The following is a 71,246-nucleotide window of genomic DNA, read 5'->3' as shown; positions in this document are numbered from 1 at the left end:
GGACAATGCATTGAAGGGGGTGATTCATCCAACTCAGAATCAATGATATCCACTGTTGCACCAGGGGATTTGGTCTTCATGAAAGTAGCAGAACGAGTGACTGGCCTATGCCAGTTTGCTGTAGGTTTAGGTTTTGAAGTTGGCTTTTTGGTCCACTTACGATGATACTTTTTTCCTGTCACTGGGACAGAGGTAGAAGTATTGTATGAATACAAAACAAAGAAGAAATAAAAGAAATGCAACAATATGAAACATGGATACCTGGATTTTGTATTACTCGGGATTTTGGGCCTTCCATTTATGGCTTCAAAAGGATCAATAATTTGCTTGCACTTGACCACAACCCAAGGATAAAAAACTAGTTTGTGCAACTAATTGCTGTTTTGTTTCTTTCCGATCAAAACTACCCAGTCCCCCTGTGACTAACTATTTCAAGATATACTTGAATACTGTTGCAAAAGTATTACAATAGTTAGATCATGATTACAAAATTAAAACAATTGAATATAAAAGGTAAATTAATAGCATATATAGGAAAATGAGAATGACTTTAGGATATGCAAACGAGTAACTGAACACTATATAAAGATTACATAGTAGAAGACATCACAGAACAACAATAGGAATAAATTAACAGCTCCTAATACGAATAACAAGGAAAATTTTAAATACCATTCTGGCTTCTCCACAAAAAAAAAAAAATCAAAATCCATCAATCTGCTCAGATAATAGGGTAGGCCCCATACACAATCCACACTATTAACTCCCCCCTACGCCAACAAGTCAGCATGAGAATGGATTGACTAACCCACCTGAACAAGGAAGTCATATTTGAAGCTAGAGATCATGTTTCCCTAATCACGTATCACAGAGCCCAGGGATAACCTTCTTCATTCATCACCCAACCTAAATAACAGCTTGAGAATCCCACTTCCACAGTTCCACCTATAAGGCTGCTATAACAACAAACCCAGACCAATTCAAAACTGACTTAGACTCAGGAAAAGAGATGAAGTGATTTATTTGATCCTCCTTCCAACTTGGAGGTGCAATCTTGTTGTTCAAAACAAACTATCATCTTATTGGGCAGGAATTTGCTGTCCCAATGTGCAGAGTAAAACATGCAAATATTGAATATACTTGTTAGGAGATGGAGAAATTTGGGCATGCAGAAAGTAAAAACAGATGAATATGAAAAAGAAATGTCCCTGATACTGGTAGCAAACTGTTTTGTGTAAAACACAGATAACTTAAAGAACCTCCACTCATGTTAAGTTCTTCTCAAGAATGGATTCAAAACTGTTTTGATGGGAAAGCAAGGTGACTGGTTGATCGGTTAGTGAGTGCGCAAAGCTAGGTGTCAAGTCAAGTTTATGTATGAAAACCCAGACTATCATCAACTAATTCTATTTGCGTTTCCCAAGCCAAGGTCTGCCGATTCACAAAAACAACTAACAAACTACATAGAATACGTTTTAGGAAAAATTATGAGTTGGGTTTCCCAAACTCATAGTTTCGCACACAACAGTAAACGATTCAAATAGAAATTGCATGAATGCCACAGTATACAGTAGATAATCTATAAAGCAAAGATAGAAATGCCATTGGCAGGTAATAACAATTGAAAATGTCGATGTCCACCCCTAAAGGGCAAGCATCATGGCATGGAATGACTGGAAAATAATAAATACAAAATGGAGATAAAACTGCAAGAGAGAGAGAGAAAATAAGATATAAATATCTTTAAAAAGAATCCCATCCCAGTCCAAATGAGTAACCTCACGAAAATGCTCAGTCTCACTAGCGGTTGCCATCAAAGAGATCGCAAACCAAAAAATGAACCCACGAACGTCTAAAAATCCAAACCCTGACCTTCATTGTGGGAATAAAAATGAAACCCTAAACCCACCAACTACAATACGGTCTTGTAACAGATGTCCAGAGGGTGTGGAGTGTGCAGAGGATTTTCATACCGTTGAATATATACCTATAATATAATATTATTATTTTTCCTTTACCCGCCAAAGAAGCGGGATGGTGGGCTGTCCGACTTCAACGATTCAACGATAAGACGGCACATCAAAGACTCCCGTCTCTGGTTCTGGGTCAGTGAGTTCTTCACCTGACACAAATATTTACCGTATCCGTATCCGTCGGGTGCTTGTACTGGCACTCTGGCAGTTTCTCATTTCATGAATATTCTTTTTTTATCTTTTCGTAAATCATTTCATTAATATTCACTCAGCTTTTATGGTAAGAAGTTAGAACACCTCCATTCATATAATTGAAATTTGAAACAACCACGGGTCAACTCTGCCGGTATCATAGTCGGACCTGGAGCTGTCAATGGGTCGGATATATCTGATAGAACTGAACCCATTATGTAATTAATAATATATAATTTATAAACTTATAAACGTCTTCTAGTTTTTCTATTGTTTTTTGTAATTTTTGTTATGCTTTATGTTTGAAAGTATTAATGTTAAGGCCAATGCATAAGAAACTTTATCAACATATAAAACGTTTACTATTTACTGCCATTTTTGTTAAAGATATATTATTCATGGAAAATTGGCAATTATAGATGTCAAATCTAATCGGGTCATATCCAATTATCCCAATTAATTAATAATTGATTTGGTTTTGGGTTTATTATTATTATTATTATTATTATTATTATTATTATTATTATTATTATTATTATTATTATTATTATTATAGAGAGAGAAATGACTTGAAATCATTTGTAAACAGATCTATAAGCATCAAAAGATAGAATATTATACCCCCTATATCAAATGTATCGTATATATACTTTGAAGCTTCCGCTAAGGCAGTGGCAACTCTCAAATGCAAGTTATGGAAGGTTAACAAAGATGGCCCATTATTTTATCATCATCATGACATCATCCAAGCCTTATCCCAACTATCAAAAACCTTTTAATATGGTGTTTTATATGATGAATCCTGTTTCATCGCTCCGTTCTGTTTAATGAATATGGCGCTTTATACCAAACCCCCAAAAATACTGAACCTGAAGGTTCATATGAAACCAGAGATAATGCTCAACTCGAACATCATGGCTCTGGGGGGCTCCTCCTGAGAATGAAATGAAAGAAGACGAGTAAGCACTTACCAAAACTCAAAAGGCCTGAAGCCTTGAACAACGGCAAAACAGAAAACTCTGGCTCAAGTTTAACTGATTACAATACAAACCCTGCTGCAAGTCTCTGAGCTTGTTTATTAGCTCAGGCTTCATGCATGACTAAAAATCTAAAACGATCATATTATATCAGTAATTAAATGCACCACAGTCCAAAAGGGATTTTAGATGGAACATTACAAAATTTGCATCAGGATATTTGATTTCATTTCCATTGGCTTTAATCATGGAGCCCACCATTAAGCAGATACCTATTCTTACATGATGATGGATGGCTATATCTTAATCAGTACTTTACTTACCCAATTTTACATTGCAAAACCACTTATCAATCTGTGCAATGACATGATTAGGCAAAGTCTGAGCTAATTCCTTTCTCAACCTCATTATGCTTAAACTGTAAACAGTTTCTCCAACTACGTAAGTGTGTGCAGCCTTCCCCCAGTTCAACATATATCCTACCCATGCACCAACTGTTCAATTGGCCTCCATCTTAAAAATACAACCGAGACATATAGGCTGCACGGACATATCATGGCTGCAGGCCTGCTTAGAATGAATTAAGATCCATAAGAAACATATCTATTCAAATAAGCTTAACCAAAATTAATAAACTGATTGAGAAAATTAAATTTCTTTTGCCATTTTTATTTTATTAAAGAACTTGTATTGGGTAAGTAGAACACCAGCTATGTCATCTTATAATAATCATTCTTTTTTCATTAATGAAGTTGTTTAGTTAATATGAACAATGTCTTTCTGCATTCATTTATGCAGAATAGAAACAACCAGTAATTTGTTTACATGTTTAAGATATAGATAAACAAGTTTGTCCTCATAGATTCTTGTTTTCCCCTTTAAAAACAAATAAACAAATTTCAAAATGAATTACAGTGCCTGGTATAATGTCCCAAAACAGTGCCTGGTATTCCATTTAAAAGGTCTTGTTCTCTTTAGAAGCTTCTGTTTGGTAGCAAAGTTTTAAATGTCAGTTCAGTAGAAATGTCAGACCATTCATATATATATATATATATATATATATATATTATAACATAATAAATATTAATTTACCTAATATCTGTTAATACTTTTTTAAATTATAAAAGGACATTCTTTTAAATAATAACATCACTGTAGAATGATAAAATGATGCTTTCAAAATGATCATATGTAACTATGCTTCCCATGCTATTATATCGTTTATATTTGATAATAGTTTAGAAGAATGCATCATTTATATATTACTAAAGTTGATTCTGTCTTGGAGCTGTTGCAGACATTAAATAATATCCATCTGAACAGAAACCAGGAAGATAAAAGGATTTGAGCGTGGGATCACAAAAGAAGTTCTCTGTTAAGTCACTCTGTAAGGAAAAGTACCAAGGAATGATAGCAGGTTCCCAAGCTCTGCAGTGTGGTGTACTGTGGCTCCATCAAAAATCTCCTTTTCACTGTGGGTTGCAACAAAGAGGAGATGCCTTACAACAGACGATTTCATGAAATGTAATTTTTGGGATATATTCTGGGACCTTAGATTTGTAATGTAATATTCCTCTGTATGTTTTTATTGCACAGACAGCTCAAGGCGCCGGTTGTGTATTGTCCCTACTGTTTAGATGTACAGCCAGGGCCTTTTTCATGGTAGTCAATGCAATATATATATTGATTAATTATCAAAAAAATATTGATCAAATGTGGGATGGCAGTGGATAATTTGAATTGTATCTTCTGGGGCAGTTGTATGGAATTGGAAGATCATCTCTAGCAGTTTTGCCTCTAAAATATGGACAAGGATGTAATGTTTGTTTGGGGCATAAGGATGCCTTCCAGAAACAATTAAAGAATTTTTGGAGGCATGGCAGATTGGGGGACGGAGTAGAGTGGTAAACTAGCATGGAAGATGGTATCTGCAGCTGTCTTTTGGGCTATTTGCAAATTCCCAGCATTCAGCCCTTGTTGTACATGGGCTTCTTCAATTCTTTCAATTGAACCACTTCTCAAAAAAATATTAAATGTATAACTAGAAATATTTTGTAAAGGAAAATAAGAAAGAATAATCTATAATGATAATCTTGAAAGCAGAATAAGTTTACAAAGAAAAGGATAAAACTAAAGCAAATTATTCGGATAATGTCTATCTACATGTAAATTGAAAGCCTTATATTGTTATAATTAACCAAGTAAAATCTGTTGAAAACAATATAAAAGAAATTGTTTTATATTGACAAAGAAAGAAGTTTATCTACTTAAAACTTAGGAAGTTCTTAGCTGTAATTATTATCTCAATAATACAAGAATATTGGAAAGAGATTAAATGGATAAATAAATAGCAAAACCCTAGAAGGTCTATGGAGTACTATTAGGCCAATCACATAGGCACCGAGTTAGGGGTCTTGAGGAATATTTAAGGTCAAGGGGTAAGGCTACAAAGGACCTCTACCATTTGCATAAAGAAAAGTGACAAAAATTAAAATATGTATACAGGTATATATTATCTTGACTAAACATATTCTAGAAGAGGTTCCGTGGTGTTTGATGTTTGCTGATGACATAGTACTACTTGATAAAATTAACAAAGAAGTAAATGCAAAATTAGGTTTATGGACAAGTGCATTAGAAACAAGAGGTTCTAAAATAAGTACGACTAAAATAGAATATATGCAATGTAAATTTAAATAGGAGGGAAAATGAGGAAACACTTGGTATTGGAAACCAAGAGATAACTCAATGTAACCTCTTTCCATTACCTTGGTTCAACAATTCATAACAAAGAGGAGATTGAGAAGGATGTCGCTCATAGAATTAGAATAGGATGGGCAAAATGGAGTACATCTGGAGCCTTATGTGATAGGTGAATACCACTTCAGCTAAAAGAAAATTTCAATAAAACAATTGTAAGGCCAGCTATATTTTATGGAGCAGAGTGTTGAGCAATTAAGAAGCATGTCCAAAAAATGACTGTGGCAGTTGTATATGCTTAGATGGACGAGTGGTTAGAAAAGATAGGGTCAGAAATGAAGTCATACAAAGGATCCTGGAGTAGCTCCAATAGGTAATAAAATGAGAGAAAGTAGACTGAGGTGGTTTGATCATGTGCATAGAACACCATTGACAGCATCCATTAGAATTGATCTGTTACAAGTAGGAGGGGCTAGAAGAGCGGGGCAGACTGAAAAGGACCGAGTGGGAGTACTATGAAATGATTTAATCACCCATAATTTGATGGTGGATATGGCACCAAACAGAACAGAATGAAGAAACAGGACTCACATAGCCAACCCCATATAGTTGAGACAAGGTTTAGACGATGATGATGATAATGATGTACATATTATCTCCTTAGAGTTGCAGGGATTGATTTCCTTTCATAGATGTAATATGGCACAAGCCCACCCATTGGTCATGTAAAAGTGATCATTGATCTATTATTTCATCACTGATCATCATTACTATTATTGGTATTCTTCCTTCTGTTTTCTTTCTAATTTTCCTTTTTATTTGCATTAACTTATTCTAGATAATATAGGGTAGGTTTCAATTCCTCCTACATAATTTAATCAACTTGATAGATGGTCTTCACATGGACAATAAATCTTGTCTAAGTTTGAAATCTCTATTGCAGAATTGCAACCTATTTTTCTTCTGATAAGCATAGATATCTGAATTGTAAATTTACTCTATCAAGGACTGGGCAGAATTTAATACTGACACACTATAATGACACCAAGAGAGAAACAAATTACTAGGGGCAAAATAATACAAGACAACCACTACATGACACTCGAATGATCTTTAAGTGCACGATAGAACAATGCAAAATGTTAGTGTATCATACCTCAGTCTGGCAAAGCAGTTCCTCTCTCAAGATTGTTCTTAATCTCCAATGTATACTTTCCAAAGGCTCTTTCAATCTTCTTGTTGAAATGCTCATTACGGTCATTGATAGAGTCAATATCCTTCTCTTCATGGAACCTACGCCTTCTACTAAATGCTTTCCGCTTCTCCTCCCTGTCCTGGAGCTCCTTCACCATCTTGTCAATCTTTTCCTCAGAAATCTTTGGTGTCTGCAGCAGATAAAAATATAAGAATGGAAGACCAGTAATTGTAGTCCAAGTTAAGCATCATCAGGAACAATAAGAGTTTCTTCAACCACATACTTTTCCATATTGGAGGCTGGAAGCATCACGGTAGAACTCTGGATCAGCTTCTTTCATTTTATTATATTCTTCAATATCACACTCTATATTCTTTGTCCGCTTTTTGTAGGCATTGTACAGTGTTTTTTGATTAAAAACTGTTCATAGAAGATAATATCAGTCACCTTCAATGTCACACTCCTTGTTTGGACAGGTATAAATGTAGCAAATAATTAAATAAAAAAGAAATAAAACCAAATCATCATAAATAAATCAGTTCCTGTGTTAGTTACAGGTGTCTAATTCATGCATAAAGTATCAATTGAAAATACAGACATGACGAATATTTTCTTTTCTTTTCTTTTCTTTTTTATAGCAAGGAAATTTTATTAACACAAAAAATGAGCTTACAACAAATAAGCCCAAACGAACTGTTCCCTGGAAACCCCTTGTTTGTTTGACTAGAGAGTTATGCAATGCATTTGCAAATCTATTAATCCATTTGAAGATAGCCTCTATTTCTCTTGCTATCCTCCAGGTTTCCTACATGGCCTGTCTATGCACCCAAGGACCCAAACAATTATTCATTGTCCATCCCACAACCAACATTGAGTCCCCTTCAACCTCATTTTTCTTAGATTGAGCTGCTTAGCTAGTTGTAAGCCTTGAAGGGAGCCACTATAGTGCCCATCCCATCCTTGAAAGCTCCCCCTACTGCACTTCCATACCTTTTGTTTTATTTCTCTACAGCCCTTTCTATTTTCTTGCTAATTACTGCTTCTTTGTAAAAGTAATAAATCGAATGCAAAATCCAAATTATGCACAGAAAGATAGGGAACTCTTGTGAAGAAAAAAACAGTGTTGCAAGTAATTAGGAAATAAAGTGACTTGAGAAATAAGCATACCATCCCAACCAAATGGAGCAGGATCCTTTTCCCATTTCTTATATTTTGCCTCTGCCGTCTCTTCTGTATCAAACATATATGCCTTTGACATATCCAAACCATTTGCATCAAGTAGTTTTCCAATTTTCTTCTTCCTTTCTTCAAGCCATTTTTGTTTAGAAATGCCCCTTGACTCCTGTGGAGCTTCCATTCTTTTCTTTTCCGCAACCATGGCAGTTTGGTTAGCTTTCCTGGCTTCATTCTGCAAAATAGGTGCCAAAATGGAAATCAGAACAAAATGAAAATCATGGAATTTCCTTCGAAATTTCCTATTAAAAATAGCTGGGATGATGATACTATTTCAAACATGGAAGAAGGCTTACCATCTTGAGCCTTAAATCAAACAACTTTTTCTGCCTCCCTGTGAGTTTTGTAAAGTCTGGTTCCACATTCTCCTCTACAGGATGATCATCATCCCCATCACCCTGTTTTTCAAGATCAGATCTGTCACCATAAGGATCCTCATCCTGATCAGGGGAATCTGAATGTGATGGGCCACTAGCATCCACACCACCACTAGTTTCTTTAACTTCTGAAATATTAGGGTGCACCAATGAAGTATATATGAATATGTGACCACATCACCGCACAGATTGTAGTATGAGAATATGAAATTTTTAAATAAGGTAGACCTGCTTATCTTGACACACAATGCAGGTTATATCAATTGACATAAATAAAAACAAAGTTTGCAAGCATATTCTACTTATGAAAGCTGAAATCTACCTGGTCAATGTTAAGATAAAAGCCAAATAGACTCATAACAAGATCTTTCAGAAATATCTCTGATTTCTTGGATACCTTGCATCATTCCATGACTACCAGACTATGACAATATCTCAATTTATCGACAGTACTGTTTCCTTTCTTCTTTTCCTACTTTTGGCAATGGCTTGCAATAGTGCTTAAGGTTGAATAGATGAATTTATTAATAGAATCACTTTTTCTTATAGATCAGAAGGAAAAAACAAAGATAGTACTTCCAACTTTCCTGAGACTTTCCCCCAGAAAAAAAAAACAAGAAAAGAAATGTGAAATCCCAAAGAATTTCTCTTGGCAAAAAATTCATACAAGGATGAGATCTATCACGATCTAAAAGGATCAGATCATGGTTCATCATTCTCAACATACTTTTCTTTTACAAATAACCAATATTTCTTTTTTGATCGATAATAAGTTAATAACCAATATTTTATAGAAGATACAAAGATCAACAAAGATGACATCCTTACTATCCATCAAAAAGAAAAGAAGGCACTCTTACTAAAACTATAGCAATTAGCAGAATTTATTGTTCTATGTAAAAAAGTCATACTTCATACAACCTCCATATCTAAAGAAAATTCTTGACATCAAATTTCACAATTCGGAAGCCTATGTCTATAAAACCTGTAAAATAGAATACAATAATTTTGAGATAGCTTCCTAAATAGAGTGGCTTAATGATTTCCAAACCAAAAACAACCAAGTCTCTAACCCAACAAGGTTCATCTTGAGTGTAAGATAAAGAGATTATCTATAGAGAAACAAGAAGCAATTCAACTTTAATCAAATCTAGAACAATGTTATTAGCAACTTAAAAAATCACGAAGTAACAAGAAGTAAAAGAAATAACCTGATCCTTCTTGCTTGCTCCGTTCCTTGGCTTCAGCTATTCTTCTGAAGCAATACTCGACGCATTCATGATATGGGTTGGAAGCATTTATGCAATCGGGGTGCACTCTCCTTTCCTCAAACATTCCTACTTATTTCAATTCCACCAATTACAGCACCCAAATTTTCTTTACTCTTTACTATAGACGAAAAAATCAATTTTAAGAGTTATTATCTGACACAAAAAGTTCCACATTAACCTATAACATAAAACAATAACGGGGAAAATTTTGTTCCCCTTTCTATCCATGCATTCAGTGTCTATCCTCAATAAAAAAAAGCATAAGTATCGATGTCGATGAGCAGACCACCGATCAATAAAGAACGAAGAGTATAATATAAATAACAGGAAACTATAAATCAATAAAGATGGAAGAAATATAAGATTAAAGAAAAAAACAGCATCTACTATTACAGAAAACTAGGAAGTGATGACAGAACTGAACCCAAATCTTAGAACATTCAGCAAGTATCATAGAAATTAGGGTATTCAATTGTTTTCTGTAAAAGAAAGCAAGAGGCTGTAAGGGAAAGTGGACGAACCTGCAGGCCCTGATGCTGATGCTGATAAACAGAGGAAAGAAGGGAACCGAGAAGGAGATGATGGTGCTTTTGTTGCGAAATGCTGCGTTCACAGCGGCTGTGCAACTTCAAATTATACTACAAAATAATAATCTTACACGTGGGCTCCACTTCGGCTAGCAGATTAGGCAGGAGGCTAGCGATACAATAGGGGTGAGAAAAAAACCGAAAAATCGAATCAGACCGAAAAAATTGACCGAAATCGAATTAAAAAATTGGTTAATCAATTGGTCGGTTAAGAGTTTTTAAAAAACTGAAGGTATCAGTTCGGTTTTGGTTAATCAATGTAGAAAACCAGCAATTAATTAAATCGACCGGTATAATTATACATATATTTTTATATATTTTATATATATTTATGTATATTATATGTATTTTATATTTTTTTATACATTATAAATTAATAAATATGCATTATATATATATTTATAATTTTTTATTATATATATTCTTATAATATATATTAAAAATTAAAAAACCAAAAAACCGATTAACCGAACTGAAGGTTAACTGAACCGATCAACCGATTAATCGACTAGTTTCGGTTTGGTTCCGGTTATCGGTTTTCCAAAAATCGGTAATACCGGTTTGGTTCTAAAAAATACCCCACGATTTGGTTAACCGAACCGTGAGCACCCCTAGAGACGGTTGTGTCGCGTCTTGGAAACAAGTAGTTTAATGTATAAAAATAAAAGGGAAAATTTCCTGAACAGTAACTAAACTTTGGGAGTTGTGTCAAGTCAGTCCCCAATCTTTTAAACGTGTCTCTATTATCCTGAATCCTGAACTTTCAATTTGTGTCTAACAAGTTTTTATCGTAAGTTTATCGTTAACGACCAAGTGAAATGATTGAATTACCCTTCATATTCTGAGTAAGAGAGATTTTTAGAAAAAGACAGAACTACCCTCATAAAAAAGGGTTTATGCATCAAAGAGGTGCAATATAGGGATGCAAATGGATCGAATCGGATTTGAATCAGGTATATCTGAATCTAATTCGACATTGTTCATGTCAGATCTGATCTAATCGAATTCGATATGCCCTGATTTGAATTCGAATCCTATCAGTAAGTCCAATCTTCGAATCTAATCCAATCCAACTTGTTTTCTTTAAAAATTAATAAATTATTAAAATAAAAATAAAATATATTAATTTAAATAATGAAAAGACAAAAATACAAGTATTTTTTTAATTATTTACATCATACATATACATGTTTTTATAAAAAAATAATATAACAAATTGATAAAAATATAGTACAAATAATATATTTATAAATAAATAAATAAATAACACACACATATATATTTGTATTATATATTTATATTTATAAATATATAACATATATCGGATTGGATGGGGGTGATCCGAATCCAGTCCAATTTCTGATCGAATCCTATTATTTGATCTAATCGAATCCAAAGATCCAAAAAGGGTGATCCGAATTTGGCCAAATAGAAATGCTTGGATACGCTATGCAACTAATCTATTCTAATTATTATATCATTTTTCTATTTTAATATTTATAAATTTTAACATTAACAAAAATGTCAACTAAAAAATTAATTCTCAAATGTTTAGTAAACAATATTTTCATTTTTGTAAACAATAAATATGTTATTACAAAATATAAATTAAAATGTTAATTAATAATTTATAAAAATATATAACCTTAACTTAAAATTTATCAAATCTATTATAATTTCGAAGATAGATATCATATGAAAAGTCATAAATTTTAATAACTAAAATAATTATTCCATTAATAATATTTTATTTTTTTAATTTTAAAATAAAAAATATATTTTTTTATATAAACATAGATTAGTGGATTTGATATATTCAATTTATGTTATATTTTCAAATATTTTGTAAATAATAATTTTACTTTTGTAAATAAGAAATAAATTGTTATTTAATGCAAATTAAAATATTAATTAATAATTTATAAAAAAATTAAGATACATATCATGTGCAAATTTATAAATTTTAAGTATTAAAATAATTATTTTATTATTAATATTTTTAATTTTCTTGAAATTAAAAATCATTTTTTGATATAAATATATATTTGATAAATTATTCATTTCATTAATTTATAAAATACTAATTTTAAATATTATTCTTTTTAATTTGTAATTGGAGTTGTTGAAAATGAGTGTATGTTGCTTGGTTGGATTTCATGTAGATATTAAAATTAATAAAAGTAAATTTATTTCATTTATCATTGTCAAATAAAACTTGGCTCAATGGTTAAAAGTTCATATGCGGTCTAGCGCTAGGCGACCTGTGTACCTAGGTTTGAATCATGTTGGAAGCTCCTTTATAGTGAATAGCATTGTCAATAATGTCTCAGATACCATGCAATACTCACTGATACAATAATGTCTCGGATCGATACGTACGACTAGTAGGATACACCCCCAATCGTGACATATCCCATGCTAGTGTGGTCCGATACCAATACGATTTGCCTTGTATTGGGTATATCGTATTGATATTTTAATCCTTGGTTCACTCAAAATGCTAGCTTTATTCCAATGTTGCAGTGGGCGTTGCCGGTATGATTGTTCAAGTAAATGCCATCAGAGACCACTTATCGATAGTTTGAAATCATCACCGATGATTACCAGAGAAGACAATGATCCCTTGCCATCATCGGAGAAGAGGGTAAAAAAGCTTTCTTTTTTAACCATAAATTTTTGCCCCATTGACTTGTTATATGATTATGATTTCTTTGTTGGATTTTTTGTTTATAAATTGTATTTTTCAGACCAAACTCTTTTTTTGTCCATTTGTAAGACATACAAATATCTCATCATTTTTTAGTCTTCTTCAATCTTGTTAAATGGATAGATGTAGGTTACTTTGATTTTCATAGTTTTTTTTTGTCACCTCCTTAGACCTTGATGGTGTACGATCTAGAAGTTCCCTGTTGGTTGATGATTCAGATGCCGAGCTGGAGGATTTCCATTGATGGTGTGCAATTTGGAAGCTCCCTGCTGGCTGATGACTCAGATGCTGAGTTGGAGGATTTCCTGCTGGAAGGTGACTCAGAGGCCAAGTTGATTGGGTCGAGCTAGGAGGTTGTTCGGGTGTCGAACTAAGTAGATCAGCGAGCTGTGTAGTTCTCTAGAGAGACCTGTAGGGAAACAATATTAGAGTGCCCGAGGTGGGCACTCCAATGTCTAAGTCAGCAAATTGAAGATACACACACGGAGGTCGGCGAGCACATCTCGCAGGTCGCCATGTGGACCTCAGTCAAGTCGACAAGTCCTCAAGGGAGATCGCTCCTCGTGCCGAGGTCACTTCGACTGGTACTGACAAAGTACCACAGGTCGGCAAGTCCTCAAGGGAGGTCACTCCTCGTGCCGAGGTCACTTGGATCGGTAATGATGAGGTACCACAGGTCGGCCCTGGACAAGGTGTTCCTAGTAGCCTTACCAAGGTGCCCGAGTTGTAAATGAGGTCGCCAACTAAGACTCCAATAGGTCGGTGGAGGTAGGTCGCTAGCTACGATTCCATCATTTCAGCTAAGTCATGTCGTCGCCTAAGTTGATAGATGTAGGTTACTTTGATTTTCATAGTTTTTTTTTTTGTCACCTCCTTACACCTTGATGGTGCACGATCTAGAAGTTCCCTGTTGGCTGATGATTCAGATGTCGAGCTAGAGGATTTCCATTGATGGTGTGCAATTCAGAAGCTCCCTACAGACTGATGACTCAAATGTTGAGTTGGAGGATTTCCTGCTGGAAGGTGACTCAGAGGCCAAGTTGATTGGGTCGAGCTAGGAGGTTGTTCGGGTGTCGAGGTAAGTAGATCAGCGAGCTGTGTAGTTCTCTAGAGAGACCTGTAGGGAAACAATATTAGAGTGCCCAAGGTGGGCACTCCAATGTCTAAGTCAGCAAATTGGAGATACACACGGAGGTCGGCGAGCACATCTCGCAGGTCGCCACGTGGACCTCAGTCAAGTCGACAAGTCCTCAAGGAAGATCACTCCTCGTGCCAAGGTCACTTCGACTGGTACTGACAAAGTACCACAAGTCGGCAAGTCCTCAAGGGAGGTCACTCCTCGTGCCGAGGTCACTTGGATCGGTAATGATGAGGTACCATAGGTCGGCCTTGGACAAGGTGTTCCTAGTAGCCTTACCAAGGTGCTCGAGTTGTAAATGAGGTCGCCAACTAGAACTCCAATAGGTCGGTGGAGGTAGGTCACTAGCTACGATTCCATCATTTCAGCTAAGACAAGTCGTCGCCTATGTGGTGTCGGAGTGCCATCCATCTGTTCTAAGATGCCACATGTCACGGTGTCAATGGAGGACGAAATCTGCCCTCATCAATTTCCCCCGCTCCCAAGCTGAGGTCAATTCGGCGAAGGGAGTAGCTCGTTGTGGTTTTTGGTCCAGAATGACTGGTTCGATGAGCTCGTAGGCATCGATCCAGTTCGCTCCCCAAGTTGAAAGTCTTAAGGAGTAAATGCAACCTTACACAGGACTTCGTAGTCTTGATTATCTGGGCACAAGAGCAAACTCATTTACTCGATGAGAGGTAGAGCAGGCACCCCAAGGACATCTACCTTACTTGGGATGCAACCTTAAGGCGTTTTGCAATTCGGCTAAATACCTCAAAAGCGAAGTTTGTCATGCCATCCTCAAGAGGGGCTTCCAACTGTGTGACTGCCTTGTTAGGTCACTCCACTTACATAGACTACAAGGCAATGTCCCTTACGCCGGTCCTCGAAGGAGCATTTAACAAGGTCAATGTGGAGCCTGAAACCGAGGTGGAGGACGACTATGAAGAGATCAGCCAAGTTTGCATGTCTGCCACGGTGCTGAAAGCGAACTAGTCTTCCTTTACTCCGCTTCTCTTTTTTCTCTTCTTTATCTTTTCCAAGGTCGGCAATTAGATGCCGACGTCCTTTGAGACCGATTTAAGCATAGTGGTGGTAGTGCTACCGAGCTAGATAAATGGGAGAATGACTTGCTTAGATCAGTCTACCTGTTGTCGTCATGTTTCGAGGTCGGCTTAAGGGGCCTTAGCTAAAAAGCGGTATGGCTTTCCCTTAGAAGTCAATTTGACCAAGTCACCAAAGCGGATGGTCATTCTGTAGTAGCTTTAAATGTGGCTACATGTAAGCCATCATGTGGGATTAGCTTCCCCGGATAGGCGCTTGCGAGTCCATGCCATACATGTACTGCACCTGCTCTTGGAACTGCTGGCCGCCCACTCCTAGTGGAGCCATGAGGGGCTCGCCTTGAGGGGGTGGCTCTACTATCTATGGGTTGCATACTCTCACGGGAACCATGAAAGGTTCGACTTGTGAGGCCGATTCCACATTCAGTTTGCTTCCAACTCTCATGGGAGCCATGAAGGGCTCAATTAGTAGTGAGGCTTCATAGTTCGGGTTGGTCATTCATATTTTGACCCCCTTATGATAGCTATGTTGATACATATGTTGCTGTCGGCGTTGGATGGTAGGTTGATGCTATGGCTACACTGCATCAGCCCTCAAAGACACTGGTCATCTACTCCTACGATAAGCCATAGGGAGCTCGACCTATAGGGGCAGATCTACTAATTGTATGTCACCAACTCGCCCGGGAGCCTTGGAAGGCTCGACCTGCAAGGGCGATCGCACAATCCGTTGGCCGCCAACTCCTGTAGGAGCCACGAAGGGCAATCAGTGATTACTGACTTTTAAAAATCACTCATTTTTGTTATTTGATATCATTTCCTCCATGCTAGTTGATTTTCTAGAAATCACTTCTAAGATTGTTTGGTGTTGATTTTCAAGAGTGATTATTTTTCATTGAAACACTGGAGCACCTTCTCACCCCTGCCACATAGGATGCCACCTCACCCAACAAAAATCGGAATTTCCTTAAATCGGGGAATCACCGAATGTGGTGATCCCTTGCCCAGGCTGACGTTAGGGATTGATTTTTTGCTAAGTTCATAAAATCAGCAAAATCAACCAACCAAAAAGAAAAGAAAATCATTGATTCTTCAAATTCTGACGTAGATCCGACATGGCACCGATTTTTGGAAAATCAACATCTATGCCAAACATCACCTTAAACATACCCTGAGTTTTCATTAATTGACTTAAATGTACCCTGGGTTTTTTTCAAAAAAGGACTTGTATCGTTATCTTATACTATTTGAATGAAAAGATAATTTTGTCCTTCATTAACAAGTGAAGTAGGGTAATCTTCTACCTTGAGACACCACCTTTACCAGAATCAAACTCTACTGCCCTCTACATAAAAGGTTTCAACCTATTTCTTTGATGGTTCAGGGTTTCAACCTATTAGTGTTAGTGTAAAAGGGGAGAAATTTGGTAGGAAAAAATGCACAATCATAACAATTTGATGGATGGATGTTCGTCATTTGGGATGGAGCCGATTGAAAGTTTGAAGAACATGCGACTAAATAAGCTTGCGGACTTCGCTTTGATTGATCTAAAAAAGAGTTAAAAAGTCCTTTTTTCATTAAATATATTGATCTTACTTTACTTTAAGCGATCTTATTTAATCCAAGAGAATCATTTATTTGGGTTTGGGTTGTAGGGGAGTTCTATTAAACTTCTGCATTTGGGTTTCATTTATTTCATTGAATTTTATTTGACTTCTTCAATCTATGATTTCAAATTCACTGTAATCGGTTTGTTGAATATTTGTTGTTACACTTAAGAAATAATTGAATTAGATGATGATATGCAGAAAAAAACAACATTCATGAAACAAAATTTGGATGTCTCTGTTATACGTTGTTACACACTTGTTTAATTACTTTACTAGTGAAGCTCTGGTGAAGCACCGGGGTGTGATGCAAGTTACGAGCCATATTAACTAGGTAAAGAAGAGGGTATGTTTAAGTCTTTTACCTTCCGTAAGTTATAAAGAGTTATTGTACCATGGGGTCAGTGACAATTACCAATTGAAACTTTCATTTGTGAAAAATACCCCTAGCCAATAAGCATGTGATAGAATGCTTGGTTTTTAAAACCGGATGGTTGGACCAGAAAAATTGGGAACTAGTCCGTTTTTTACCAAAAATGGATATTTGCCAAAAAATGTTGATTTGGTCAGCAAACCACTGATCCGGGCGGTTGAACCGTTTATAAACCATTCAAGGGTTTTGACCGCTTTTTTATTTTTTCAAAACGGGCCAACCATTCGACCCAGGAATCAGACCCTTAACTGGTTCATTTTCCTGGTTGGTTTTAAAACCTTGATAGAATGTGTTAAATTACCAAAATACCCATTTAAACTTTCCTTATTATTATTTTCTCTTAAACAGCATATTAGACTAAAAAAGGCGAAAAGTGGTGTTTGAGGTACTTGAGTAACTAAGACACCTCTACAATAGCATAATATCACTTCATCGAAGTAATGTAAGGTCCACATGCTTGCGATGGGCATAAAAGGCCATCAAAGACTTGCGATGAGCATGAAGTACCTCTTAAGACTTGCGATGAACACAAACTGCTATCTGAGACTTGCGATGGGCATAAAACATCGCAAGTCTACGAGAAACCTAACATGCTCTCGGCACCTTATGATGAGCATAAAACAGCAGCTCACGCCGAGGCAAGCAATGGATAAAACCCGAGACTGACGATGCCTGTTTACAAGTGACTTACACCTCTTCTCGTTACAATAAATTGTGATGAGACGCCTCAAGAACGATCAATGGGACATTGGAATATGTTAGTTGGACCAAGATCTCACCTCCAGCATATGGCCACGAGAGAACCTATGAAGGGACGTACCTAGCACATGCTATGTGAGAATCCTCAGGAGAAAGGAAACTTTATTCCTAGAGGATATCTCTAGACACTTGGAAAAATCCCAATGGTGTTTGCTTGGTAGCTGACGTGAGGACAAAGATCTCATTTTCTAATGGGAAAATATCCTCTTTTGGACTCTTATAGCCTCAGGATCACCTCCATAAAAAGGGGAGGAGACAAACTATGGGACACGAGAGTTCTAAGAATCCACTAGCCGAAGTCCCTGAGCCTATTCTTCCCTAAGAAATTAAGCTTACCTACAATCCTAACCGAAGACCGATCCCGTCTTTGTCCTTTAAGGAGACCATCCTATATTGCCTTACCACCATTGCACGAATGCAGTGGGACAAGATATGGATGGCATTAAGTTGAAACTCTTCTATACGCCAGATCAATTAGATTCCTCCCAAAAAACCTTGTGGGTCCAAAATGTAAGATTCATAATAGCCTAGGGAAGATATGATTCATAATGAGTGTTGGTTCCAAATTCTTGTTTCTAATATTATTACGATAGCTAGTCAATGATTCTTCAACAAGTCTCGAAGAGCATTTTGGAAGGCATTATTTCATGCCCCCTAGCATTCCAACATAGACTCTTCATGGAAGGGTATGGAGGATTTTGGGAATTTCTCTGTGATAATTCACAAGGACACAACTTGTTGCTCGGGAGTTGGGCTTCCATCAGGGCAACACCCATTCGAGTAGTCTTTACAGCCTTGCATTGGGAATATCTCCACACTTATGTACTTTATTTCATGAGGAGATATTCCTGATGCAAGGTTGCAAGAGGCTGTTAGGACGGTGTGAGCATGGGCTTGCTCTGACCGAAGCCAATCTCGTTGCTCGGTGGTAGACAATTATTCCAAATCCTTCCCTCATTGAACATGTTCAATGTTGGGTTCATGAGCAAATTGTAATCTATGTATCAACATGTATTGGTCTTTATCAAGTTAGCCCAATGGATTCATTGGGTGTATATCATGCATGCTAGTCATGCCAAAAGGGGGGATACACATTAGCCCATATATCAATTCTCTGGACCTTCAATTTAGCCTAAGTTTCTTCTCCACACCCTTTATTTAGGGGATATAGCCCAAAAAAATGCAAGCTTTAGAATACTTTTTTTTTCCTTCAAAATTGAATGGATATTATTATTGAATCAAAGTTCCAATACAAAAAAATGAGGATGTTGGTGGTTATGTATTACAAGAGTGAACAAAATGGCTGATCCAACCACAGTTCCCCTTGGTTGGACATAGATGCAGAAAAAAGTTAGGATTAGCAAGTTTTCCTACTTGACCCAATTAAAAATCCTTGAACCAAACTCTTATTATTGAGGAGAGTTAGATTCCATATGAAAAATTTCTCAAAGTTTTATAAGCAACTTTAAAGTTCCAACAATTAACTCCTTGTATGTACTTGTGGTTCCCTATGTCTGTGATCGCAATGAAGGTATGAAACCAGAATGACAGAAACACCTATGACAATATAGAAGTCACCGAGGGCTCGCAATGAGCCCATAACCCATCATAGGCTAGCAATGAGCTCAAAGCCATCGCGGACCTATGATGGACTAAAGAACCACTGCACGACTGTGATAAGCCAAAGTGTCAAAGAGAAATCTGACATGGGCCGTTTGATCTTTGAGTTGTGCTATGTGGCCCTGACTGTGGATAAGACCAGGGACCACGAGCTTCAAATTTTGAAACTCTTCTGAATTCTCAAAGATTGAAAAACAGGTGGCCAGTCATTTGAACAAGTGGCAGAAGAAGCTGCCCAAGTCCACCTGTAATTACAAGTGGTGCCTCACTCAGGGGAACTTGATGAGATCAACCTAAGAGCAGTAGACCAGTGGCATAAAGGGATTTGCAGAGCAACCGACAACCCCCCTCCCCACTAACCCAGGGACCCCCTGACCTGGTTGTCCATCCCTTGCTCAACCTTTTCTGGCGGTGAGCAAGAAGTCCAACAAGCAGCGCAAACTTTCCCACCTCTGGTTCCTTAGGCCCCGGGTCCCCCCTCATCCGTGGATATGGTGATAGCTATGCTTTGTCTTGAAGCCCCTGCAGAAGAAGACATGCCTGATGTCTTCCCGTTAGTAGTGGTGAGACCTAACTGTGACCTAGAGGTAAGAGCTCCATCCCCTGACTATGCTTCAAACTCTTTGGATGAAGACATGTCTCTGTGGGTGCTGTTGAAGCTCTCTTATCTTTTGGGGAATTCTTTGGTATATCCTTCAAGGGTATGGAAAGGGAGACAGTTGATCTTCTGATGGAAATTGAAAAGAGATTGATTGAGGAGAAAGGTAGGAAGGGAAGGAGAACTGACTGGGAGCTTTTTTGGCTTGCATGGAGGCTCAATGACATGGCGGGTGTTTCTAGTGGCAAGGCTACAGGGAGCAGGAGGCAGAAATAATTTTGTCTTGTTTGGTCCTTCTTGAATAAATAGCAGTTGAATGTGCTATACTTGCAAGAATCAAAAGCTTCAGCAAGTGGATGCTTCTATTGTTCAAAGCATTTGGGGTCAGAGGCAGTGTGATTGGCTTTTTCTTCCAGCTATTGGTACAACGGGTAGAATCTTGGTAATTTGGGATTTTGACACCATTGAGGTTTCTAATAGTTGGATCAAGGAATTTTTGGCTTCTTTGAATTTTAAGGTGGTAAATGGGGGATTCAAAGTTTTCTGACTATAGTCTATGGGCCAATTGAGGCTGGTGATCAACCAAGATTTTGGGATGAGCTTAATGGAGTCAGGGAGGGAGACACCACCCTTTGGTGTATTGGTGGGGATTTTAACACTTTTAGGTTTCCTTCAGAGAAAATTGGACTGGCTAGAGGTGATTGAGGTATGAGAGGATTTGCAAATTTTGTGCAGCGGTGGGGCCTGATGGATATGCTTTTTGCTGGCGCTAACCTTACAAACAACCAGGCTACCCCTACCTTGGTCAAACTGGATTATTTCCTAATCTCTCCGGATTGGGAGGATAGTTTCCCCAATTTATTCCAATCTGCTCCCCCCAGACCCCTCTCAGACCATATGCCCTTTCTCTTACATAGTGGAGGGGGGCCTTGTGCTTGCGGGCCTTTTAGGTTTGAACATGTGGTTGAATGAGGAAGGCTTCCTTGAGCAGTTGCAGTATTGGTAGGAAAGTGTGAGTTTCATAGGTTCAGCAAGTCACATCTTCCACTTGAAATTGAAGGAGTTAAAAAAAAGATCAAAATCTGGAACAAAGAAGTTTTCAAGGGAGTAAAAGCTAAAAAGGCAGGCTACTTACAGCAAATTGTTGAACTAGATTTGGAGGAAGAGAGGGGTCCTTTGAGTGAGAACAACCGGAAAAAGAGGCTTCAGGCTAAGATGAACTATGATAAAATTACCTTTCAAGATTAGGTAAAATGGAGGCAGAGATCCCAGAGCTTATGGTTAAAAGAAGGTGATAACAATACTGCTTTTTTTTCCTCACAAGAGGCACATTAATAACATTAAGGCTTTAAAAGTTAATGGGCAGGTGCTGGAGGATGAAAACCATATTAAAAAAGCTATTGTTGACTTGATGGGTTGGACTATAATAGTTGTAATGAGGCTGCTTTGGACCTAGAAAATCCATTCTCTAAGGATGAAATCAGGGAAGCTATTTTCCATTTGGAAGGGGACAAGGGGACAAGGCCCTAATGGTTTCACAATAAAGTTCTATAAGCTGAGCTGGTCTTTTATCAAACAAGATCTCTTGAAGGTTTTTGAGGAATTCCACTCAAAGGCTGCTCTGGAAAGGTGTCTCAATTCTACTTTCATCACACTGATTCCCAAGAAGGAAGAGGCTTTAGAGTTTAAGGTCTTCAGACCTATTAGTTTCCTGGGAAGTGTCTATAAAATCCTTGCAAAAGTTTTAGCTTCAAGATTGAAAAGGGTGATGGGTCAGATTATCTCCCCTTCCCAAGGAGCTTTTGTTGAGGGGAGACAAATTCTCGATGGTGTTCTCATTGCCAATGAATTGGTTGACTCATGGAGGAGGGAAGGTAGAGATGGGCAAACCCTTGAGGTGGATTTAGAAGAAGCTTTTGATCATGTAAGTTGGAGTTTCTTAGACCACATGCTAAAGAGAATGAATTTTAGCTCAAAATGGAGGAGCTGGATCAAGGTATGCGTTACTACTCCCGCTTTTTCCATCCTTCTCAATAGGGTCTCTTGTGGAAAGTTCAAACATTCAAGAGGTTTAAGGCAAGGGGATCCTCTATCCCCTTTCCTCTTCAATATAATTATGGAAGCCTAAGTAAGCTCACTTGTCAAATAGCAGCTAGAGGTCTTATTCAAGGGTTTAAAGCTAGGGTGGGAAGAGATCAAACCCCTTGCTCCAGTTTGTTGATGATACCATCTTCTTTTGTGACTCTTCAGCTGATCAGTTGATTTCTCTAGGCTCTGTTCTAAGATGGTTTGATGCTGTCCTAGGCCTCAAGATCAGCCTCTCCAAGAGTGAGCTAATAATGAAGACTGAAGAAGGATTCCATTATCCCATTTTGGTTTACATTCTAAGATGGTTTGAAGCTGTCTCAGGCCTCAAGATCAACCTCTCCAAGAGTGAGCTAATGAAGACTGAAGAAGGTTTCCCTGATCCCATTTTGGTTAACATTCTAGGCTGCAAGTTAAGGAAGCTGCCCTCCACTTATCTTGGCCAACCTCTGGGTGCTAGGTGCAGTTCTAAGAGGATCTGGGACCCTGTTTTTGAAAGATTTGACAAGAAATTGTCCCCGTGGAAATCTAAATACCTGTCGAAAGGAGGTAAGCTGACCTTGATCCAAAGTGTCTTGTCCTCACTCCCTATCTATTATTTGTCTTTATTCCAAATTCCTACAATTGTTGCAAGGATATTAGAGAAGGAAATGAGGGCCTTTCTGTGGGCTGGATGGAGGAACAATTTTAAATTCAATCTGGTGAATAAGACTCTTCTGGGTAAATGGTGTTGGAGAGATACAACCTAGAAAATTTGGAGGCCTTGGCATCAGAAGTATTAAATTGGTTAATAAGGCTCTTCTGGGTAAATGGTTTTGGAGATTCAGCAAAGAGAGATACAGCCTATGGAGAAGGATTATTGAAGACAAATATGGGCTCACAAACCTTGGTTGGGATTCAGGCCATGGTCTATCCCCGAAGGGGTTTGCTCTATGGAGCAATGTAGCCTCTATTCTCCCTGATGTCTTGAAGGGCATCAGGTGCAAGGTTGGTAAAGGTAATCAATCACCTCAAATTCTGGCATGATCGGTGGTGTGGGAAGCTGGCTCTACAGGAGAGATTCCCTTATCTTTTTGATATTGCACTTGATAAGGATGCTGTGGTTGAAGACTGTTTTGACTCTATGAATGGAGAGGTTGTTTGGGGCTCCACTTTTCGAGGAAATCTCAATGATTGGCAAATCGACCCATTAACTAAGCTGTTAAGCCTTGTTCAAAGCATTGTGCCTAATCATCAGACTGAAGATGAAAGATTCTGGTCTTGGAGCTCCTCAGGCAAGTTTTCTTCTTAGTCCTACAACAACTTGGTGTCTTGCGAGGACATGGCAAGACATCCAGCAAATTAAGTTGACACATTAGGTTAGCTTTGACGTCATCCGTGCTATGCCAATATAGGAGACCCGTAAGGGGAAGTAGCATACGTGTATCATGAGAATCCTCTAATGAAAGGAAACTTCGTCCTAGGAAGATCTCGCACGACATGTGGAAAACCCCCCAACAATGTCCTCCTAACAAGTGACAATCGATATTGAATCAAAGATCTCCTTCCAAATAGGAATCAAACCCCTTTTGGCTCCTTTCCTTCAGGGCCTCGGGGTTGCCCCTATAAAAAGAGGGAATAAACCATGATCGACACATGATTCTATCAACTCTAAGACCTTTGTTTACCTTCGCTACCCAATAACCTTCGGCCTTTCTTTGTCATTCGAGGAGACCACTACACTTAGCCTTACCACCCCACTTACACTCCTAGTTATCACAAAAGCCTATAAAAGGTTTTTACGTAATAAAAGTCATCATCATCATCCACATCTTATCTCAACCATATGGGGTTGGCTACATGAATCATGTTTCACCAATCTGTTCTGTTTAATGTAATATTCATTGGTAAATTATTGGCACTTGTATCATTTCTTACTGCTTCTACCCATGTCCTTTTTGGTCTACCCGTAGCCCTTTTAGCCCCTTCAACTTGCAACAAAACGCTTCTATATTAAGCAATTAAACTAAGCATTTTCTTTTCTTTTATAATTAATAATTGGATCAAGCATCCTGTTACATGCTATGCCCTACTACTAGTAGTGCTTGGTAATAGGGATGCAAATGGAACGGATTGGATCGTATTCGAATTTAGGGTATATCCAAATCCCGATCCAACACTGTTAAGAGCCGAACTGATCCGATTTGAAGATTCAATTGGATCTCATAAGTACGAATTCAAATTCGAATTTGATGAAGAAGTCAGATTTTCAGATTTGATTTGATCCAATTTAAATCTTTTAAAAGAAAAATAAAATATAATAATTAAAAAATAAAAACAAAAAATACAAGTATCTTTTCAACTGTTTTCATCATATATATACATGTTTCTTATAAAAAATAATTAATATAACAAATTTACAAAAATAAAATATAAATAATATATTTATAAATAAATAAATAAATAACATATATATGCTATATATTTATATAAATAAATAGTATATATATCGGATTAGATAGGGGTGATCCAAATCCAAAGATCCAAACAGGGGAGATCCGAATATGACAAAATAGGACCGGATCTCCGATCAGATCAGATTCCGATCCATTCACACCCTACTTGGTAGAATCTGTTGGAATGAAGGGTACCTTACGATTCTCAATGTCATAGTGAAACAAGAAATTCATCTGAGATAATATGCAGAGATTCCCATGCTTCTTTCATAGGGGATCGCGGTGAAGCAAACAACCTCATTTGCCCGTTTGACAAAGGTGTTCAAGGGCCTCAACTTTCAAATTGGAACTGCAAACAACATCATTTGCCCATTTGACAAAAGGTGTTCAAGGCAAAATCACTATCGGTTGTATTCCTGTAGCATAACTTGAGGAATCCTATAGGGTCAGCAACAGGTTTGAGATCAATTGCATCCTTCAAAGCTGTTTGCAGTTTCAGGGTAAAATCCAGAATGGAGCATAGTCTACGTTGTACTAGAGTCACTGATGACTAACCCTCATCTTAATTGCTTCTGATGAATCTTTGTAACCCAACTTCTCTCCAATGCTGATGTCTGAGTCTAGATAGTAGAATGTGGGAGGGTAGTTTGAAACCATATTAGTCGAAAGCAATCCTTAGCCTGAAACTATAGCAGAAATACCAAAATTCATCTTGCTAGTTTGATTTTCTATTAGATATTGGCACCAAAAAATATGAGAATTTTCCATCAATTTGATGAACCCAATTGAGAAATTAGCAACCATGAACCCCCCTCCAAGACCAACAAGCCAGAACCTTCTCCTTTGTTAACACCTTAGGGAAGGCAACAAGCCACTTAGCCAGCCAGTAGTGGATACTAAAGTTAATATATTAACAGCAAGATTTTCAGTAGGAATGGCAACCGGACAGGGATCATATTCCTTGTCCCCGATCCCGATTCTGAAATTAACCCCATCCCCGTTCCCAATCTCCGCCGGGGATGATAAAATTTGTCCTCCATCCCCGATCCCTGATGGGGATGGGTTCCTTGCAGGGACCTGAATCCTCAAATTTTTTTTAGATAACAGTATTTTTTGAAAAATAAATAAAAATTTTAAATTATAAATAGTTTTAAATTATAATATAAATAATATAATAATACATATTTAATATAAATAACATTATATATATTATTGGAGTTGGGGCGGGGCGGAGACCTCAATCCCCATCCCCAACCCCATCAGTTTGGGGAAATCGGGTCCCGTTGGGGATGGGGAAATTTGCCATCACTAATTTTCAGTGTGTAAACTCCATACAAATACCTACACTGACAAATATCTTCACTCCAGTACTTGATCTCTTCGTAATCACAAGGTTTTGCTCTGCATAACAGGTTACCATATGTAGATAACAATCAAAACAAGGCCTACAGTTCATAATTGCTAGCTACTAGTATCAGCAATGATATGGATTCCAACAGGTGGAATACCAATAGAGTTTTTCATTGAGATACTCCCCATTGTTACACTTAAATGATGATAGAATGTTGTTTAAACAAAGCATAGATGACTTAACTTACTGATATGGATTATTGAATCTGCTCGTTTTTCGTAGATGAGGCAAAGGTGTAAATTGATAAGGTGGGAAACCAATTTTTGTGAAACAATATTAAAAGTTCTATTTGATATTTATATCTCAATATGCATACTATCTATATGCATGAGTTGAGAAATTTGAAGTAAATTTCAGGACTTCAAGACCCGCCATCCAATCCATAATACCATAGACTTGAAAGATGTGTTTTAGACAATGAAAAGTATAGATGTGTAGCAGTTGTAACATCTTTAATTTTCTAAAGAAAAAACAATCTAATCTATTCATGTCTGTATCTTCAGAATACTTGCCAGGATGATCATTCAAAGTTTCTGGTCCACATATCCAAACATCAGACTCTTGTTGTAAATAAACAATCTCAATTCATTATTAAGCTTGAACTTGTTTCCAGTGAAGAGGAAATCCACAGCAAGGAATTCCCCACTTTTGTTTAAAACTTTAAACTCAACTAAATTTCAAATCATGTCAAGCTTAAACCTGTTTCCAGGGAAGAGGAAATCACTAAAAAGAACTATTTGAATTTTCTTTTGACTCATTTCTAGAATCTTTTGTGGATGTCAAACCCTATAACGATCAGGACTGAGCAAAGGAAAGAAATTTCTTCAACTTGAAGAAGAAAAGAGAAGAACCAAATCCATGATCAGAACAAGGGTTAAGAACCAACAAATCTGCTTTCTCAATCCTTGCGAGCTTAATCTCTCAATTATATGTTGTAGGGAGTTGACAATTCAGAATTACAAGTCCTGAAATGACAAGGAAACTGATGATAAAGAAAACAAAATTCAGAATTACATGTCTTGACATGACAAGGAAACCGATAGAAAACATGTCATTTTTTTCCCCAAAACAAGAGAAAGAAGAAATAAGAAAAATGATCACTTGACTGTTTAAGACCCTTAAAAATAAACTAAATGATCAAATATTTGAAATCCAATTTCAGAAAATGTGTTTGAAATATTGAAAGAATAATTAGAAGTCTGGTTCTTAGAGAATTAGGCTATGCAGTTCAAGATTTTAAGAATAAATAAGATCAGTAATAAAATCATACCAATTGTGTGAAGAACATATAAATAGTGGCCACAACTCATTTCCTATCTCTCCCAATTACAGGCAGTAGGACCAACAAAAAAGACATCCACACGTCATCACCAGTTTAAACTCAGGGGAAGGGCAACAGAAGAACCAAAACAATGAAAGCAATTCATGTCCGAAGTGAGATTCAGCAACAACTTAAACATTCAAACATTTGTGAACGACAAAGTAATTCTGGCAACATAATTATGAAAATGAGATGTTCTACAAGTGAAACGTGAAGTTTGAAGTAGGAATTTGAGCGAAAGTTTGTAAACCATCTACCTAAAAAATTGTAATATTATAAAGATGCATTATGTTTGAGGTCCAAAACCCATTTCCAAACTCCTTCAGAAAATACAGGTAATTGAAACAGAAAAGAAACAAGGGCTGTAAGATAAACACCCTATAACTATTTTTTGTAATAAATTTTCTGCAACTTTCATTTTCATGATCAATAGGATATACTTCTATAGAAGATAAAAAAGAACAAGTAATGAAGATAAACAGAGGAGATCATTTTGGGTCCTATATCAACCTGTACTTGACTCTCAGCTTCCATAGCCAACCTTCTATGTATTTATGAAGTTTTGAAAAACTAGATTTTAGGCAAAACTACCATCAACATCAGTCACTTGAACATTTCATCGTCACTCAATACATCTTCAATATCATAAACCTCCATCCTAGCCGATGCCTGCTTTGCCCATTTCAAAACCTTTTCAGCTTCCTTAGTGATCTCTTCTTCCTCTTGCAGTGCCTTCTTGAACCTCCTGTTCTGATGTTTCAGTGAAAGAGTACTGAAGTCCGACAAAATCTCTTCATTCTTCCCCCAGTCCGGCGTGTCAAGACCGATGCCTGCCACCCAGTTCTCCTTGCCTTTCTTCTCAGCTACCCTTTTCGGAGAATACCAAAAACAGCATGTCTGCCGAGGTGGAGAAGAAGCTTCCAATGACGAATTGGATGAAGGTGAAGGAGAAGAAACAGAACCAGTTACCTGTTTCGGTTTTAAACCCTTCTTATCGCTTGATTCTGCAGAAGCCGAAATTGGAGTTTCGTTAAGAGGGGGCGAATTTGGGCTTGCTTTAGCTTGCTTTGAGGTCTCCTGCTCGTTCTTATGGGGTACAGTTCTGGTTTCGGATGATTCGACGGGGAGATGATCACTCTCTTTTTCAAAGGACGAACTGGGCTTCTTCTTGTAACGATCTGAGCTTGTGGGTGAATGTTTATTTTCTGCATTGAAAGATAGAAGTGGGGATTTTAGGATGGGCTTTGATCCGGGAAACGATTTGAGTTTGCGGAACCTTGCCTCGAGGTTGGTGGGCAGAATAGAGTCCGAAATACCAGAGCAGTTGATGGCTGCAACTTGTTCGAGAACGCAGAGGTCCTTTACTTGAGAGATGATATCCTCTACTGCGGACTCGTCGCAGTCAGAGAGGGAAGAGAAGTATGCCATGGCAATGGCAAGTTGGCAACCAAAGGAAGCAGAACAAGGAAGAGAGAGAGGAAAGGAAAGGTGACAGAGTCATGCTCTGTTTGTTTAACTGCTACTCAGGTTTCACGACTTCCGCATTTTTGCTTTGGCAGATTCGATTCCTGTGAAATTGGGATATGCTACTCACTAGCGCTCCTTACACCGACCTTTCAACAACATCCCACCGTGTATGAACAACATCTCCCCATCAATAATAAATATAAATACGTGAGATATTCTCGATGTGCGGCCAAAACATGCTGTGAAGTCGATGTGAGGAGCTTATGACTCAATCTGAGGTGATTTACAATCAAATAACTTTGACCAATCAAAACACCCCTCACCCTTCGAGTGAATTTTTGAAGAAAGCCAGCTAATGCGTAATATGATACTGGGACTCCGCTACCCGTTCGATGATGCACGGATTTTTAATTTATTAAAAAAATTGAGAAAGGATATTTATGACATTTTCAATTAAACGGTGTTTATATAAATCCAATTCAATCACTTTTTTCGGTTTTGTCTAATTTAATGGATCACAATTCAAGTTTATATTATTTTTTATATCTTAATGTTAATTTTTTATTAATTTTAAAATTTCATGGCTTGTAATTATTTTAAATTTTTATTTTTCAGTGCAATTTAAGTTCGTTAGTAAAAATTAATTATAAAACTAATAATTGTTAGATAATTTTGTATTGATTTTAAATAGATGTTAGTTTTTAATTTACCTTATTACATTTTATTAATTTATTTGTTTTTATTATATTAATAAAATGTTTTTATCAATAATAATTAATAATTATTTTTATCTTATTTAAGTAATTTAATAAATTATTTCTACTATGATTAATTAATTTTTGTTATTTCAAATGGAATATAAATGGATTATAATTTGTATGATGTTTTACTCAATGTTCTCTAACTTAGTATTGACTCAAACGGTTAAACCATTCAAACCATCACTCAACCTTATTTCTAAATCTAGGTTTCCTAAAACTTACTTTTTTTATCAAAAATTGTTGATTTGGTTAAAACCCATTAAACTTAGGTAGTTGAACCATTAGCCCTTTTGATCCGGTCATTGGATGATTGGATCATTAAAAAATATATAAACATTGTATTGAAAAAACTTATAGAGGATTTAACTTTGTGCTTAGTTGTTTGATTGGGGTGATTTATTTATTTATTTATTTTGGGCAACCTTTCATGGTCTTTGCAACCCCACTATACAAAAAAAAAGAAAAACTCGTTTTGTAGTCTCGAATTTCAATCTTTGGGTCTTTTATTTATAAAAAATTAAAAACTAAAATAAAACTACAAAATTGAAACTATTTCAATGTGTCATGGTTTGGTTTGTCAACCCTAGACAATTGAACTGTTGATCCATGACCTAGAGGCAAAAATGTATTCATCCTCAAGTTGATTTTTAAAACATTGGTTTTATTTATTGAGTGAATTAAATGATATTTATTATACAATATAGATTACTTAATTAATTATCTTTTAAATTGAAGTAGATTATTTAGCCTAATAATATATCATTGAATATTTTCATTTCAATATAGTTACTTTTTATTGATAATTATAATTTAATATAAATATATCTAATGTATATAAAATTATAGTTAAATTTAAATGGACATAGATATAGATAAAATTAATGAATTTTAGGCAATTTAATGGAGTAATGAAGAGGAGAGAGAATTAATGGCATGAGTTTTGAATGAGAGAGTTAATAGTATAAGGAATGAGAAGAGATAATTAAAAGAGTTAATGAGAAAGAAAAGTGGGAGTTAATGGTGAGCTAATGAGAGGAGATAAAAGTCTTAAATCTTATTGGCTGCTTTAGTTATTTTGTTCATTTTAAAATGAAAAAAAATAAAAAAAAACAAAAAAAAGATAAGTGCTTATATAAAAAAATATAAAGTAGGAAAGTGCCATCTTGGCACATTCCATTTTAATATATAGATATAGATATGACTAATGCTCCCGTATCGGGTGTATCATATTGCACCTTTAGTGCCCGATATATCTTTTACAGGTGTTTTTGGATAATTTTAATATATCATCCAATTCAATTAAAATATATAAAACACATTTTATATTTATTTTATATAATTTTAATTATAAAATTCAATTAAAATTTTATTAATTTATATGATGCCTAGCCTGGCCATTATCATTGGTAGGGAAGAGTGAGGAACCCATTTCAATAAGGTGCTGTTTGATAACAAATAAATGGCTGCACTAAAAAGCTTAGTGTTTCATCTTTAAGTGATGAATAAGCTACATTACTAATACCCTTGAATGTTTTATTTATTTAATTATATTATTCACTAAAAGGCAAAGCAATAAATCCTTCAATTCAGGCCCACTCTGCTATGAACTTTGAGGCTCTGGAGAATCGTTTTTAAGAAAAATCCCAAATTGTGTATTATGGGTGAAGTCCTTTTCCCCTCTTTTTTAATAAATTATTGAAAATCTTTTCTAACTAACAAAACTGAATCCAAATATATATTGAGCTCAAAGATGATCTTTCCTAGCAACCTCCTTTGCGTCACATCAATTTAAGACAAACATTGGAAGAAGAAAAATATGAAACAGAAGATGAAAGAAGACTAATTGAAGTGGTTTCCCATCCATCTTATTGTATTCTTATGTCCTTGAAACATACTAGAATTGAAAGATGTCATTCTCAGGAATCAAAATTGATCAATTAAATGGAGAATGGGAGAATCATAGACTCAACTATATCAAGTAAACCTAGTAGCGTCCGGATCTGGAAAGATACATAAGCCCAGGTTTGGCCCTAAGTGCCACAAACCAAGCTTAGAGGAGAAGAACCAGTCCAAATTCAGCCGATACTGCCACAAACCCATTATAATGCAAGAATGAGCCATTCACATTATATTGCTAGTACCTGCTCTTCATCTTCATGTCATGTATTGGTGTTTTTGTCTACGACTCACCTTCTCCACACAATTAGTCTAAATTTACTCAAAGGCGGACTCTAAGCTCTTTCAGCAAACAATCCAATCAGGGGTAATCCCTGGGGATTTAGGAGTGTTAATGGTATTTGAAAATCCAATTTTGAATTCAAGATTCAATATAAGCGAATTGAATTCAGATAATTCAAATATTATAATCAGTTGAATTTGAATATTCTATTTATACCATTTAAATAGTCAAATTGAATTTAGATATGACTTGATTTGATTTAATAACTATCTGAATTTGACGAATTATTTAATTCTTATATAATATATAAAATATTTAAATATTTTTATATTATTTAAATTATATAAATCATTTATATATTTTATATAAATAAATATTTATTAATTACCTAAAATAAATAATTAATTGAATTTAAATCAAATCAAATACTTAAAATCAAATTCAAACGTTGATTTTCAATATCCATAGAATATTGAATCAAATTCAAATATCAAATTTTCTAATCGAATTCGATATTCAATCTGTTTACACCCTTACTGGGGATGGAGATTGTCACATGAAATTCTTAATAGGTACCCCACCTGTCCTGTAGAGGTCCTAGCCATTGTTGATACCGGTATTGATAGTTACCTTATATGGACATATATAGTGTAAGCCTTGTATTCATTGTTGTAAGCAAAAGGCCCCTCTCTTTGAGGCATTGTTGGCCTTGGCGGGTTTCTTTTCTTTTTTGTCACTGATTTCTAAGTTGGGTTCATCAGAAGCTGATGGCAAATTCTCTTATTGCTTTGCGCCAATGTCCAAAGAGAACACAATTAACAAAATTAAGGGCCTGTTCGGCATGTCTTTTTGGAAGATCTTCTGGTAGTTTTGACATGTAAAAGATGCATTGAGCTTTTACATGAAAATCTGAGCAACTCAAAGTATGTTTGGCAGATGCACGTCTTTCTGTGCATCTTTCCGTGTAAGAATAAAACACGAAAGACGCGGAAAGCTTCATTTAAAGCTTTCCGAAATCAGCCCAAAATGGGCTTTTCGTGTCTTTTCAGCCCTCCTTCTTTTGGTGGCTAGATCTTCTGTGAGCCAAACGAGAATAGACCGAAAACCGGTCTTCCTAACTTGTAAACAGCTGAAAGACCGTGCAGAAAGACACGCCAAACGGGCCCTAATTTTGATAATTACTTCCATACTTTCAGGTGAAGGTGTAGCTTCAACTCTTATGGTTTAGCAAGAGAATGGAACAAGAAGTTGGTATACAAGCATTCATCAAAATTCGGAGTGGTGGAAGAAGGTAAGGCCCTATTTGGCAATGTTCCATAAAAACGTTTCTATCACTCCTGGTGTTCTTGCAGAGCAGGAATGCATTTGGTACAACAAAAAAAAATTATTCTCGCGTGATAACAGCATCCAAGTAACATATTCTTTGGAGTGATAAATTGATACTCTCAAAGAATGCATTCCCAAAAAATGCACGGTTCTCACAACGTTAATACATATTAACAAACACGTGCCATCGTTGATTTAGGAATAAGTTTTATGGTTCTCCCACATGAGAGTTGTATATATATGAAGTTTTGGAATCAGCATTGAAAGATGAAATTGATCTAGAACCTATTGCTGACCCAAAGGGGATTTTCGTTTATGTTCTTAGGATTACAATTGATCATTTGGATGCCCTCACCATCACTATGCACTTCAAAGGTGCAGACCTAAGGTTGAAGTTGAAGACATTGAACACCTCTGTTATGGTTGAAGATGATGTTTTGTGCTTTGCCACGTTCCCTTCTGATTTAGCCATCTTGGGTAATTTGTGTCAAGTGAACTTTTTGGTTGGTTATGAACTCAAACTTAAGAAGGTTTCCTTCGAGCCAACTGCTTGTACAAAGAATCAGTAGTAACCAATTGTTGTTAAATTTAGAATTTTGATCTCTTATGTGATGAGCTGCTTTAGATTGTAATGCTCAAATACAGAGAATGGAAAGTTAAACGAAAAGAACAGAATCGAAAACAAACGAAGGAGCAGATGTATTGTATGCCCAAGATCAGTCGAAAGTGGATGGGCCATAAAGCCCATGATTCCATTTGTTTTCACCCAAAACACTATTTTAATCATTTTCCTTTCCTTGAGAAATATAAACAGGTAAGGCCTAATATCCTTAGATATACGCATAATTGAGTTGGATCTCCTGCAACAAAATACATTCCAATACCCTATCTAACTTGATCCGACACGGCACATCTCAGCATGAGACTGGGACCCAGCATAGAAATGGGACCTGCCATGTATGGAATGTGCAGTGTCAAATTATGTTGGTAGAGTGTTGGAGCATATTTTTTGTTGACAGGAGATCTAGATTGGCCTCAACCACCTTGCATAGCCACCAACACTGGTTCATTCCCTCAGCCCCCACACTCCCAACACCATATATGAACCCAGCTGCACAATGAGATCACATCTGCACCCCACAAATGCCCAACATGCACATCTCAGCATGCACTAGGGACATCTCCCAAAGTTGTTAGTGGGAGATGTTCCCAATACATGATTGGAATATGCTGTAGGGTGTATATGTGAATTCGTCACACAAGACTGACAATAAAACACAGGACATCTATACAAATTTATATATTAGTTTCTGTAGAAAAATATGCTAAAATAAATGTAAATTAAGTAAAAATTAAAAAAAAATATATATTTAATTTAGATAAAAAATTTATAAATGTAAAACTAAAACAAAATAAAATTTTAAAAGTTCCATAATAAAAAATAATATAGTGTAATAAAAAGTAAATATATATATATATATTCTATCCAAAACTATATAAAAAATAAATAAAAAATGTGGAAATGGAATAAATGGATTGCTTATAAGTCACAAGAACGAAGTAAAGCAAAAAACAAAATTTCAAAAACATAAGATTCATATTAATAAGAATGCGTATCGATTAAAAAGAAAATATGTAAATTAATTAGAAAAGTAATAAGTTGTACTCATTAACATACATTATAAATTTATATTATATATACTGAAATTTTATATTTTTTATTATACTTAATATATATACTTTGAGTGTAGCTTACGCACACCCACCCATCTATTCCATTGACTTTTATTACGTAATTCATGACCTAAAATAACAAAATATAAATAAATAAATAACACGTAAATAGCTTTTATGTAAATGCATCGATCACCTAATTGGCAGGAGTTAACATGTCACCATCCGCCTACTCATGAACCCATTTGTTTATTTGAAATTGCTGAAGCCAGTAACTACTCCTTCATCAGCTATTGGCTGATTTCATGAACACATAGCCTACGGAAAATTTTGTACAACCCCCACAAACACCGTCTGATTGGACTCTTTCTATCTATGTTCTGTTAAAACCTTTGTCCTTCCGAGTACCCAACAATTTTCAAATGGGTCCCAACGGCTAAACTTTGTTGAATTTTGAGGCTAAACCGAATTCCAGCCCCATCTTTCATGTCTCAGAAAAAAGCTGTATGGACTTTGTCAACAGAGATATTTGTTCTGTTCACTTCCTTGTTCCTTCCCTTGTTTTGGATCTCTGAACTCTGGAAACCAGATTGCTCCCGCTGGAATGTTAGTTCTAACCCCAACATCCGATCCAACTTCAATCTCCCAGTTCAATTTTCTCTGTTCAATCCTGGAATTCCCAAGAGACAGTTTGAAGAGCTCCAATTGGCTTGAAAGGAGACTGGATTAGATAATTAGATTTCGAGTGAAGAAGCTGCGGATTCTTCTTCTATCACTGAATGGCATAAATTTCAAACTTATAATCCGAATTCATAATTGGGTTTGTTTTGTCTTTTCCCATTCAATTAGAAGGAGTTCATTAATGGAAGCTTCATCCCCGCCTCAACAGACCTGCTGTTTCTGCTATTCTTCAAAGAAAGCTTCAAAAAAGAAAAGCAAGGCTGACAGGGTCCCTTTAGACCTCCACGAAATTGAGTGGGGAAAGAACGATGAGATCTTATCAGACATGAGCACTTTTTCAGCGCAAGAACAGGAGAAGAGGTACAAGAAGGCCAAGGAGAAGGAGAAGGAGATTCAACAAGAGGCCAAGAAGGTGATGAATTGGGTTAAGCAAGCATCATCAAGGATGGATGTTTCTTCAATTGAAAAGGTGATAAATGAACCCAAGTGATGATCTCGGGCTATTTTACTTGAAAAATCCAGTTCCTGTATTTGTAATTACAGAGAAGATAGCTTCATGAGGAATTGCTCGTTCTTAAAGTCTTACAGATAGCACAATTGCCAAAACTGCTTGCTGTGTTTATTTCTCTCAGCTCTGTTTTGTATTGGTATAAACAAAACAGAGAGTGCTCTCTGTCGCCATCTTTGCAACTTTATTATATTTCTCAAACTTGAGATGCATCATGAGTTCATGATTCCTAATGGGTTTGTGAATGATTTGAAATTCAGTTGGGAACTAGGAGTCTGTAACATCAACTGAAAATCTCCACAGCTAGCTCTGTTTATTATGACACTTAATGAAGGAGGATACCCTAAAAAACCCATATGGTGAACCTCTATATCTACCAAATTAATGTCCCAACGAGTTGATTTCCTTTCCTAGATTTTTTTTTTGAATAAATCCCAATTTTTGGATACTAAGTGTGTTTGGTTTGATGGAAAATAATTAAGAGAGAAGCCGGAAATTTGAGGAAATATTGTTAACGAATCTCTCTCTCTCTCTCTCTTATTTTCTATCAAACCAAACTTAGCCTAATGATCTATAATCTTAGAAGTTGACACATCCCATGGAAGATAGCTAGTTATTAGTAGCTTATAAATAGAGAGAGACAACAAGAGGAGAAGAACTGAAGGATGCAAATGCAGTACTCCATCAGAATAACTAGTGCTGGAACACCTGGTTGAAGCAAATAATACCTTCCTCTCTTCAAGATCATAAGTGACTACGAAATTCCGCTGAGCCATATTCCCAAAGATCGAAAGGCAATCGTTGCTTGGCAGTATCGCAAGGCAAACCAAACCATCGGTCTCAATGAAAGTATTAAGCGACCCCAAGATCAAATCTGCACCAGTGAAGTGAAATGTTATGTCAGGAAGTCTAATAAATGGGTTTCCCTCATAGCACAATCTAAATGTTCTAGTTGGGTCTTCAGCCCTCGTAAGATTGATGACATCCACCAGTTTCAGTTCCAATTGGCTGTAAAGATCAATGCTTAAATATGTATATGTTGTGCCCGAGTCAATAATGATGTTTCCATAAGTCTGAATTGCATCAAACTTCTTATCATTCACACTTAAGCCTTCCAGATTAAGAAAGTAAAATGTAGTTGGCTCTTTGGAAACTAAAGGTGTTGAAACACTGTTGCTGCTGTGGACCATTGCCTTGTTACCAAAGCTGATGGTGCTACCCATGTTGCTGTCCTGCAAGGGCACAAGACAGTATGACAGCTTTCCACCAATTGAAGGGGCCAACTGAGTGATGAGAGACACTGGTCCTCCCCCAAGGCCAATTAGCCCAGCTCCAATGTTGGTCAAGACTCCATTGTAAGCATATGCACAGCCAAAGACAATGTTTTCCATTACAACAGAATTGAAGGTTAGCTTCTCTGAGGCCAGTGCTCCTGCTATAGAAGAGTTGTCCTTGTAAGAATAAGAGTACTGACAGGCCTGTCCATAGATGCAGGAAGATGGGTGTAGATCTTGGCAGGGTCTTGACAAGCATGAGAGATCATGATAACTGGAAGATGCTTGGGGATAAAAGAAGGACGCACTTTGATCATAATCCTGATTATCAGGCTTGCACTTGGTCCATGTAAGATCACTTCCTGTGTCAACAATGGCAAAGAACTCGAACGGCGGCGTGCCGATGGATAGTTTTATGAGATATTCACCACTGCTTGGAGTCACCATAGATACAAAGGTCTTTGGAGAAGAGGAAGCTGCTGAAGATAGACTCCTCGAACGAAGGTATCCAACTCGAGATATTGAACGATGAACAGCTTTTCTTAAGCGGATGGATTGGGTCTCTGCAGAATTGTAGAATGGAGAAAATGGGGAATCACGATGGATCAATTCGACAGTGAAACCGCCATCCCTTGCCTCGATACGAGATGGGTTTGGTAGATAAATGAAGAAGATCATGGCAGAGACTAGCACATAAAAGGCGGGGAAAGGAATCATGTTGGAGAAGATGAAACAAGAAGTTATAATTTCTTTGCAAGCTATACAGTTCAACTGATATACTTCTTCCCTTCACATATATGAACGACTTGGACTCTAGGGGTTGAAGACTTTGACCAGAAAGGGACGTGTCTGCTAACTAAAATTAATTTACATTACAAATATATGGTCTAATTAATGTGATGATATATTTCCAGTAAGAATTTTCCATGCTTCTGCACCTATTAATACCAGGAAGATGTAGTAGAAGGTTCTCTATTAGATTAATTGTAAAGAAAATCAGAATCATCCAATAAAATTCCAGTACGAAATTTCCATGTTTCTGCATCCACTGTTACCAGGAAGATGCAGAAGGATCTCTATTGGGTTGCAAAGAACTCCTCGTAAGAATCATCCAATAAAGGGAACAGACTTCTTAGATTCAGAATCTGAGTAGGAACTCAAATCAGATGTTATAGAAAATTACCAAAGTTGATGTTAATCCAAGGACTATCACCTAAAGTTCAAATCTATGGAAAATAAGTATCATGACCATTAGCTATCAAAGTTTTGAGGCCTTGAGGAACATAATATCACCAGCTCTGACTAAAGTAGCTAACGGTGTAGTCCTGGAGATCATCCGGTGTCGTTTCAGTGTTGCGTTTGGTCTTTCTTGTTTGAGTATCAAGTGGATATATGTATTAAACGCTTGCTCTTGGTTAGCCATCACATGGATGAGACATAGTCTTGTCAACTTGCAAAGAATAATCTAATTAATAATCTAGACTAGAGAAGATGGTAATAAATAAATATGATGAACCCAATCAAATTCTTTTCAGGGCTAGTGGGCTTGACCAACCACATCAGATGTATATATTTTCATATTCCAATTTCCACGGTCAATAAACTTCGTTCTCACCTAATAAAGAATAGTTCATTGATAAAAATCACTGCTTTTGTTTTTGGGTTAAATATTTCGATCTAATCGAGTTATCCTAGTCGTCAATATTACAATAGAATCTACAAGGTATTTTTAATTATGAGAGATACAAGTGATAGGGGTGTTCACGGTTGGGTTAAGCCATGTGCATTTTTTATGCTGAATCAGTACTGTCGGTTTCTGAAAATCCCTGAACCGAAACCGAATCAAATCAACTGATTAACTGGTTGATCAGTTTTGGATTTTGACTTATTCAATTTTTTGGTTTATAATATAGTATGTTTATATATAATGCACATATATAGATAATATATGATAAATATATACATAATATGTAAATATATATACCGATAAATTGATTTGGTTAACCAGATTATTTTTGGTTCAGCATTCTCAGTTCAATTTGGTTTTTCACCTTTTTATGAATACCCCGGATAAGTGGCCAAATCGCATCCAACACTTTGACACAGTTAGCCACCTGGTGGGTTGACCCAGTATGATTCCCAAGAGAGTGAAATCCGCAAAATTTTCAAGCATGCTATTAGTGCTTTATCCCCCTCAAGAACCTTTCAACCTAAAAGTTGTTTGGTGAGGTCCTGAATAGGTTTTTATTCTCTGATCTACCCCTCGCGTGAAAGCTCATGAGGCTTGAAGTGTGGGAGCAAGTTCGGGCCCATTCATACTTAATGCTGAAATTTAATTAATTATAATATTAGGAGTGATGAGGATCAAACACTAGACCACTTGGTCAAATAGGCTTTGGGGTCAGAGGTCCCTTAACAGGTTTTTATTTTCTAATAATCCCGGAAGAAAATTTCTCTTTTTAGCAGTTTAACTGTATTTTCCTCCGGCAAAAAAAAAAACATTTGAACCCACGTGGAAAACCTCTTTACATCAAATTAACCTACATTAATTTCCTCTCCTGGAATTTATTTTTCTAAATAAAACTCAATTAGCTAGTTATTAGTAGCTTGTACATGGAAAGAGACAACAAGAGGAGAAGAGTTGAGGGATGCAAATGCAGTACTCCATCAGAATAATAACTAGTGCTGGAACACCTTGTTGAAGCAAACGATACCTTTCTCTCTTCAAGATCATAAGTAACTAAAAAATTTCGCTGAGCAACATTTCCAAAGATGGAAAAGTCATCCTTGCTTGGCAGTATTGCCAGGCAGGCCAAACCATTGAACTCAATGAAAGTATTGTGCGGCCCCAAGATCAAATCTGCACCAGTGAAGTGAAATGTTATGTTGGGAAGTCTAGCAAATGGCTTGTCCTCATAGCACAGCCTAAAGGTTCTGGTCAGGTCTTCCGCCCGGGTAAGGTCGACGGTGACATTCGACAGTGTCGATTCCAATTGGTTGTAAAGATGAGAGCTTAAAATTGTGTATGTTGTGCCTGAATCAATAACAATGTTTCCATGAGTCTGAATTTGAACAAACTTGTTGCTGTTCACGCTTAGGCCTTCCAGATTAAGATAGTAAAATGTAGTTGGTTCTTTGGAAACCAAGGGTGTTGAGACACTGTTGCTGCTATGGACCATTGCCTTGTTAGTGCCAAAACTGATGGTGCTACTCATGTTGCTCTCCTGCAAGGGCACAAGGCAGTATGACAGTCTTCCACCAATTGAAGGGGCCAATAAGCCCATCTGCAATGTTGCTTAAGTCTCCACTGTAGGGATGTGCACAGCCAAAGACTATGTTTTCCATCAAAACAGAATTCAGGTTCAGCTTCTCTGAGGCCAGTGTTCCCATTGTTGAGGACCTGTCCCTGTAGGAATAAGAGTACTGGCAGGTCTCTCCATTAATACTGCAAGAGGTTTTTACTAGTTCTTTGCAGGGTGTTGAGAAGCATGAGAGGTCGCCATAACTGGAAGATGCTTTGGGATCAAAGAGGGATGTGCTTTGATCATAATCCTGATTATTAGGCTTGCACTTGATCCATGTAAGATCACTTCCTGTGTCAACAATGGCAAAGAGCTCAAATGGTGGTGTGCCAATGGATAGTTTTATGAGAAATTCACCACTTTTTGGAGTCACCATAGATACAAAGGTCTTCGAAGAAGAGGAAGCTGCTGAAGATAGGCTCCTCGAACGAAAGTATTCAACTCGAGACATCGAACGATGAACAGCTTTTCTTAATCGTATGTGTTGGGTCTCTGCAGAATTGTGGAATGGAGAAAATGGGGAATCACGGTGGATCAGTTCGACTGTGAAACTGCCATCCCTGGCCTCAATGTGAGATGGGTTTGGTAGATAAATGAAGAAGACCATGGCAAAGATGAGCACATAAAAGATAGGGGAAGGAATCATGTTGCAGAAGATGGAATGAAGTCTTAATTTCTTCTAAGCTAAACAGTTTAACTGATATACTTCTTCCATATACATACGTAAACGAGTTGGAGTAATCTTGGGGATTGGGGCTGAAGACCTTGACCGGGATGTGATTTGTTTCTAACTAAAATTAATGGACATCACATTAATTGTGGTCTATAATATTTGCAGTATGAAATTTTCATGCTTCTGAACCCATTAGCATCAGGAAGATATAGAAGGCTCTGCATTGGATTGTCAAAACTCCTTAGAATCATCAAACAAAGAAGAACAGATCACTCTTTAGGATCAGAATCTGAATAGGAACTCAAGTCAGATATTAAAAAGTACTAATGTTGATGTTAATGCAAGGAATACAACCAAAGTTCATCTAATAACGATTAACCAACGCAGAAAAGCATGAATGACCACTGGTCATTCAAGTTTTGGGGAACTTGAAGAACACGACATCACCAGCTCTGACTAGAGGTTTGGACCTGGAGATGATCAACCAGTCGTATCGCTACTGCATTTGCTCTCGGTTAATTTGTCGCATCAAATGGATGATTTCTCGGGTCTTTAATTGCAAATACTAATCTTATGGTCTAGATCAGAGGAGATGGTCATAAATCATAAATGTGATGAATTCAGTCAAATTCCCAGTTGGATTAGACCAACCTCATCATATGTATACATTTTCATTCTACAGATTCCAGAAGCTTAAGGTTGAAGTTGAACAGAATTAACCAGTTTGGGAAACAAGCGTCAAAGATAGAAAAGGCAAACATTTTTGTGTTCATACCGTACGTTCTTTCTTAGATATTGCGGTTTTCCTGTACGGGTATGAACACAAAAAGATAGAAAAGTATCTATACATCCAATGGGGCATATTGGGTGTTTCGGTCACACAAGGTTTTGAAAACCGAACTGGACAACGAACCGATTAGGGTCCGGTTTCCGGGTTTAACGGTCTGACCATTTGAATTGAATGGACGGTCCATTCTAACAAAAAAATAAAAAAATAAAAAAATAAAAAAATAAAAGTAGCTAAACTGTTGGACAGTTTGACCGCTCGAGTCAGTGATTTATGGACCAAATCAACGGTTTTTGGCAAAATAACAGTTCTGGGGTAAAACGGACCTGACCGGTTCCCAGTTTTTCCAGTATGACCGTCAGGTTTGGTCCAATTTTGAAAACCATGGATTTTATAGGTGAATGAAAGTTGGCTTCAGGTAGGGGTGATCATTTTAGTCCAGCCCGAAAAATCCAGGCTTGGGCCTAGGTTTTTTGTTAAGGCCTGGCTCGGGCCCGCATCAGGCCCGCAAAATTTAGGGTCGGGCTTGGGCCTAATTTTTTAGGCCCAACCCGGATATTTATAAATAATATGTTATATATATTTATGTATATATGTTATTTAAAAATATTTGATAATTGATGTTTTATATATTAAATAGAGATTTGTAGGAGATTAAAGATTTTAATCATGTGGTCTTAGATCTTACCAAATTCTAATATAGTATTTAATGAAATATAGAAACTACTAAACCCTAATCTTCTCAGCTCCCGCATCCAATCTCTCTCACCAAAGGACGAATCTTCTAGTGATGAAGACTCTGTTGATGAAAAAAATCTGAAGTTTAGAGTGGTTGCAACTTGCAAGTTTTGGGTAAAATTGAAACCATTTTCAATATTTTATTACTTATTTATTTATATTAATGTGAACTATTTTTTCTTAGTTTACTAATATCTTTTTTATTTCACTTTTTATTTGTTGGAGTTGAATGGAAGATGGAGCTCATAGAGATGTTTAAAGTTGTTTTGTGGATATTACATGACAATGGATGGTTATCTTTTGATAGATATTATAGGTTCTAGGTTGATTTTTTGTTGATAGAAGAATTAGTTTGTTAAAATTATCATTTTTAGCATACTAATTGATGCAACTTGATCCAAGGTATTTCTTGAACCGAGGTTGTAGTCAGATAATCTTGCCAACTGGGTGGAGTCGAAGTGGAAGGACGAAGTCGCACTTCAAGATCTACAACCAAGAAAGTGGTTAGAGGCCCGAGGAGTTATCCCTAGGTAGACACTCCAACGCTCAAGTCAGTCGAAAAAGAGGTGAGTGGTTGGGCCCAACAGTTGGAGAATGGTACTAGTCCGAGCAGAGTAACAGTATGGGAGTTTAGGAGTTGGATCATTTACCTTGAGTAGGAGGTACCTTTTTATAACTATAGATCCATGTCTTGGTTGGATGAGGCTTCCGAGGTTGTCAGGATGAGGTTATTTGCTGAGGTCTTCAGAATGAGTCCTAATCCCCAGTGGAGTTGTCCTCATCTGTATAACGTTCTCCTGTCTTGGTCGTATTTATCCACATGACGTGGTACCGACGTGGCTGAGGTGATAGGAAAGGCCATGGAGGTGACATGATGTTGATGTGGCCGAGGTGATGAAGCAGCCATGGAGGTGGCACATGGCACTCGGGGCCAGCTCAGCCATAACCTAAACACCACTCCCCTAGTTCCGAAGTCGAGGAGTGTAGTGTCAGCCGTGGTGCGGCGTGGCTGAGCTCTTCAATTCTCGGCTGAGGAACTCATGTTTGAAGTTGGTTGAGTGTGCCCCTCGAGTTGGGTCACCTTGGGGTTGAACCTGTTTTTGAGCAAACTAGTTGGTCCGACACTCGCGCCATGTGGATGGAAGCGACGTTTCACCTTCCCAAGGTTACACGTGTGTGGAGGTTAGTGGTGGCGTTTCGTCTCCGAGCTGTCAAAGCGTGGCGTTTGATCTATGTCGTTGATCCTGCCTTAATCTGGACCGTTGGGATCCTATAAAAGGGGGTGAAGAGCTTTTCCCCTTTGTCATTTAAGAAGAAAAGCACTTGCAAAGCTCGACAAGAAGTAGTCTTCAGTGCTCGGTGTTTGCTTTAGTTCCGCGGTCCTAACCTTTCAAAACTTGGTATATGTCTTCCTCGTCTTCTCGCTCCTCTTTCTCTTCTTCTGCTTAGTTTTCTGATGTTGAGTCCAAACCAAGGTCTTTCACCAAGGCTACCACGCTCGGTGTTCCTAAGGCTGATGACTAGGGGGCCATGGCCGAGGACTTTGAGGGGGTCGGTTCTGAGAGGGATGCCGAGGTCGGGGAGGCTGAGGTGGGGCCGTCGACCATGGAGGTTGACCTTCCTTTGCAGGCTAGTCACCGATTCGGGACTACGCCATGTTGTTTGTCACCCGGGGATGTGGCTCGGATCTGCTCTTTATACTACATTACTGAAGGGTAGGAAGTTAGGTGCCTAAGAACTAGTGAGAGGCCCACAGATGCTCGACCGGGTGAGCTATGTGTGTATGAGAAGAGCCTGGAATCTAGGCTAAGGTTCCCTCTGCACAAGGGGCTTGTCAAAGTGTTCAGGTGGTACCGAGTGTTGCCCGTTCAAATGATGCCGAACTCCTTTAAGTTCTTGATTGGTCTCCTGTTCTAATGCTTTACCCACGACATTGAGATTACTTTGAGGGTGGTCTCTTATTTCCTTCAACTGAAGCACCACCAGTAGGGATACTATTACTTCTCAGCCCAACTGCATATCAAAATGTTGGTTGGGACCCAATCCTCGGTGAATCATTGGAAGGAGAAGTCCTTCTTTATGCGCTGTCCTAAAGGCTTGCCTTTGTCGACTGAGCTCCAGAAGTTGAGGACGAAGGTGAAGCAGCCTGAGCTGGCCCAACTTACCGAGGAAGAGAGGGCAACAATAGGAATGATCAGGGAGGTCGATGTAACACATTACACATCCTTCTCGATGCTGATCCTCACCGGGCTGATGAGTGAGGGGGTCGGTCTGTTTTTTCGCTTCAGTCCTATTGGTCTCTTTTTCTTTTTTGAGATGTATGACTGGTATTGATCCATTGTTTGTCGCATGTAGGTGCTGAGATGGCAAGCTGTGAAAAGATTTTTCGACGGGTGAGGGCTGGGCAAGACAGGCGTAGCCGAAGTGCCCAAGGGGCCTAGCCCCGACTTGAGGTAGTGCAGCCGAGGTCTGCCAAGCGGACTCCCTGGCAGCAAAAGAGAGCATGAAAGTAGGCCGAGGAAGAGGTCATGGTGGTCAACTCGGAGGAGGGCACTCAGGCTATTCTCCCTACTTCTCCGCGATGGGACATACCGAAGGGCAACAGTCCTCCAATCTACGTGCCACAGTGGAACGTCCGAACTAAGGATGGGTTGGGAATGGAAAGCGTGGCCGAGCAACTTCTCTACGACATTTTGACGCCAACCATTAGGTGGGAGGCAGTGGAGTCCACAAGCAGTGCCCTAGAGAGCACACTCATCCTTCAAGCCACATCAGTAAGTTCTTGCTTGCCCTAGTTGTTTTGTTTTGGTTGGTTAAAGCTGTTGTGTTGATACTTAGTTTCCTTTTTGCAGAACTCTTGCTCGACGATTGCGGTGGTTGACCATTTTCGGCTAGTGTGGTGCCTCTACGAGTCAAGCCACACCAAGGTCACACGACTAAAGGCTTAATTGGTTGAGCTTGAGGTGACAGGTGCATAGACAGCCACATTAGAAGCTGAGGTTGCCAAGCTAAAGGAGGTGTGGGAGAAGCTGAAGAAGGAGGCTGATGAGAGGGCGGATCGGGCAAGGGATGAGGCAGTTGCTTAGTTCAAGGCCTCCCAGGAGTATCAGAACGAGATGAACAACTTCGCAACACGCTCCTTCAAGACGGGGTTCAACCTCTACCGGGACAAGGTTATATGGCGGTTCCCCGATATTGCCGAGGTCGTGTGGGGCTTGGGCCCTTATGACCCTGATACTCCTTACGAGGGTGACACTGCTACCATCGAGGTGTCCGAGACTGAGGAGGCTGAGGAGCACCCCACCGAGGACTGACACATCCACCAACCACGACTACTGCCTTCTTCTCTTTCTTTGTTCTATTTTGTCGAAGTTGTCTCTCTCCATTTTTTTGTTGTTGATGATGTAAATGACTTAGTATGCCGAGCCTAAAACCTTGTACAAACTTTTTTGATTAATGAAAAAGATATTTGTTGGTTCCGAGCTTGTGCACTTTCGCTTCCTTTTTTTTATTTTGTTGAACCAAGTTGTAGGCCTTGGTCTTATTACAACCGAGATCTTTGGTCTTCGACTTTCTTGGCCAAGGTGTTTTCCAAGCTCTCATCTCTTGGGGGATGCTCAGTTGTAGGTCTCGGGAGCTTTCGGCTCTTCATGGGCTACCCGTTCCTCAGCTAGCTCTGATCTGATGCTTCATCAGTAGGGTGTGCAGAGTTAGGTGACCACCCTTTGACCTTTGGAGGTGGGAGTGTTCTTCCCTGCTTTGGGCTCTGTCATCAATGACCGAGTCAGCTAAATTGGTCGGCTATACACTGTTGGGCTAGCGTGTCGCTATGCGTTGTAGCCTCTGGCTGTTATAGGTTGGCCGAGTCATTGTGCGGGTGTTCCAGTTGTTGAGAGTTCGGCTAGATGATGTGTGATGCGCGGCGTGCGTCATGCGATCTGTGTCATGTAGGGTGTTGAACAACTGAGTGCAAAAGAAAGTTGTCTTTATTGATGTGGAATCATTAGTAGTACATTCTTAGGTTCCCAATATTCCAACTCCTCGGTATGGGCCTTCCGTCATCAGGGTTTCTATGGCTAGGCGCTTTCCTCGGCCCAAGCTGCTCTCTCCTCCAGCGATCATCTCGCCTGAGATCACAGCGATGACCCCGACTAGGGGAGCCTGGGTGGAGGTCTGGTTGCTAGTCGCGGTTCCTTTGCTTTCTCATCGTTGTTGTCGATAAACCCACCGAGGTATCCGCACCTGGCCAGGTCCTCAATGTGGTGGCGCAGATCATAACATTCGTCAGTGTCATGGCCGTGGTCTCGGTGGAACACATAGTATTTGTCGTAGTTCCTCTTATTGCTCTCGAACTTCATCTTCTTAGGCCATCGGACGCAATTACGGTCACAAATCTGCATTAGAATTTTAGACTGCGGTCTATCAGCGGCGTGAAATTTCTGTAAGTTGGTGGCGGGGTCTTCGGTCTGACTAGCGATCTTGTCTCTTGTCATCTCGGTCCGCCTTCTCTATCCTGCGTTCTTTGGAATCTCGTCTCTTTCTATCAGGTCGATCCTCTTCGTTTCTCTGTTGTGCTTGTGCTTCTTCCGCGTTGATGTACTTTTCTGCATGGCTCATCAGTGCGGCTATGGTTTGAGGAGGATTCTTGGAGATTGAGAAGTTGAAGGGAGAGGGGAGGAGGCCATGCTAGATGGCGGTGACTACCATTGATTGGTTCAAGGACCGAACCTATAGAGATTTGGTGTTGAACTTGGTGAGATACTCCCTAAGGGACTCTCCCTTCTTTTGCTGCACTTGTATGAGGCTTGCCGAAGCCTTCCATCTTCCAGTGTTTTTTACTGGCTGTGAACTGGGCCAGAAACTAGTTCTCCAACTGTTATCAGGAAGAGACAGAGCACGAAGAAGGGAGGAGTACCATGTCAAAGCCACACCCTTGAGAGTTTCCATGAAGGTTTTACACATTAAGCCTTCGGACATGCTGTGCAACATCATCTGAGCTTTGAAGGCTTCAAGATGGTTGTTGGGGTCTCTCTTTCTATCATACTTCTCAAACTGTGGTGCTCGCTAGATGACTAGGGGGAGCTTGTCTACAATCTCTTGGGTGAAGGGCGGCTCCTTGGCAGGCTAGCTGTTCAGCTCCACTGGTTGGATCACAGGAGGGGCTGCACTTCTTTGAGCTTGGCTACGCTCCAACTCGGTCAAAAGTTGTCAGAGTTCTTTGATCTTTATATCTTTGTTGTCTAAGACTGTTGCGTGCGCTAATCTTTCTTTCTTGGGCGGTGCTTGGCGATCCATGACCAAGATAGACTCGATGATGGAGATCGGATGGTGTGGTGTCCATTTGTCGAATCTTTCTTTAGCAAGTACTTGGGTGGTTTGGTGCGATTTGCTACGGTTGTCATGTCCGCGGGACTGGGCTGAGGAGCCCGATCTTGATGTCCGTTGCTTTTCTTGATTAGACCGTGCCTTCCCCTTGCTCGAACGACACTTTTTGGGGTCCTCAGTGCAAGGATCAGCTGCGGTAAGCAATGAAGCAAGAGGAGGGGAGGTTTGTGCTGGTTGCGCCGCGGAGCCTAGCGTTTGCATCATGGCCAAGATCCGGTCGACCTTCTCCTGCATTGCTTGAAATTGGGCAGGGTCGACCATGGCCTAAGGCTGGGTTTGTTATGACTCTCATAAGGGCTGCGGTGAGAACGGGATCCCTGAGATGGGGATCGGCATATTGAGTATTCTGAAGCGTTTCTTGGCATCTTTATTGATTGTTTCTTGATTGCATGGTGAGAGAAATTAGGAATGGCTTTTTGTGTGATTCCCCCACAAACGGCGCCAATCTGATGCAACTTGATCCTAGGTATTTCTTGAACCGAGGTCGCAATCAGATAATCCTGCCAACTGAGCAGAGCCGAGGTGGAAGAACAAAGCCGCACTTCAAGATCTGCAACCAAGAAAGTGGTCAAAGGTCTGAGGAGTTATCCCCAGGTAGATAGATACTCTAACACCCAAGTCAATCGAAAAAGAAATGAGTGGTTGGGCCGAGCAGTTGGAGAATGGTATTTGGTCCGAGCAGAGTAACAATATGGGAGGTACCTTTTTATAACTATAGATCTGTGTCCTGATCGGATGAGGCTTCCGGGGTTGTCAGGATGAGGTTGTCCGTCGAGGTCTTTGGGGTGAGTCCTATTTCCCAACAGAGTTGTCCTCATCCGTATGACGTTCTCCTGTCTTAGTTGTGCTTATCCACACGTGGTGCTGATGTGGTCGAGGTGATAGGAAAGGCCGCGGAGGTGATGTAATGTTGACGTGGCCGAGGTGATGAAGTAGGCACGTGGCACTAATGACCAATTGAAACTTATAAATTACAACGTATAATTATTTAATTTCTTTCATATTAGAAGCTTTTATCTTGATATTAAGTTTAAAGTTTTTTATAGGTTACTATAGTCTTGACGATAATAAGTGAAAAAAAAAGTATAATTATTTAATTTTGGAACTTGGAACTGAAATACAATAATTACGCTCGGAATCTTGGCCTGGCCTGGCCCAGGCCCATGTAAGACCAGGCCCGGGCTTATATTTTTAAGCCCATAATGCAGCACGGGCCTAGCCTAAGCCCGTTGTTATGAAGGCAAAGCCTGGCCCGGCCCATGATCACCCCTAGCTTCAGGCCTTTCCAACTCAAAAAAAAAAAAAAAAAAAAAAAAGACTAAGAGTAAGGGGAATGGTAGGATTAGGAGAAATCGGTGAATGATCCGACTTGTTTAAGCATGAGACTCGGAATTGGATGAACCGCATCCAACACTATCGACACGGTTAGCCACCTAGTGGGTTGACCGAGCATGATTCCCGTGTAAACTCACCGAAATTACAGGCATTGATTTAACCCCAAAAAATAAAGAAAAAAAAAGAGAATAAAAAACTCTTTTTAGCAGTTTAACTGTATTTTCATCTAGCGATGAAAAAAGGGAAATTTTGTTGATGATGCTAAGTTCAGATTTATAACCTAAAAATTCAGCCTTTGGATAGAAACATTGCACCACCTTGATGAATTAATTAGAAACATAAATTGAAAAATGTTTCTTCAGAGGACTCCCTACGATATGGGCAGTCCACTCAGGGTTGATGAAGCCTCTATAGAGTACATAACTAGAAGGGTTGTTCTTAGGTAGAAGACAAATATCTAGAATTCATGGGCAATGTGAGCAATGTATCTGTCCCATGGTAAGATTTACCGTCTAAAATTCTACTTTTTAAACTGATGGTCCTGTCCAGATGTTTCCACCAGATAAATCTTAAGTAGACCCATCAACGATAAGGACACTTCGAACCGAAAAACAGAAAAATAAAAAGACCTAGAAGGGGACAACCCAATTTTGCCATAACTATACCGGCTTATCCTGTTACCGCCGGTAGCAAATGGGCAGTCCGAAGCCTGTTTGAATGACCAGCACAGCCCAACTTGATCCAGACTTTTGGCCGGGTAGCAATGAAATGGCCCTAACATTAATGTAATTAAAAGCTTGCCCGTTTCGTTCATGAGAATAGGGGCTTGGAATCGAAATCAGAATAACCCATTCAAATTTCAACTGTTTGGTTAAGTGAAAATCGGAATTCCATTCCCATTCTTGATGGTAGGAGTGTTAATGGACCAATTTTGGATTAGACCGTGTCCAAACCAAAATCATTTTGAACAGATTGGATGAACCAACAAGACATATTGAATTGATCAGTCCAGACTTAATGGTCAAAAATATTTATTGGATTGGATTGGACCTGGTCCATCCATAATGAATTTATATTGGATTGGGTTGGATTGAACCAATATCTGATGCATTGATAAAAGAGAAGAATATAAGTGTCAATGGACCAGGTTTGGGTTAGAACCTATCTAAATTAAAACAAATTTTAACAAATTGGACAGTACAGACATTGAATTGGACCGGTCCAAAATATTCATTGGATTGGATTGGACATGGTTCATTTCCATTGGACTGGATCGGATTGGACCAAATCCAGTCCAATTGACACCCCTACATGGTGGAATAATTTTCTCCCGTTTGAGGGAATAGCCATTCCCTCTCCCTCCTTTGAGAATGAAATCACATTCCAGTTGATTTCAATTCTCATTCTGATTTCTATTAGAACTAAACAGATTATGAAAATAGACCATTCCAATTCCAAATCTGATTGCGACTGTAAACCAAACAGACCCTAGTGAAAGCAACATCTTGTAAATTGTAATAGAAATCAACCAGGGATGCATGGTAACAAATTTATTGCTTCATTAACATTTTCTAAGACTGCTTTTTGTTTCAAACTTACACGGAAATTAAAAAGAAACCAGTGTTGTTAAGATGCTTTGGGAACTGCAGCTGATATGAAGACGAGAACCTGGCAGCAGTAATGCTGCAGTTACTGCCTGAGGTCAAGTGCTGATTAACCTTAGGACGTGCACTGGTTTCACTGGGAGATGTTGAATTAGAAAACCGAAATCACATTTGAAATGAATAAATTAACCTCTGCTCTGCTCTGATGAACTAATGCAGATAGCATTGGCATGGCAGTACGAAAAGGAGAACTTTAACTTCCAAAGACCAACTCCGTCAAAGATCTCAGTGGTGAGCTGTAGCCATAGGCTTTGGCATCTCTCCATAAAGTTGCTCCTGTTAAATAAGAAAGCAATCCAATTATTTTTGTTTTCCATGCTTAGGCAACAAACATGCTTTTTTTTTTTGGATCAATTACAGAAAGTTCGAAGTCCACATCTTAACCCTCTTAAACTCTCTTAACCCTCCCCCAGGGAAAACAAAAACAAAAATCTCAAAGTCCACATCTCTGTAATAACTCTGAAGGTCACGGTAAACTTTTCTCCTATGTGCATATTAGCATGCCAATTTGCAAGAGGCGGTTTGGACGAAACACCTTATGGTTGCCTCATACGTAGATCTACTTGGCCAAAAGGTAACGAATTCTTTAGATTTAACGATCTGGTCTATCACACAACAGTTCAAAGTTGTCTAAACCTATTAGGCAGGACAATCAATTAGATCACTTGATTATTCTGAGATCTCATATGTCAGATCATCAGTAAACCACTTACATGTGTGGGGAGAGCAATTAAAGACAAGATTCTATCTATTTTCTACAATCATGATCAAAATAACCACATTTTCAATAGAAACAATACTGAAATGTAAGGATAGAAAAACTACCTATCCAAAAATACAGCCCAAGTGTTGCTCCCAAGAAGAATTCCCTGCTGATACTATTGAAACTGAAACAAAAAACAGCCTTAGATTGCAGATAACAGTATAGTCCATTCAAATTCGAGAACTTGAAAAGAGGAGACAACTCACCAGTACATGCATATGAGGTTCCCCCAACCATGTATAATGGATGACCATGTTGAACCAGTGAACCTACAAAAAGTGGAACAGAACAATTCAAATGTAATTCAGTTTAATTATCAATAGCATCCAAACAGAACTAACACCAAGGAACAAATACAACTCTTTTAGATGTATCAATGTTGTTTCCAGTCACATCATTTTCTATGAGTATATTGCTCTTCTTTACCAGGGTACCAAGTTCAAAGAAGCAATACTTCTATTGAATTTTCAAAATATTTCCAATTTGACAATAATTTTAGAACACTAAGAAATATAATATATAAGAACTTGGTTTATAAATTGACTAGATTCCAGAAAGTGGAGGGTGGAATTTTTTAAATTAAGTTTTCGCACTAAAGAAGCATCGGCTTATGCAGAAGTACAGAAAATGACAACCACAAGAAGAAAAATTAATTTTCCTGTAAGCCAGATCAAAATATTTTCTCCCTCAGCTACTATATTTAATGTTGGTTTTCCACTGTTCCCTTAAATTTTCCTACTTATTTGATAGGATTGTCCCAGCACATTTTGTAGTTACAGAATACCCGTAATTAATCTAACAGTACCAATTACAGATAAATGCACTTTACCAATTATATAACCATAACTGATACAGAACACAACTTTGTTAAATTACTTCTATCCATGTACTGGACAAACTGGAGCACATTTTGTAGTTACAGAATACCCATAACTAGTCTAACAGTACCAATTACACATAAATGCACTTTACCAATTATATAACCATAACTGATACAGAACACAACTTTGTTAAATTACTTCTATCCATGTACTGGACAAACTGGAGCCATTTTTATGTTCAAAATACTTCTCCAGACAAGATTATCTAAACAAATTTCACAAAGTTATAAATAAAAGATACAGCAGGGATGCTTATGGTTTTCTAGTGATCATATAAAAATCGATGATCATAGTTTCTGATGTTAAAAATAGAAAATTTAGCATTAGTTAGTCACCAAGAGAAAAGTTTGCAGAGACCGGGGGCCCTTCCACGTGGTCTTTCAGCTGTTTACAAGCCGGGAAGACCGATTTTCGGTCTAATCGCGTTTGGCTCACGGAAGATCTAGCCGCCAAAAGACGAAGCGCCGAAAAGATGCGAGAAGCCCATTTTGGGCTGATTTCGGGAAGCTTCAAATGAAGCTTTCCGCGTCTTTTGCGTTTTAATCTCGCACAGAAAGACGTGCGTCTGCCAAACGTGCTTTGGGCTACTCAGATCTTCATGCAAAAGCTCAATGCGTCTTTTGCATGTCAGAGCTACCAGAAGATCTTCCCAAAAAGACATGCCAAACAGGCCCCTTACAAGGATCTGCTAAATGCCCTTGGGGTACAACCTTGTCCAGGTTGGGTGGCCTAAGCCCAACCAAAGAGCAGAATTCTCAACTAATATCACTATTCCATCCTAGTAAATGGGGTGGTGAGGGATTTTTTTCCAGCTAGTAGTGGGGGGATTCACTTTCCCCTTTTCTCTTTACCTTGGTAGCTGATGTGTTCAGTCGAATTATCACTAGGGCTGATAGGGATGATGTGATAAGGGGATGGACAGTAGGCACAAACCGAATTCTAGTAACTCACCTTCAGTTTGTTGATGACTTGATGATCTTCTATGATGGAGGCTTCGGTGAGAAGGTGGAAAACCTGAAAGAATTGATTAGAGCTTTTGAAGGAGTTTCCAATTTGAAAATCAATCTAGGAAAAAGCTGCATAGCCGGAGTAAATCTAAACTTTGAGGAGGTTGAGGCGGTTGCAAATTGTCTTGAGTGTTCCATTTCTCCCTGGCCTTTGTCCTACTTAGGGCTTCCATTAGGGGCAAACCCTAGGGAGAGTAGGTTTTGGACCCCAGTCTTGGAGCAGATCGAAAAGAGATTAGCTGTGTGGAAGAAAAATTATATCTCTTTGGGTGGGAGGATCACTTTGATAAAAGCTACCTTCATGAATTTACCTACCTATTACCTCTTTGTCTTTAGGATACCGTCTAGGGAAGCAAAGAAATTGGAAAAATTGATGAGAGATTTTCTTTGGGAACCATGAGAAGGTAATACAGATCACTTAATTAGTTGGGGGGTTGAGGGTAGAAGCAAAGAGGAAGAAGGATTAGGGCTCGGGAATGTGCTTAAAAAGAATTCAACTTTGTTAGGGAAGTAGCTGTAGAGGTGGCCTTTGGAGCGAGATAGAATCTGGCACGAAGTGGTGAAGAGTATTCATGGATGTTTAGAGAGTGGTTGAGATGCTGGTGCATCAAGGAGGGCTAACCTAGCTACACCAAGGAAAGCAATTCACAAAATTCTTCCGCAATTCCTCAATTGTGTCAGGTAATGCTTGTTCTGGTAATTCTATTCAGTTTTGGGAGGACATTTGGACTGGAGATCTCCCTCTAAAAGACCTTTTTCCATCATTGTACTCTATTTCTTTGTATAAAAAAGAGGTGATCTCAAAATTCCTTTCGTCGATCTTAAATTTGTCAGCGTTGTCTTGGGATTTTGGTTTCCGTAGAGGGTTGAGGGATGCGGAAATTGAGTGTTTGTCTACTCTTCTTTGTCTCCTTGATAAGATTGGCTGGACCCCTCGAAAACTGATAAAAGGATTTGGGCCCTTCACCCCAATGGGTCTTTTTCTTATGGCTTCTTTTTCAATTTCCTCTGCCAAACATCCTCTCAACAAAGTTTCCCTTCCAAAGAAGTCTGGTGTAGGCCAGTCCCCCCCAAGGTTTTGGCTTGTGTTGGGAAGTGTTGCATGGTAAAGTAAACACGATGGATAACCTACAAAAGAGAAGATCCATCCTTTGTATTTCACCAAACTGGTGCATTCTTTGCAGATCTCATGGTGAGGATTGTAATCATCTATTTTTATCTTGTAGTGTAACTGTAGAGCTCTGGGTTTGGCTTCTATCTTTGTTTGGGTGTAGTTGGGATATGCCAGCAGAAGTAAGCACAATCTTTAACCCTTCTTTTTTCTCTTGGCCCCACAAAAGAGGAAGGAAAATGTGGAGGTGCACGCGAGCAACTTTGTTATGGACAGTATGGGAAGAAAGGAATGCCAGGATCTTCAAAAAAAAAGGAAGGAGCAGTTAAGCCTTAAAGGACTGCATTATGTATAAGTCAATACATTGGTTAAAGACTAGAATTATTTAAACATTTCTCTTTTACTAATTGTTGGAAGGATTGGATGTTGGTAGCAAGATGTTCCTCCTCCAAGGTAAGGGTATTGACTAGTTGGGTCCCCCCTCTTCTTGGTTCTTTGAAGCTGAATTTTGATGGGAATAGCCAGGGTAACCCGGGTTCCTCTGGGATGGGAGGTGTACTAAGGAATGAGGCTGGAGAGGTTGTCTTACTCTACTCTGGCCCTTTAGGTGTTGGGAACTCTATCCAGGCAGAACTGTTAGCTGCAATACAAGGAATACTTCTTGCAAAAGAAGTGGGCGTGGAGCAGCTTCTAATTGAAGGAGATTCTAAGACAGTGGTGGACTGGTTAAATAATCTGGAGGATGTCACTTGGGGCTACAAAAATGAGTTAAAGAAATTCAAATGTCTGACAAGAAATATGTCTATAACAGTATAGTGGGTCGAGAGATCAGCTAATGCATTTGCTGATGTCTTGGCGAAACAAGGGATAAATAGGGAAACATTGTTTTGGGCGCAATTGTAACTCTTCTTTAACATCAACATTCATGTAATCTCTATTGTACTTTTTGTATTTGTTGTTTGGAGAGGCGGCATCTTGCACCTCTAAGGAGATTTTCATGTAACCAATCTTTGAATTAATAGAAGATGATTTAATTTATCAAAAAACAAAATCTCAACTAATAAAACATATACATACATAGGGAAAGCTTTGGGGGTGTTTTGGGTGTATTGGACATAGGGGTGGCAATTTCTCACCCAACCCGTTGAACCCACCCAATCCACCTAGTATCTAACCCGTCCAATCCACCCATTAACTTAGCAGGTTAGAAATGGGTTGAATCACCCATTGGATCAATTTAAATGGGTCGGGTCAGGTCGGGTTGTGGGTACCCATTGGGTTAGCTACTAATGATACAAGTGTGACTTCCTTAGCCATTATTCTTTATTATTTTTCATTTGAGTGAAACAATTTATAATTAATGTATGATTAAAATTAGTATTGATTTGAGTTAACACAATTCACCCAAATCGACATGAATCCAAATTCAATCAAATGGCCCAATCAATTCGTTCAATGGCTCCATTTGGTTTGATTTGATTATAGTGCAAATTGCCCAGCTATACCCAACCTTAATCAACCCAAACAACTCAACAACCTAGACCGACACGATTTTGGTCAACTAGATCCAACTCCAGGTTAGATCGTTTGGGAGGCATCCCAACCCGGCCTGATTTTGGACCGGACCAACTTGATTTGAGTCTGCATGGCATGCTCGACCCATCTTGATCTGGTTTGGGCCAGGCGGCCTGGTCCCAAATAGGAACCCAAGCCCAACCTTCTAGTCCAGATCAAACTAGCCTAGTTTGGGTTGGCCAATACGATTTGAACTCAAATGGCCCGAACCAACCCAACCAGATTCGGATTGGTATGGATCATCCCGATCTGAATGTGAATAGACACGTTTGGCTCGGTTCAATTCGATTTGGTCAACCTAGTCCGGAACCAAACGGTTCGGACCCAGCTCGATTTAGGACAATGTGGTCCAAGCCAATCTGACCCAGGTATAGATGGCATGGTCGGCCCAACTCGATCATGTTTTGGTTTGGTCAGCTTGATCTCAAACGTGAACCCATGCCCAACTCAATTTGGACCTATTTGGGTCAAACCAAACTGGTCTAGTTTGAGCCGATCGGTCTGATCCGAATCCAAACAATTTGGCCACTCTTGATCTAATTAGCCCAAATATGAATCCGGTTAGATGGTTCAAGTTGGTCTGATCGATTTGAACCTAAGCGGTTTGGCCAAACTCAAGTCAAAACCCAAACATAGTTAAATGGCTCCAAGTGATTAATTGCTCTTTATTCTTCTTGTAATTTGTAAAAATAATATGCATGTAATGTAATTTGAAGCTTCACTTCTTGTGTAAACAACAACTACTATTATTACCAAGCCATGACCAACTTATTTGTTAAAAGGGAGTTGGTTTTTAGTTCATAAACTAAGTTGTTATAACTTATAAGGTTAATGGGTTGGGCAGGCTGGATTTGGGTCAAGGCAGGTTTGGTTGAACCCAACCCATTTAATTTTATTTAAATGGGTCATTAATAAGTTGGTGGGTCAAATGGGTTGGGTTGAAGTTCAACCCAAATCCAACCCACCCAAGCCCGCCCAATTGCCACCGCTAACCGGGCGCTAGGGTTTGTCTAAGGCTGAACAACCTTGTATTTCATTGATTCTAATATAGTGGATTTCTGTTCCTCTCTCGCCTATGGACGTAGGCCAAATGCCAAACCACATTAAATTCCTATGTGCTCTTGAGTTGCTCTCTTTTCTGTTTCTTTTTGTTTCTCTATTTGCCGATCATTTCAGATCTTGGGTTCTCATTATAGAGACAATTTGGGGATTTATAGCATTTTGAACAGAAAGAGTTTTGCAAGGTTTGGACCTGCAGTCTTCTCCACTCGATACATCTTCCGCAATTAAGCAAGTCATGCCTAATGTTTTTATGTGTGTAAGCTACCTGATGTCTCATCTCTAGTCCAACTCAATTTTAAAGCCATTTTAAAAATTCTCGTCATTAACCTAACTGACCTGGCAAAAAATATCAGGTTTAGTCAATCCAACCTTCATCCCTAAGGATGACTTATGAAGAAGGTTAATCTTTTAAAACCAAATGATTAAGCTTACATCCATATGGATAGCACTCCAGACTATAAAAGTAGCAAAGTCAGTAAGTTCAGATTCCTCAAATCAACAACAGGAAAGCTACAATCTTTTACAAAAGCACAAAATTAATCACTGTTCTTCTGGCCTAATATTTCTCTAAGTATATTTCATACAAAACTTGCATCCTGACATTGAGAAGAGAAGAATGAAAGGTTAACCTCCATTTCAAGAGTGGTAAACTTCATTAATTCCTCATTGATTTTCTGGTTTATAAACTGATTTATTTAGATTTGGAAATGTAGAATAAAAAGAAAGAAAAGAGAAAAAGGTAGAGAAGAGAATGTAGGTTGAAAAGAAGAATATGTAAGGCAAGAGCCTCTTTCTTATTATTTAGATCACCTTACATTGACAGAAAAATGAACAGTCATGTAACCTCCACAACAGCAATAAGAAACTCAAGAAAAACAGAAAATATACTCAGTCCAAGACATCTTATAAGAAGACCAATTAATATAAAGCATCAGATTGAGCACCATTCAACTCTCCCCTTCAAGCTGAGTATAGATGGTAATCATTCCCAGTTTACCTAGATTAAACTCTAGCTTAGAGCATGAAACACCTTTTGTAAAAATATCTGCTAGCTGCTCATTAGTCTTGATATATGGAAGATAAATTTCATCAGATAGCACCCACTCTAGTATAAAATGGTGTTCAACCCCTGTTTTTAATCATGTTGCAACTAGATTATGAGGCATGTTAATTGCTACTTAATTATTCTAATAAAATACCAATGACTAATCAATTTCAATACCTAGCTTCTCAAGAAAATATGACCCTCTGGAACTCCATGTGTCATGGATCTGTACCCTACTTCTAAATTAGAATGAACTACAGACGATTTTTTTTTTCTCTTCCATGACACCCGGATTTCCACTCACAAAAACACAATAACATGAAGTCATTCACTATCACCAAGCGATCCTTCCCAGTCTACGTCTTGAAGACTTTACCTTCATGTGATCATGACAAGTATAAAGAATTCCTCTCCCTAGACTTATTTCAAGTAAGAAAGTATTTGCTGTCATTGCTAGATGTCTTATGAGGTGCATGCAGTTAACAACACTAGTTATGAGGTGCATGCATATCTAGCCTGGTCATACAGAAGTATAATACTATAGTAACCTGTCCACCAATCTCTGATACATGCTACAATCTGCAATTATGTCACCTTCAAATAAATTAAGTCTATGATTTGGATTGATGGGTGCATCCACTAGTTTTACTTTTACCAGTAAATTTCCTGTATCCTTGAGCACATCCAAAACATAATTTCTCTATAGTGAACATACCATGTTTGGAATGAGAAATTTCTAACCATAGGATATATATTTCTTTTGAAACAGGTAAAGTATGTCATTAAAAGAGAGAAAAGAGAACAAAAGCATGTACAACAAGAAGCTGTACACGGATTTACAAAATACTGCCCAAGAAATCCTATACCCCCCAGCCCTGCTTTACAAAAATATATTCCCACGTACAAAAAAGAGTTGTAATTCCTATCCCTGAACAATTTGTTTATAGAAAAGCCAAGACATTATTTTGCCCAATATTCTCTGAAACACTGGGTTGGGAGAGCTGCTTTTGTTCTTGAATAACTCTTGCATTTCTTTCCTTTCATAAACACCAAAAAACAGCTGCAGGCACCATGTTCCAAGCCAACTTTCCCTTTCAAGGATAAACCCCCTATGCTCCAACCTCTTACAAAATCCAAAACCGACTCCAGGCATCATCTCTTTATTTCAAACAGGTTCCAGATTTTGAACCATACTTCTTGGGGAAACCACAGTGTAACAGATGGTGATTCCAAGATTCCTCTTGAGCCTCACAGAAGACACAGATATCAGATGTCAACTGCATCCCTTTTCTGACCAAATTGTCTCTGGTTAAGAGTCTATTCAGGCAGGCCAGCCACACAAATAAGTCCACCTTAGATGGAACATTCTTACACCAGACGACCTGGACTGGGATATTCTGCTCTTCTGACCTTGAGATAGCCTTTTAGAAGGATTTAACCGAAAAATTCCCAGATATGTCCCATTTCCGCACTCTTCTATCAGCACACCCAATGTTCCTATAGGATATATTTGAGCTCACCTAGGTCTTCAATTTCAAACTCAGTTCCTACAAATTGCTTAAGATGAGCATTTTCCCAATTATCATTTCTGCTAACCATTATATCATCAACATAAAAAAATTAGAATACCCATTAACTCACCTTTCCTTTTGATGCACAATGCCCGATCAGATTAAGGCTGAAGAAGGCCAACCCAACCTTTTGCAAAGTGTCTCTAGACTTTAATCCATATAAGGACTTCTTAATCCAATACATACGGAAATCAAGAGTTAACACCAAATATACTTCATTTAAATCATCATTTAAGAATGAATTCTTCACACATCAAATTCATATATAATGGCAAAGAATTATGAGCAGCAATGGACAATAGTACTCTAACTGAAGTAATCCTAGCCATAGGAGAAAACAAATCCTTTGTCTATGCCATAGGTCTGAGTATTATCCCTTTGCCATAAAAAGAATTTAGTAAGGTTTTTAACTCACAGCCTTTCCACTCAATATGTTTTCCAAGTTCTACCACTAAATCTGTCATGTCCTATGTTTCTATATATGTTCTAGAACATAAAAATCACACAAAAACTGGGTTCAGCTACCTGATGTCTCATGTCTAGTCCAACTCAATTTTTAAATCCATTTAATAACTCTCATCATTGACCTAACTGACCTGGCAAAAGGTCAGGTTCACTCAATCATCACAATAAAAATTTCATCCATAATGATGACCAATTAGGCAGGTTATTCATTTAAAACTAAATCACTGAGCTTAAATCCAAATGGACAACACTCCAGACTCTGTTAAAACTAACAATGTCAGAAAGTTGGGATTCTTCAAATCAACAATGGGCAACCTATAATCTATTGCAGAAAGAGAGAATTAATCACTACACTTCTAGCCCAATATCACTTCAAGTATATTCCATACAAAAGTTGTGCCCCAAGATTTAGAAAATATTTAAGATTTAACCGCCATTTCAAGAGTAGTAACAAGTCAGAACTAACATTTAGTTATATTAATTGGAAATCAGATGACCAAAAAAGCAATTTGAGAAGAAAATTACCACATGAAATCACGGATAAAGAGTGCACGTGGAATCATAAGACCGTTTCCAATCATAGAAAGCAACATTGTGAGAGCTGATAAGCCTTTGATGTTATCTGGATTCAAAAAATTTGTCCACTGTGCACAAGAACAATTCATGATTATTTCTTTACAGATAACAAAAAAAAGCTGATACATCAAAGAAAAGACTAATTTATTTTACCATCTGTGTAATTGGCATCCACATGAAGAGTAGTGTTGCTGTCCATCCAGATATCGATCCAACAAATTTTATACCTTTCTCTGAGAGCGTTCCAGTTCGTGCCTGAAAATCTTAGTGAATGCAAGGTTAGAAGAAAGACTGCCAATAATTCTAATCATTCCACTGATGTAGCTTCCGATCAGAATCCATCTGTTTTCTTTTTTTCTTTTTTTTTTTGTGAAAAGTGTAGAGTATTGGATTGCGAAAACAAAACAAATACAACCACTACAACCAACACAGCCACGAATTGTGCATCCCAAGAACCTGTACATCAAAATATTCTATTTTAATTACAAAAAAGAGTAACATAAGCAAAAACAGAATTATATGGAATGTTTCGAATGGTTAACCAAATTTATTTGGTTCGGTATTTTTCAAAAACTGTTAGGATTGGCTAACCGATCGATAAGCACTCATGGTTTGGTTAACCAGTCCATGAGCACCCCCACTTAGTGGGAGCCCCTGTACACCTAGGGCTGTAAGCGGATCAAAGTCAACAAAATCTGAATCCAACCCAATTATTGAAAACTTACATCCAAATTTGATCCAAAATCCAATCGAATTTGAAGACCTCATATTCGAATTTGAATCTTAACAAACTCATATCAGATTCGAATTCAATCTGACTAATTTTTTAAAATACAAAAAATTAAAAAGTCAATTACTTTTCAACTTTTATGTATAATAAATTAATGTAAATATAACATACTGAATTTATTTTATATATATATATCAATTCATATATAATAAAATATATAAAAATATAATCAATAAATATTATAATATGATTGGATTTGGATGGAGTCAAATCCAAATACAAACCGATTATTAATTGAATGCAGATTGCAAAATCTGAATCCGATCAAATTACGTAAATACGCCATCCGAATCCAGGATAATCAGATTGAATGTCGGATTGGGCCACAAAGTTTTAGGTATCAATGTATCATTGACAGGCCTATGTTCACCTAGCCCAAGGAAAATTATTCTCACCAAGTCTAATCAGACTCTCATAGGAGGATTTGATTAACCAAAAAAAAAAAACCCATCCTTACTCTATCTTCATAGCCTTTCTTCATTTCCTGATGAGCTTGGGCTAACCAACTATCAGCTTTCTCATTACAACTTACCTAATTGTAATCAAGAGAAATTCAGAATAAAAGGTCCTTCTTCCATGTCCTGACCTACTAGCACATTTCAAACCCCTTCCACAAGAAGAGGGAAAATTGGCCTTGTATATCCAAATAAGGCTTCTTTCCCTTGTAAAGAGGTCCGGTCTAAACCTGTTCCCCCTAAAGTGGGATCTCTTTGTTTGGAGGCCTCACTTGAGAAACTAAACACCTTGGACAACCTACAAAGAAGAAGACCTTGTCTCAATATCTCCCCCAGTTGGTGTGTCCTCTGCAAAGCAAATGGAGAAAGTTGTTACCATTTACTAATGTCCTGTCCTTTTGTTGGTCTCTGGGAAAAACTTTTTAGTCTCTTTGGATGCAGGTGGACAATGCCAATGCAGATTAGCAATCTATTTGAACCTACAACTTTCAGATGGCCTAAGAAAAGAGGTAGAGTCTTGTGGAGGTATGCTAGGGGTGCACTTGTTTGGACTATCTAAGAGGAAAGAAATGCCAGGATTTTTTATGAGAAGGAGAGGAATGAGGTAATTGTATGGGAATGATTAACAAATAGAGCCATCAATTGGGTGAAGACCTTGGAACTACTTTCTCCTTTCTCCTTTGATGATTTATGGAGAAATTGGGAAGTGGTTGCCAAAAGTTCTAGTACGAGACCTAAACCATCAGCAGATTGGAAACCTCCTCAAGAGGGTATCATTAAGCTCAACTTTGATGGTAGCAGTTTAGGAAATTCGGGTCCTTCTGGTGTTGGGGGAGTGTTCAGAAATACAGAGGGGCTAATCATCACTCTATATTTTGGACCTATAGGAGTAGGGGATTCAGTTAATGCAGAAATTCAAGCAGCGGTACATGGAGCTGAAATTGCCAAAGGGCTAAATTGTGAACAGCTGTTGATCGAAGGTGATTCAAATTGGTGATCCAGTGGTTAAAGGAACCAAAAACAGCAGTCTGGTCCTATAAAGGTTCAAATGGCTAACTACAAACATGTCAATTCAATTCTAATGGGAAAGAAGATCAGCAAATGGGTTAGCAGATTCACTAGCTAAACAAGGGGTGCGTAGAAATCAGATGTTTTGGGCTAAACTGTAATTATTTGTTTTAATCTGAGGCTGCATCTCGTGCCTCATTTTGGGAACTTTCTCTGTGTATCTTTATGCTCCTAATCTATTAACAAAATTAATCATTATTCATCAAAAAAAAAATCCCCCACCTCCCCACCCCCAACCACCCGACAAAATAAACAAATAAACAAATTAAGAAACATGCCTTCTTTTCCAGCCAGCCTCTAGTAGACCTCTCAAGAACTGCAATTCTACTACCCTGAACAAAGAGTAGGATTTATACAATGAACCGACAATGAGCATGAAATAGGTTATAATGCCTCAAATAAATTCCTCGTTATTTCACCTTAAGATTTCTCCAAATACCTTGGTACCAATTCAAGTACTCAGAAAAAGAGCTCAGTTTGGATGATAGAACCAAACTGGACATTATAAATATTTACGTAATTTGATCATTCTCAATGTGCCCTTGGTACCAATTCAAGTCAAAGACATAAGAACCTGGGGACAAAGGACACTCAAAAACAATGTAATAAATTTGTGATGAGTTTCTTCTGGTAACATTTGAGGGTACCCATGGAAGGTGATGAATTTTGTAATGATAATGTCCTCAGGACAGAGAAGAAACTATATCCAAATTGTGGACACCCTTGAGAACACTTGTAAGCTTGAAAGGTTGTAGGTTTGTGCTGTATGTGTCAATTTAAACACAAGTACTCAACAAATAATCAAGATATAGGCCATAAGGTGAAACTTTCAGATTCAAATACCAGCTACATACAACCAAAATATTTATTATGCATGTATTACATATCCCTCCTAAACCGCAGATAGTGGGGACCAGCATTAGGTAATGGCCCTTGTATATTATGGTGGCAATCAAGGACTCAAGTCTTTTCTGTTTTGTATTCATTCAAACTACAGTAACTTTTAGGCTTTGTTTTAGTCAATGATTCCAACAATCTTCAAGAGTCATAAATATGCGGTTTATTTTCTATTTCATCAATTTCTAGCATTGAAAGAATAACTGAATGTCCATTGCCCCATTTTCCAAAAAGAAATAAGTGCTAATGCAGAAAGATAAACAAGATACAACATGGTTTGCATAAATCCACTGTTCTAGATCCCAATAGCTTTCACTAAAACTGCCATTGCAAGGTTCTGCATGAGCTGCTTTCTCAAAAATCTGTATATATGGTCAAGGAGAAGCAAATATATCATTCTGAAATGTATATTATACTGTAAAAAGTGGCATGTTATCTCTAGAATGGTAGAAGTTAACTCCAACAATGCATTTATATTAGAACCTTCATCCTTTACTGTGTTGCGATAATGTATATCACCTTTTCTTGGTAAAATTGAAACCAACAAAGGATCATTAATCTAAACAATTGGGCTCACATCCATAATCCATGGGTGTTGTGCCTGAAAGTGTGATACATGTCCATACAGCAATATGAACCTGGACAGTGATAATTTTTTCCTTTATCTTGCCTTATTTCCATCAAGCATGCAGGACAAAAATTTGATATCACAATTGACCAAATCAGCATAGCTAAAAGCAGAAGAATATTCATACTTACCATAACAACAGCTGTGACAGCCGTCACAAAAGCAACAATCCCAGGCAAGATACTGTTCGGAATGAATGGAACAAAGGTAGACCACATAACCTGTATCCAGTTCATGAAATGCGGGCCTATCAGAATCTACAAGACTTCAATTGAAAAAGCTAAAAGAAGAAGAAGAAGAAGAAGATTAACAAATTCAAGAACCATTTCCAGCTTACCTGAGGAAGTACAGCGAATCCACCAATAGTAACAAAATCTTCCCAGGCTTGCCAGATCCCAGAATTAAGCAAATTTAGATAATTCAGAAAATTCAAAATGAGACCAGAACCCACAACGACCGAAGTCACAGTGAAATGTGGCAGAGGCATTGATTCTGCCATGGCAAGCTGAGCAATCACCACATACGACGAGATAGCTCCCAGCGTCTGAACCAAAACCGCCTCCATCTCCCTCTTCTTCACAAAGTAGGAAAGCAGAGATAAATTCCCAAGCAAACCAGTCAACATTGCCTGCACTTCAAAAATATTTTCCTCTTTACCCTTGCATAGTCTTCATTAACAAAACCCCAAATTCACAAACACCGAATCAATTACCAGCCATGGAACAGCAAAGAGCGCGGATTTATTTCCCGCCAAAAGATTCCGGGCATTGAGAATGATCTGAGGCATCTGGAGCAACAGAAAGGGCACATTCGCCCCTGCGGCGAACTTGGCTGTCAACGAGTCCCATTCCTCGAAACTCTTACTACATCCAAGGAGCTTCTCCGGCTCCTGAGAAACAAACAAACAAACAAACAAAAAAACCCGGAAACTTTTTCAAATTTATTGAAAGAGAAGGCAAGAAGCAACAAATAACCGCCATTAACTGTCAATTTAACTGTCGTTAATTGTAATTACCTGATCTGTGACAACAGAGACGTCGGACTCTAGGGAAAGGCAGGGTTTGAATCGGCAATGAAGGGATGGATTGAACGACAGGAATTTGAAGGCCTTAGGGTAGACGGGAGAGGAGAGGGAGAGAGTGTAGGGTTTCAAGGGCAGGGCGTTGGCAGTTAGGGAGTAATTGGAGGGTGTGGAAGGGAGAGTCAAGGGTGGCTTGGCGGAGGAGAGAAGGGAGCCCGCCATTGGTGGTTGCTCTGAAGTCTGAGAGGGAGGCAGAAGACGTAGCAGAGAGGTCGGAGGTTACGCTTACGTAGGAAGGACAGTCTGGACAGAGACAGACAAAGCGGCAGAAATGGCCAAATGTCTACCTAACAATGGGAAACTGCCAATAACAGAAATGTTGAGGAGACACGTGGACGACGGATGTTGATGCTTTGTCACGGTGACACGTAGATAGATAATGCAAGTGTGCGTGAAGCAATCAATAAAATCAACTTCTCCTCGTGCCATTAATTGAGACCGGATCTGCTCCGCATTAAGGAGGGAAAACCGAAGACGCCACGTCAACACGGTGACATCTGGCAACTGGCAAATGGCGACTGGCGAGTGCCCAACCGCACAGATGGACCCGGAATCCAACCGAAAGGCGCCCAAATTGTCCGTGCTTGGGCCTATGGCTGATCATGGGCCGAGTTTGATCCGCGCTTATCACTTTTTTCATAATAAACCAATGTGTATAAAATTTATTTGGGTTAATTGCTTTTATATACCATTTTAAATGAACTTTCAAAAACTTGACTTGACAAAAATAACCTTTCACTGTTCACTAAATTTTCAATACATGCCCCCATTCTTACTGTACCAGAAAAACAGCAGGAGGGCTCGCAGGTGATCAATTCGTATCGGAACGAGGGAGCTGCTGAAATAAGTGAGACTTTCATGGTCTTGGGAAGGATTAAACGCGGCCTGAAGTTTCAAGGTCAATAAGCTCGTCGGTTCTACCAAAAAATTGATGGGTCTCAGATCGTACATCCATTAATGCTCCAAATGATCAACATGCCCAGAAAGACAGCCCCTGTTAAAATTGGAAAACGCTTCTGTAAGCACGCATTCGGCCAGAAAATGCACGTATGAGGTGTAGGGTGACCCGCACAAAGTGCGGGCCATGCCGTGCCGTGCCGCCCACCCTAGGATAACTTGGGGGTTGGCCAGTGCTGTGGGTCAGGCCGGCCCGTAGGTTGGGCATTTTAATTTTATATAGATTTTGATGTATATAATTATCTATATATATAATAATTAAATAAATTAGTATAATAAAATTAAAAATAATTGTTTATTTTATTAATATATTATATATTATATATAGATATATAAAATATTATATATATATATATAATATGGGTCATGCCGGTACATGGGCTGTAAGTGGCATGGCCTGCTCGGTTGTATCATGCCAATCTGGCCATGATACTAAAAGCTCAGGCTTAATACAGTCCACACGATCATATCGGATCTGACATGACCCATGTACCATCATGCCGAACTAGTCCAAAATTGAGCCGAACTATGCCAAGCTGCAGGCAATATGGCCCGATTTATACATTTATTTAATTCTTTTTTTAGCATCTAAAATAGAGAAGAAAATAGATAAATATCAAATTGATAAAATTTCATCGACTTGTTTCAATTTCTCTGGTCTATTGATTATTACCTCTGCAATTTCATAGCCCAATGACGATCACATTCCGTATTCTTTTTTCGAGTGAAAAAGGGTACCAAACTCGATTCACGTCGGAGAAAATTACAAAGAAATTACATATGCAAATTTACTTTTCAATATCTGAGCTTTCTACAAACTTTTAAAACATTTGCACCGACTGATCAAAGAAAACTATGGGTTTTAAGTTTTTAATACTAGAAAAAGCAACAGAGAAAAAAGTTTCTATTTATCAGCACCACATAGGTCTTTGCGTTTATTGCATATAAAATAGGGGTGATGATTTCAGCCCGGCCCAAAAAATCCAGGATTGCGCTTAGGTTTTTGTTAAGGCCCAGCCCGAGCCCAGGCCCACAAAATTTAGGACTGGGCTTGGGCCTAATTTTTTAGGCCTGGCCTGGGCCCGGACCGGCCCGGATATTTATAATATATATCTTTATATATATATATATGTTATTTAAAAATATTTGATAATTGATGTTTTATATATTAAATAGACATTAATAAAAATTTGTAGGAGATTAAAGATTTTAATCCTACGGTGTTAGTTCTTACCAAATTCTAATATAGTATTTAATAAAAATCCTAATCTTCTTGGCTCTCTCTCTCTCTCTCTCTTGCTAATTTCACAAAACTACTGCCATGTCCAATCTCTCTCTCTCTCTCTCTTTCACCAAAAGACAAATCTCCTAATGATGAAGACTCCATTGATGAAGATAAATCTAAAGTTTAGAGTGGTTGCAAGTTTTGGGTAAAATTGAAACCATTTTTAATATTTTATTACTTATTTATTTACATTAATTTGATCTATTTTTTCTTAGTTTGCTAATATCCTTTTTATTTCACTTTTTATTTATAGGAATTGAATGGAAGATGAAGCCCCTTATAGAGATGTTTAAAGTTGTTTTGTGTATATTACATGACAATAGATGGTTAATTTTTGATAGATATAGGTTCTAAGTTGATTTTTTGTTGATAAAAGAATTGGTTTGTTAAAATTATCATTTTTAGCATATTAATGACCAATTGAAACTTATAAATTATAAGGTATAATTATTTAATTTCTTTTATGTTAGAAGCTTTTATCTTGATATTAAGTTTAAAGTTTCTTACAGGTTACTATAGTCTCCACGACAATAAGTGAAAAAAAGTACAATTGTTTAATTTTGAAACTGAAATATAATAATTAGGCCCGAATCTTGGCTCTGCCTGGCCTAGGCCCATGTAGGGCCGGGCCCGGGCTTATCTTTTAGGCCCATAATGCGGGTTGGGCCAGGCCCGGGCCTAGCCTAAGCCCATTGTTATGAAGGCAAAGCCCGGCCCGGCCCATGACCACCCCTAATATAAAACCATTGTTTGGTTTTACCGTTTTATCAAATAAACACTAAAAAATCGAAACACTTTGATTTATGTATATGGGACATTTGGGGAAATGTCAAATTCTAGTTTCCCTCAATGCCCTAGCATTTTTTGAAAGGAAATGATTATGCCCAACCAAACAACAAAAGTAAAAAATGTTTAAAGTAAAAATTATACAAATAAGCGTCTAAAGCAATAAGTGATCCATCTATAAATGCTAGTGGAACCAAACATATACATAATTTCATTGCTTAGAGAAAAAGAGTGGAGTAGCTTGACTTCTGGAGTCCTAACTAAAGGAAGAAAAGCCATCCGAAGACAGACATTGATAATACGTTTTTGTCCTATGTTTTGAACATTTAAGGGCAATTTTGATATTATGAAAATCTTTAGAGTGAGCCATTAATGACTTTAAAGGGTGCAATGACATAAGTCCTATTTATGTTATGTGGATCCATTAACAAGGTGTGAGTAGGGTGGTAAGGTTACGTGTAGGGGTCTAATTGACAGAATGGTAGAATGATGTTCTTGTTATGAGTTAGACCTCTATTTATAAGGAGAGATCCTGAGATCTCGAAAGGAAGGAATCTTCAATCCGGTGTCAGTTGACAAGGGAACACCACTAAGGTTTTGTCACGTGTCTTATGAGTTATCTCAAAGACAATGTTTTCCTTTCATCTGAGGATTCTCATAATACACATATGCTACTTCTTTTTGCGAGTCTCCTAGATTGATGTGGCATGAATGGCATCAATACTAATCTCACGTGTTTTTTAATCTTACTCGGCATTCTGTCATGCGCAACATCAACGAATCATGTGTTTCTTTGCTCGTCTCTAACCTACGATGGATCGCAGGTTTGTGATGGCTCTTAACTCACCGCAGACTCGCAATGGCTTTGAGATCATCGCAGGTTTGCGTTAGCCTTGCACTCATCGTGGATCTGAGCTCATCGTAGCCTCGCGATGGCTTTATGCTCATTGCAAGTTCGTGATGGCTCTGAGTTTGTCCACAATATTGTGGTTTTGGGTCTACTGCAGGCCTGTGGTGGCCTTGATCTCTTCGCGAACATGTACCGAGTTGTGAACTCATCACGGGTGTCCTTGTGGCATCGGTTTAGCACCTTTTGTGCTATTACAGTCGTGGTGATCAACATGTACCTACACAAGGCATGCATGAATAAGTTGATATTTGAAAGTTCAAGGTCTATATATAATTAACTAGTAGGGAATTGCATGGGAAAATTAGATAATTTGAAAGATATCAAAGATTTTACTTTTTTTTCTGGCAAAGGTTAAAACATAGGGACGGCTTAAAAATTATTTCTCCATGGGGTTAAAATATCCTATATTAATATTATAAGTGTGAATGGGATCTTAAATATTTGGACTTTCTCTTGACTAAAATATCCTATTTTTGAATTTGATCCCTTTTTATTTTGAAGGCAAAAAATATAATTTGCATTGGTATGTTTTAGTTCATCTATTTTCTCTCATTAAGACCTATATTTAAGGTATTAGCTCATAATCTCTCTTATTAAATATCACATTTAAAGCATTTTTATTTCTTACTATTTAATTCCAACAATTATAACCCATAACTATAATTTTAAAAAATAATGTTTTTAAAATTACATAAAAATAAAACTATATTTCCATCTAGGTGATATGATGGTGATTCAATCAATAAGATCATCTGATTATTGGTCTAGCCATTAAGAAAAATTGAAGCTAAATATTTAGGTTAGAAAGCAATAAATTTGTGGGTACGCCATACTCCAATTAATTATTTTTGTTACATGGGTTTTAATATGTTATTGTTGTTTTTGTTTTTGTCATCATCATCATTTGAAATTGCCAT

General features: G+C 38.1%; 6 protein-coding genes and 2 pseudogenes across 11 annotated transcripts in view; 2 read left to right on the top strand and 6 right to left on the bottom strand.

The window, feature by feature from the left end:
* Positions 1 to 2,644, bottom strand: part of LOC104603906 (uncharacterized) — a 12,450-nt gene extending 9,806 nt beyond the window's left edge. The window contains exons 1-3 of one of the 4 annotated variants that reach the window (XM_088901433.1): positions 1,988 to 2,644; positions 262 to 449; positions 1 to 181 (exon numbers count right to left, since the gene is read on the bottom strand). The exon at positions 1 to 181 is cut by the window's left edge and continues 945 nt beyond it. In XM_088901433.1, the coding sequence (XP_088757559.1) occupies positions 1 to 181; positions 262 to 298 (218 nt within the window). In that variant the 5' untranslated portion in view covers positions 299 to 449; positions 1,988 to 2,644. Of the gene's footprint in view, positions 182 to 261; positions 1,961 to 1,987 lie in introns of those variants that run through there. The other 3 variants (XM_088901432.1, XM_010268067.3, XM_088901434.1) reach the window with 3 other exon arrangements.
* A 681-nt stretch (positions 2,645 to 3,325) lies between these two features.
* On the bottom strand, positions 3,326 to 10,587 carry LOC104603905 (pre-mRNA-splicing factor SYF2-like). Of its 2 annotated transcripts, XR_016084150.1 has the most exons (8): positions 10,440 to 10,587; positions 9,859 to 10,036; positions 8,567 to 8,775; positions 8,205 to 8,445; positions 7,321 to 7,457; positions 6,999 to 7,227; positions 4,544 to 4,614; positions 3,326 to 3,709 (listed from the first exon to the last, which is right to left on the bottom strand). XR_016084150.1 is itself a non-coding variant. In XM_010268065.3 (7 exons), exons 2-6 carry the CDS (start codon positions 9,980 to 9,982, stop codon positions 7,000 to 7,002), a joined length of 939 nt encoding a protein of 312 aa, XP_010266367.1. In that variant the 5' UTR covers positions 9,983 to 10,036; positions 10,440 to 10,587; the 3' UTR covers positions 3,326 to 3,709; position 6,999. The 2 variants fall into 2 exon arrangements, 1 of the variants encoding a protein (XP_010266367.1); XM_010268065.3 differs by lacking the exon at positions 4,544 to 4,614.
* Positions 10,588 to 21,884: 11,297 nt separating this feature from the next.
* Positions 21,885 to 23,786, top strand: LOC148801157 (uncharacterized). The gene is made up of 4 exons (XM_088900330.1): positions 21,885 to 22,334; positions 22,448 to 22,568; positions 22,661 to 23,044; positions 23,476 to 23,786. Exons 1-4 carry the CDS (start codon positions 21,885 to 21,887, stop codon positions 23,784 to 23,786), a joined length of 1,266 nt encoding a protein of 421 aa, XP_088756456.1.
* A 4,105-nt stretch (positions 23,787 to 27,891) lies between these two features.
* Positions 27,892 to 29,232, bottom strand: LOC104603907 (uncharacterized). The gene has a single exon (XM_010268071.2). It carries the CDS (start codon positions 29,088 to 29,090, stop codon positions 28,266 to 28,268), a length of 825 nt encoding a protein of 274 aa, XP_010266373.1. The 5' UTR covers positions 29,091 to 29,232; the 3' UTR covers positions 27,892 to 28,265.
* A 6,550-nt stretch (positions 29,233 to 35,782) lies between these two features.
* LOC104603909 (uncharacterized) lies at positions 35,783 to 36,470 on the top strand. The gene has a single exon (XM_010268073.3). The coding sequence runs from the start codon at positions 35,932 to 35,934 to the stop codon at positions 36,238 to 36,240; it is 309 nt and encodes a 102-aa protein (XP_010266375.1). The 5' UTR covers positions 35,783 to 35,931; the 3' UTR covers positions 36,241 to 36,470.
* On the bottom strand, positions 36,383 to 38,383 carry LOC104603908 (aspartic proteinase CDR1 pseudogene; annotated as a pseudogene). Its single transcript, XR_016084028.1, has one exon. The product of XR_016084028.1 is annotated as an aspartic proteinase CDR1 pseudogene (transcript).
* Positions 38,384 to 40,056: 1,673 nt separating this feature from the next.
* Positions 40,057 to 41,630, bottom strand: LOC104604068 (aspartic proteinase CDR1 pseudogene; annotated as a pseudogene).
* Positions 41,631 to 51,241: 9,611 nt separating this feature from the next.
* Positions 51,242 to 66,671, bottom strand: LOC104603910 (maltose excess protein 1-like, chloroplastic). Its single transcript, XM_010268074.3, has 9 exons — positions 66,326 to 66,671; positions 66,023 to 66,199; positions 65,648 to 65,938; positions 65,442 to 65,531; positions 61,626 to 61,727; positions 61,422 to 61,540; positions 52,386 to 52,448; positions 52,242 to 52,303; positions 51,242 to 51,692 (listed from the first exon to the last, which is right to left on the bottom strand). The coding sequence occupies exons 1-9, from the start codon at positions 66,551 to 66,553 to the stop codon at positions 51,610 to 51,612; spliced, it is 1,215 nt and encodes a 404-aa protein (XP_010266376.1). The 5' UTR covers positions 66,554 to 66,671; the 3' UTR covers positions 51,242 to 51,609.
* Positions 66,672 to 71,246: the final 4,575 nt, after the last annotated feature.

Source organism: Nelumbo nucifera, chromosome 3, assembly GCF_055504915.1.
Source record: "Nelumbo nucifera cultivar China Antique chromosome 3, China Antique-T2T, whole genome shotgun sequence".
NCBI lineage: Eukaryota > Viridiplantae > Streptophyta > Magnoliopsida > Proteales > Nelumbonaceae > Nelumbo > Nelumbo nucifera.
The sequence above is the reverse complement of the archived record's forward strand: the minus strand, read 5'-3'. Positions and strand labels throughout refer to the sequence as shown.

Bases quoted from the DNA above. Each gene is read 5' to 3' on its own strand.
- LOC104603905 (XM_010268065.3), bottom strand. From the start codon at position 9,982: ATGTTTGAGGAAAGGAGAGTGCACCCCGATTGCATAAATGCTTCCAAC. The intron at 8,776-9,858 runs GTTATTTCTTTT...CTAATATTTCAG, and splicing joins GAGCAAGCAAGAAGGATCAG to AAGTTAAAGAAACTAGTGGT. The intron at 7,228-7,320 runs GTATGTGGTTGA...TATCTGCTGCAG, and splicing joins CCAGCCTCCAATATGGAAAA to ACACCAAAGATTTCTGAGGA.
- LOC148801157 (XM_088900330.1), top strand. From the start codon at position 21,885: ATGAAATCAGGGAAGCTATTTTCCATTTGGAAGGGGACAAGGGGACAA. The intron at 22,335-22,447 runs GTAAGTTGGAGT...CCTTCTCAATAG, and splicing joins TAGAAGAAGCTTTTGATCAT to GGTCTCTTGTGGAAAGTTCA. The intron at 22,569-22,660 runs GTCTTATTCAAG...GTGACTCTTCAG, and splicing joins TTGTCAAATAGCAGCTAGAG to CTGATCAGTTGATTTCTCTA.
- LOC104603907 (XM_010268071.2), bottom strand. From the start codon at position 29,090: ATGGCATACTTCTCTTCCCTCTCTGACTGCGACGAGTCCGCAGTAGAG.
- LOC104603909 (XM_010268073.3), top strand. From the start codon at position 35,932: ATGGAAGCTTCATCCCCGCCTCAACAGACCTGCTGTTTCTGCTATTCT.
- LOC104603910 (XM_010268074.3), bottom strand. From the start codon at position 66,553: ATGGCGGGCTCCCTTCTCTCCTCCGCCAAGCCACCCTTGACTCTCCCT. The intron at 52,449-61,421 runs GTAATTTTCTTC...CACTTTTTGTAG, and splicing joins TTTATCCGTGATTTCATGTG to GTTCACTGGTTCAACATGGT. The intron at 51,693-52,241 runs GTAGTTTTTCTA...CTTATTTAACAG, and splicing joins TGGGCTGTATTTTTGGATAG to GAGCAACTTTATGGAGAGAT.